This window comes from Gracilinanus agilis, chromosome 3 (genome assembly GCF_016433145.1).
Source record: "Gracilinanus agilis isolate LMUSP501 chromosome 3, AgileGrace, whole genome shotgun sequence".
In the NCBI taxonomy this organism is placed as follows: Eukaryota; Metazoa; Chordata; class Mammalia; order Didelphimorphia; family Didelphidae; genus Gracilinanus; species Gracilinanus agilis.
The window spans coordinates 196,403,434-196,468,135 of record NC_058132.1 but is presented as its reverse complement, the minus strand read 5'-3'; the positions used below and the strand labels follow the sequence as shown (position 1 = coordinate 196,468,135).

The window sequence follows — 64,702 nt, the reverse complement described above, 5'->3', positions numbered from 1 at the left end:
AAAGGAGCAGAGCCAGAAGAACATTGTACACAGAGACTGATATACTGTGGTAAAATGGAATGTAATGGACTTCTGTACCAGCAACAATGCAATGACACAAGACAGCTCTGAGGGATTTATGGTAAAGATGCTACCCACATTCAGAGGAAGGACTGCAGGAGAGGAAACATAGAAGATAAATAATTGCTTTAATGCAGGGGCTGAGGCGGACATGATTGGGGATGTGGACTAGAAACTACCACACCAATGCAACTAACAACGATATGGAAATAGGCCCTGAACAAGGACACGTTACAACCAGTGGAAATGTGCGTTGGCCATTGGTGGGGGGAGATCGGGGGGGGGGGTGTGAAGGGGAAAGTAGGGGCATAAAGTATGTAAACAGGTTAAAAATGAATATTAATAAATGTTTAAAAAAAAGCAAAAAAAAAATATAAAATCACTCTAGACAGGGGTAGCTGGGTAGCTCAGTGGATTGAGAGCCAGGCCTAGAGATGGGAGGTCCTAGGTTCAAATCTGACCTCAGACACTTCCCAGCTGTGTGACCCTGGGCAAGTCACTTGACCCCCATTGCCCACCCTTACCACTCTTCCACCAAGGAGCCAATACACAGAAGTTAAGGGTTTAAAAAAAAAACAAACTAACTAAAATCACTCTAGACAATATAAAATATTTGAGAATCTATTTGCCAAGACAAACATAGGAATTATATAAACATAATTACAAAACACTTTTCACACAAATATAATAAGATCTAAACAACTGGAAAACTTTAATTGCTCATGGGTAGGCTGAGATAACATAATAAATAATGCATAATAATAAATAATATAAATAAATAATAAAAATGACAATCCTACCTAAATTAATTTATTCAGTGTCATAGCTATCAAACTATCAAAAACTATTTTATAGAACTAGAAAAATAATAACAAACTTCATCTGGAAGAATAAAAGATCAAGAATATCAAGGGAACTAATGAAAAAAACATGTGAAGGATGGTATGAAATCTTAAACTATACTATGAAGCAGTAATCATCAAAACAATCTAGTACTGGCTAAGAAATAGAAGAGTAGATCAGTGGAATAGACTAGAGATAAATGACCTTAGCAATCTATTGTTTGCTAAACCCAAAGATCCCAGCTTTTGGGACAAGAACTCAATATTTGGCAAAAACTTCTGGGAAAATTGGAAAACAATATAGCAAAAATTAGGTTTAGATCAATATCTCACACCCTATAGCAAGATAAAGTAAAAATGGGCATATGATTTAAACATAAAGAGTGATAAGTAAAGTAGGGGGATGTAGACTAGTTCACCTATTCTAGAGAAGGGAAGGATTTATGACCACACAAGAGATAGAGAGTCTTATAGGATATAAAATGAATAATTTCTATTATATTAAATTAAAAAGTTGGGATTTTTGGTTTTGTTTTGTTTTGTTTTGTTTTTACAAACAAAACCAATGTAACCAAGATCAGAAGGGAAACAACCAACTGGGAAAATTTTTCCATAGCAAATTTCTCAGATAAAGGCCTAATTTCTCAAATATATAAAGAACTATGTCAAATTTATAAGAATCCAAGTAATTCCCCAAGAGATAAAGGCTCAAAGGATATGAATAGGCAGTTTTTAGGTAAAGAAACCAATGGAATTATACCCAAAGGACATTAAAAGAATGTATACCTTTTGATCTAGTAATACCACTACTAGGTTTGTATCTAAAGAGATAAAAAAAATTGGAACAGACCTGCTTGTACAAAAATATTTATAGCTGTGCTTTTTGTAACAAGTTTATAGCAAAGAATTGGAAACTAAAGGGATGTCCCTCAATTGGGGACTTGCTGAATAAAATGTGGTATAGGATAGTGATAGAATAATATTGTACTATAAGAAATGATGAAGGATGATTTCAGAAAGAGTTGGAAAAACCTACATGAACTGATGCAGAGTGAAACATTATACATAGTAACTGAAATATTGTGGAATGATGAAATGTGATACTTTGCAACTAAGCAAGGCAATAATCTAGGACAATTCTGAGGGACTTATGAAAGAGAATGCTATCCACATCGAGAGAAAGAACTGTTGACATAGAAAAGCAGATGAAAACATATGATTTATCACTTGTTAATTCAGGTATATGATTTGGGGTTTTGATTTTATAAGATTATTCATTTATAAAATGAGCAATATGGAAATATGTTTTGTGTGATATACACGTATAACCAAGACTGAATTGCTTGTCAACTCCGAGAGAGGGGAGGGAGGGAGGAAGGGAGACAACATGAATCTTATAAATTTGGAAAACATATTGTGGAAATTTTTTATTAAAATAAAATAAAGAAGATAAAACATTAAAAAAAAAAAAAGGAAAAAAAAACCCAGCATGGTTAAATGTACTGGAAGTTCAGTATGTCTCCAGTGTAACGTGATAGCTAAATTTATCAATTCAAAACAGAAAACATTTATTGGGGCAGTGAGATGGCATAGTGGATAGAATGCTGGGCCTGGAGTCAGGAAGACATCTTCTGAGTTCAAATCTGGCCTGAGACACTTATTAGCTATGTGCCCCAGGGCAAGACATTTAACTCTGTCTCAATTTCCTCATTTATAAAATGAGCTGGAGAAGGAAATGGCAAACTACTTCAATATCTTTGCCAAGAAAACCTCACATGGGATCATGAAGAGTGAGACACAACTGAAATGACTGAACAATAGACATTTATCAAGCACTTAATCATGAATGAGGCACTGTGGTAGATTGTGGATGTTAGGCTACTTTAAGAAGGACATCATATCTAGGACTAACGGGACTGATAGTCCCACTGTACTCTGACCATGTTCAAGTTCTAGTTATTATATTTTAAGGACAATGACAAGAACAGAGCAACTAGGATGATTATTGGAACTAGGATCAGCTAAAGGAAGCGAGAATGTTTAACCTGGAGAAGAGAAGAGACCTAATGCCTATCTGAATATCTGAAGGACTATTGGGAAGGAGGGACCAGTTTTGTGTTTGAGTGTATAGGACAAAACTGGAAGAAATGAATGGAGGGCATAGCAGATTTCAGACTAATATATGAAAAAAAGTACCCAACATTTAAACCCACAGAGGGAATGACTTGTATCAAGAAATTCTTGGTTTCCAAGTAAAGCCTGAAGGACATGCTACTTATCTGGGTCAGGTAGTCTCAGAGGTCCCTTCTAATTAGGTGATTCTGGGCCTCTGTGAGAGCAGATTTTAAGTAAGTATGTATTTAAAAGATATTCTGGGGTAAAGTGGCTTTTTTTTTAAGATGACCATTCTGGAAAAAGAAAATGCTATTAGTTAGGATTATTGATCTAAAATCTTAGTAGACCTTAGATGTCAACTGATGCTTTTAAAAATGAAATTTAATCTTTTTCAATGAACAAAAAAATCTGTTTTCTCTCTTTCCCACTATTCCTTCTCTCCACTAAAAAGAAAGAAAAGCAAAATCTTTATAACAAATATCCATAGTCAAACAAAACAAATTGCCATATGAATTACATCCTTAAAAAAATGTTTTATTTTGTGTTCTGCGTCCCCTACCATGCCAGGAGGCAGCCAACATGCTTTATCATTGATCCTCTAGGACAGTGATAAGCAAACTTTTTAAAGAGGGGGCCAAAGGAAAGGAAATGCTCATCTGTCAGTCTGTTTCTAAGGCAACTCTTTTGAAGTTTCATTGTATTGTATCCTACTCATCGTATTTGTCAGATTAGGAATAATTTCAGGAGGCTGGATAGAACATTTCAGGGGGCTGCATCTGGCCTGCAGGCCATAGTTTGCCCATCACTGCTCTAGGATCATTGCTGGTCATTGCATTGGTCAGTCTTTGTTTATTATTAAGTTGTTCTTCTGGCTCTGCCCATCTACTCTAGTCTTATATGAACTAATTTCATATAAGTCTTTGTAAGTTACTCTGAAATTACTCTTTTTTGATGTTTCTTTTTATTATTATTATTAGTAGTAACAACAACAACAACAACAACAACAATTGTTATTATTATTTTGGAGACTAGATCTTCCCTATCTTGTCCAGGAGAGACGTTATTGATCCTTTGTTTTTCAAGAGAGCTAATGACATTATAAGCGATATCTTGACTTGTGTGTGAATTAAGGCAGAGCTGCACAAAATCTTCAGCCTCATTCTCTCTTCCAGAGTCATCTAAGTCCATTGGCAAGACAAAAGGCAGGACAACTGTCATGACTGACAATGCAGTGGATGATCTTGGCATTTTGATGTCTGAAAAAGCTCCAAGTGCTCTACAGTGGATGCTCCAGCCATGACCAAATTATTCTCATCTGTCCAGTCTGCCAGGGGAAGTCTTTCACATGCTTGGGGGTAGATATCTGCCTAACAGTCTGAGGCCTATTGTTACCCTCAACCTGGTTTAGCCCATCTGCTTAGATGGTTTTACTGGGAAGTTCCTGTTTTCTGGGCTCAGGAAATTAATCAGTTTTAGGTAACAGATTCTAGCTCCCTCTCCTGGTTATTTAGAGGTGCTGCTTTATAAGCATCAGAGCCTATTTTAGTACAAAGCAAACCTTATATTAAACAAAAAAAATTACAATAATTTCAGAGCTGGAAGGGACCATAGGGGCAATTTAGTCCACCTCTTTCATTTTATATCTGAAAAAAATGATCCTCAGACAGATGAAATGACTTTTAAAAAGTCACACAGTTAGGGGCATCTGGGTGGCTCAGTGGATTGAGAGCCAGGCCTAGAGATGGGAGGTCCTAGGTTCAAATCTGGCCTCAGACACTTCCCAGCTGTGTGACCCTGGGCAAGTCATTTGACCCTCATTGCCTACCCTTACCACTCTTCTGCCTTGGAGCCAATACACAGTATTGACTCCAAGACAAGGTAAGGGTTTAAAAAAAAAGTCATACAGGTTTAGTAAGTGATAGAATTGGGATTAAAATTCCAGTTGTCTCATTCCAATTCTAGCTCTTTTCCCTCTATGCCATGACTTGATATGAAGATATATTCCATGATGGACCAAGTAAAGGCAGTGAGCCATTCAGGGGTAGGAAAGAGAAAGGCATATAAAGCTAGGCCTGGCTTTTCAAGAACATGTATCTACCCAGACTATGGTGAGTTTTTAAGGATGTTTAACCAATTCAAATCATTAAGTCCTTCAATCGGCCACCCATTGTTGAAGAGCAGAACCTCAGAGTGAGAAGATACCTCTGAGGCTGTATAATTTAAACCTGTATTAGGACAGGCATCACCATACCCAACCAGCAGTCATCTAGCTTTTGCTTAAAGGCCTCCAAAGAGGGGCAACATACTATCTCCCAAGGCAGCCTGTTGCCTTTTTGGATTGTTCCAATTGTTAGAAAGTTTTCCCTTCCACTAAGATTAAATTGCTTCTTTAGTAATTCCACCAGTTGCTGCTATTACTGCCCTCTGGGACCAAGTCAAAGATGTTTGTTTCCTCTTCTACCTGCCCTATTTCTTCTCTCCTTCGTCATCTCAGGCTCTTACACATCTGATCCTCATTGACATGAATTCAAGGCCTTCTTCTAAACAGAGTTTCATAGCAGACTATATCGTTATAGTTATGCACTGACTGAAGAGTATAGGGAATATAAAATCCCACTATGTTTATTATTTGTTGATGTTTGAAAATTTTTATTTGGTAAAATGCTCTCAAAGGTTCTCCTTCAACAAGTGGTCTCCTCTACACAGCCATGCTAATATTATATAAGATTCTTTGAAAGATGTAGAAATGGGGGCAGCTAGGTGCCTCAGTAGATAGAAAGCCAGGGCTTAGAGATAGAAGGTCCTTGGGTTCAAATCTGACCTCAGACATTTTCTACTTATATGACTCTGGGCAAGGCATTTAACCCCACTGCCTAGCTCTTACCACTCTTCTACCTTGGAATAGACACTTAGTATTGATTCTGAGACAGAAGTCAAGGGTTTTAAAAGAAGAAAGAAATATGTAGAAACAAAATAACTTTGTATTACAACCCTCTGATTATTAATGCTGAGCCAGATATAAAATAAGGAGATATATTCTCTCCAAAAGTGATTGCCACTATTTTGGAGGATGATTCTATTTGTGATGTTTTGTGATGGTAAGTCACAAAACACTATAGTCTTTAAATCTGAATCATACAAGAGTTAATAAAAAGGTGCATGGGCAACACATTACAAATGAGAAGTTACAAGGAGAAACAGTGTTATAGATTCCATCAAAGTGCGTGTTTAAGAAAGATGGGTTTGAAGCTTGATTAAAGTGAAGGATAATCAATGGACAGTCTGCCTGTTTGCTCTGTTGATATTCTCTCAATGTCAGTGGAACTTGAAGAAGGTCTTCAGCATATTGAGCAGACTCCCTATGGTGAATTTATGGTAGGATATGGATTATAAAAATCACAGAGTTAATAGTACTAGGCTGCCGAGGCAGAAGCTGCTTTCTGTATCTATTATGCCCCAATCCTTCACACCCATATTTTCCCTTTCCCAGCTGTCTCTTTTTTCACTCTCCCCTCTTTTTTTATTGGGCCCAAAGGAATCCCCATTTCACAGTTGTTGATATCATCTTAAAATTGGGCATGGATTCAGTCTTATTTTATTTACTACAGAACATGAATAAGACACAAGGGACTCATAAGGATTGAGGAAGCAATACTGAAACATAAAGCACTCAAATAGTCCCTTAGAGTAACTCAGAAGGTAGGATATTTTGTGAGAGTGCTGAATAAATACCCCCAATTCACTTAACACCTGTATGTCTAATCAACTCAAGACCCTAGTAGAGTTGGCAAGGTCCTAGCCATCGGCACTTATTTAATAAGAACCTACCAACTGCATTATGCTAAATGCTGAGCATACAAGGGCATACAAAGAAAATTAAAAATAAGTTTCTTGCCCTCTAAGGCCTCATATTCTAATAGAGGAGACAATATGCCAACAATCATTGGCTTAAAAGAGAATGTAAAAATGAACTTAATTCTGCCACTTTTAGTAGAACTACTTTTATTTTTATTTATTTAAAAAATTTTAAATCATATTTTGTCTTTCCTCATTTACATGTAAAATAAATTAAAAACATTTTTATTACTTATTTTTATTTTTAGATATAAAATAAAATATGTAACAATGTAATATGTGTGATTTGTTATAAATATGTAATCAACTATAATAAATATACTTATCCAAGAGAAATAAATTCTCACATTAGTTCCTCATTCTTTTTTTTTCCCTCTCCCACTCTTCCCTTCTCAAAGAGGCAGGTAATATTATATACTTTGTACTAAAAAGGAAATATCTATTAGATGGCAATATATGTGCAACCTACATCATTTAAAAATTTTTTTAAGTTCCAAATTTTCTCTCTCCTTCCTATCCTTCCTCACTTCCCTCTCCTACTTTTCTCCTCTCCCGGACATAATAAGTAATCTGCTAGAGATTTTACAAATGTGAACATATAAAACATTTCCCCATATTAGTCATTTTGAGGAAGAGATTTCAAACAACAACAAAAAAAGAAGAATGAAATATATTTTGGTCTGCATTCAGACTCTATCAGTTGCCCTCCAGGCCTTAGCCAAGGACCAAAATTTTACTCTAGCCTGCTTCCAACAACTGCTTAAATCTTGGTTCTGTGTTTCTGAACTTAGTTCAGAATCCAGCTGGTTTGCAATGGATAAACTTTAGAAGTCCAGCTCTTCTGCTCATTATTGTTCTGTTTTTGCCTAAAGGACTGTGAGAAAGAAAGGGAGATGTTGGGCCTGTTGTCTTTAGCTATCCTTCAAGAATATCTGGTTTGCTATCCTAAAGTCTGGGCTGTTGTCTGGCACCTGGACTCCAACAATGCACTCTCCTTAATCCCATAGGAAAAGAAGGGGTTCTGCTAGCCTCCAATTACCAAACTTCCAATTAATCATGTTGGTCCCTGCTCAGCTCCATAAACATTTCTGTACTTAACTCCATAAGGTAGGTCTGTGTACTCTCTTTCCCCTTTCTCTTTGTGGTTTTTAACTTTTAAAAACCCCTATGCTATAAAGGGCTCTTATCACAATACCTGCCTTGTCCCGAAGTTTGCATCGCCTGGTCCCGACCAATTACAGACACAATTTATAGACTCTGATTCCACTGGCTACTTTATTCTGAGTCAAAGATCTGACTTAATTAGACCCTGACTCCTCCGATCTGAGTCAGGAGTCCTGACTCCTCTAGTTTATTTGTTCTGAGTTGGGATTCCTGATTCCTCTCCTGAATCAGGGGCCCCTTGCTGAAGCATTTTAGCTGAGCCTTAAGGAAGCCAGTAGGTTCAGGTGAGGAGGGAGAGCCCCCGAGGCATGAATCACTGCCGGGGAAATGGTATGGAGTTGGGAAGAACAGAAAGAAGACCTTTGTCCAATGTGGAGGTCATGAAGAGCAGTAAAGTATAAGAAGATTGGGCTGAACCTTCAACAGGCAGTGTTTCTCATTATTGAAGCCTTTAAAGAAGAGTCTAGATGACCATTACTCAAGAATGCTGTCAACTGTCAAAGAGATGATTAGTAATGAGTTGAACTAAACTTTTGAGGAACTTTTCAACTCTCTGATTTTGTGAAATAATGAATATTTAATGAAAATCGAAGAGGTATTGGGTCTTCAAGGTAGATAGTTTGCTTGAGGTTTTAGGAAACAATTGCATTTGGGTGTGGAATTAGCTAAATCGCGATTCATTGAAAAATTACGAAAAGGGCAGCGGTAACCGCTCAAAGATTTAAAAAAGTTTGACCAGCAAACGCAACGCGTCCCTCTTCTATTTGACTGCAACAGGACACCGTGGAGTCCCAAAAGAGTCCCGTGGCCAGTTGCTTCTCGGGAGTTGTAGTGCATTATCGTACCTAGGCGCAGCGCGCTTGGAGAGAGGGAGACTCACTTTCCCAGCAGGCTGTGCGTGGCTACCAAGCGGCGGGACCTGGACTGTTGCGCTGGCGCGGGAGGTGGTGGCGGTCGCTGTTTCTGTCCTGGGGACTGTAGTCAGGCGTCCAGGTGAGACGATGTCTTCCTTCGTGACAGAAGTTCTGGCGCATTCGGGACGCCTGGAAAAGGAGGATCTGGGCACCCGGATAGGCCGCTTGACCAGGAGGGTGGAGGAGATCAAGGTGAGAACCGGGCGGGGTGAAGACTGACGGAACTCGGGGATGGGAGGGCTGGAGGAAAAGTGCCGGTAAGGCGGGGTAATGGGTGGGGAAGAGGGAATGGTAAAGGTGAGGCCGGGAATAGGTAGTTGGGGAGGGGGAACCTAGCGAAGGTCAAGTCCAGCTAACAAGCATTTATTTAGTACTGACCATGTTTATTCTGTATAACGCTTGCTTTATGTTTATTTGTTTGCTTAATGTCTTCTCCGTCGGATTGTAAATCACCTGAGGGCAGGGACTATCTTTCGCTTCTTTTTGTGTCCCGGGAGTTTAGCACAGTGCTTGGCACATAATAGGCTCTTAATAAATGTTTGACTGGAGGTTTCAAAAAACACATTTTCCTTATGTTCAGATAAAATATACTTCTTTGCACCTTCTCACTTATTCTAATTTTGCTTTCTGAATCTAGGTGGGATAAATCTCACCCCCCCCCTTCGACCCCACTTTTCAGATACTTGGAGATAGCAATCATAACTTCCCTCTCTTTTCTCTTTTTTTTTAGGCTAAACAACCCCCATTCTTTAAACAAATCTTTGTATGGCATGGCCTTTTCTTCCAGTCCCCTCACTATTCTGGTTTCCTTTCCCCAAACCTTTACTAATCCTCCAGATTTGGTTTGACTAGGGCATTATTTAACAGAAAGGTCATCTTTCTCAATCTGGACACTGAAATTTTTTTTTTTTTTTTTTTTTTAGGCAGCCTAAATTTGTATTAACTTTTGGGTGGCGGTCATGCTGCAGTGCCCACTCAAACTGAGCTTAGGGACCACTTAAATCCCCAGATGTTTTTCTTAGGGCTAGCCATGCCTCTCCCATCTTGTACTCAGGAAGCTTGTGTTTTTTTGTTTTTTAATCAAAATGTTGAACTTTACCTTATCGCTGTTTTATTGGACCTATGATTTCGCTGGTACAGGGAAACTCCTCTACCAGTTAGATACTTTTTTCAGCAACTTCTAGTCGAAAGGAGTTGTCTGGAGTGCTGAGAAGTTAAGGGACTTGCTTAGTCATACAACCAGTAAGTGACAGAGGTGGAATTTTGTCCCATTTCTTTCTGCCTTAGGGGCCAGATCTCTGTTCACTGTAGCACACTGCCTGCCTCTCCCTTAAGTTTAATTTTATTAGATCTGGCCTGTCATTCTAGTGTGCTGGGAATTTTTGAGTCTCACTGTCTTCATCCATTGTATTAGTTATTTTTCCCAGCTTTGTTGTCATCAACTGTGCTTTCATCCAAGTTATTAATAAAAACATTGAATAAGACAGATCCTATTTAAGTTCTACTAGAGACTTCCTTCTAAGTTAATATTGATCCTTTAATAACTTTTCCAGTTATTTCACCAATTTTGAATTCACCAAACTATACTATCAACTAGACCATATATCTCTCCATTTTGTTAGGATGTACCTATATATAGGCATCTTTGCTATGTCTATACCTGTTATCTACCTACTAGTCTTGTAACCTAGTTAAGAAAATAAGGTTAGTTTAGCATGACATACTTAAGGAAGCTCTTAATGATCACTGTTTCCCATTGTAAATTCATACTAGTCACCCCCTTAATAATATATTTCAAGAGTTTTGTTAGGAATTGAAGTCAGGTTCACCAGTCTATTTTTAGAAGAATCTATCCTTTCTGCCTTTAAAAAAAATGGCACATTTAATCATACATAACCCTCTGGTACCTCTACTGTTTGCACTGATATTTTTAAAAATCGACAGGTCACATCAATATATTTACCATTTCTTTTGATAATACCCTATGTACCTTACCATATGGCTTGCCTGGGCTTATTGTTTCAAAATAGCTGTGATACCTTCTTACTATCTCTTTGCATGTGGTGGAGTTTAATTCCCTATTTACAATTTCTGTCTCACTTGAAAGATTCTTCTTCTTTTTTTAAAAACCCTTACCTTCTGTCTTAGAATCAATACGAAGGATCTGTTTCAAGGCAGAAGATTTCTAAGGGCTGAGAAGTTGGGGTTAAGCAATTTGCCCAGGGTCACATAGCTAGGTAATGTCTGAATTCAGATTTGAACCCAAGGACCTGCTGTCTCCAGGCCTGGCTGTCTATCTACTGAGCCACCTAGCTTATTCTTCTTGATCAAGAAAACAAATAAAGTAAGAGTTGAATAGTTGTCTTATCATTCCATTTGCTAAACTTACTTTCTACCTTTCTTTGATTTTTCTCCTGCCTTAAATATATAACTTAAGAAGTCTTTTTTTGTTGTCTTTAGCATTTATCTTCAGTCTTGGTCCATTTAAAATTTTAGTATTCTGTACACTATTAGTTGTGAAGCTTTTCCTGTTCACTCTAATTATTTTCTGCTTACCCTTAGTTTTCCTCATATTGTATGTGTTTGTGTATGTATTGTTTCTCCCTTGGTAAAATTTATGTTACTTAAGGGGAAGGTCTTTTTGTTTTTGTCTTTTTATCCCTAGTGTCTGGCAAAGTAATTTGCTCATAATAGGTGCTAAATAAATATTTATTGAATTGAAGAAGACTAAAAGTCAGAAAGACTTGACCTCATGGGAACATAGACTCTCAGAATTGGAGAGGAAGTAGGAATTCCTATCTAGAATGTCACCCAGAAGCAGTTGTCCAGTTGCCACTTGTTGAGGGGGAGAGGAATAAGTATTTCTTTAGCTTTTCCTATGTGCCAGGCACTAGGTTAATTGATTTACAAATATTACCTCCTTTTTTATGATCTCTAGTGATTTGGCAGGTAGGTAGTATAATAGATGGAGCACTGAGCCTGAAATCAAGAGGAAAGTGAGTTCAAATTCAGCCTCAGATACTTATTAGCTGTGTGACTCTGAGCAAGTCACTTAACCCTGTTTGCTTTAATTTCCTTATCTTTAAAATGAGCTAGAGAAGGAAATGGCAAACCATTCCAGTATCTTTGCTAAGAGAATTCCAAATGAGGTTATAAATAGTTGGACACAACTCAACAACAACAACACGAATATGTGTCTTTGTAATATGAAATTAACTGGGCATGATAGTTCTTTATTGTCACACAACCATCTTAAAAGTTTTTTTTCATTGATTAGGACTGTGAAAGTTTATTGTTTTTGAATGAGCATTAAAACTGGCTATTAATTGTCCTTGGGCCTTTGTAATTTTTATCTAACAAACTATATTTTTTTGCATTTTTTTCCTGTTCCTTAGAATAATATTTTAAGTTACATAAAAGCATGAACAATTTATTAAAAAAATAACCTCATAACTATGTACTTCCTCTTGGAATATTTTAAATTATGTTTTATAAATGAAATTATTTGCATTTTCAGAATATTTTTATTTGTATTGTAAAATACCATCTTTTCAAGGAGAAAACTTTAAAAACTAAAAAACATACCTGTTGTCTAGTCACATCTCTCTTACACAGTTGGTTTTTGAACTGGTATAATACTTTACATACTTCCTTTTTGTATTTCATTTTATTACATTTGTTCCAGTTCTAGCTTTTTGAGATCTTTTTGCATCTCAAATCTATTATTAGCATATTAGTTATCCTCCCAACCTGTCATCATTTGGATAGCTGTTAAGTATGACATCCATATTTTTGTCCAAGTTGTTGGTAAAAATTACTGAACAGAATAGATCTAGGGACATTACACCTTCAAGTTGACCTTGATCTATCAGTTACCACCCTGGGCCCAGTTGTTCAAATAGCTCCAAGTCTACTAATTATTATTACCCAGTCTCCTAGCCCACATCTTTCCATCTCTTATAGAAGTATACAGAGAACTTTTGTTAATTACTATGCTCAAATCTGGATATACTTGGTTTACTGCATTCCATTCATCTTTTAGACTAGTAACCTTGTCAAAAGAAGGAAATGAGGTTAGTCAAGTATGACGTATTCTTGATAAGTTCATCTTGATGCATCATGTCATTTTCTACATGCTTGGAAACAATCCCTTTGGTGTTGGATTCTGGAATTTTGCCTGGAATTGAAGTTACATTCAGTAGGGTGTGGTGTGCAGATTCTACTCTCTTAAAATTTTTTTTTTTAAATTTTTGTGGAAACTATCCAGTTTTATGGCCCCTCTCCTTTTGTTTTCTCACAGTTTTTTTTTAAAACATCCTTAATAGTAGTCTAGCAATTATATCTGCAAGTTTTTAAAATTTGCTAGGAAATAGACAGTTGGGAATGATGATTTGAGCTTTAGGAACTGCTTCTATACCATCTCTTTTATCTGGTATTTTTCATTGAGCTATACCTTTTACTCTTCTGAATCTTATTTTCTTTATCTGTAAAATAGGAATAAATACTCTTAGTATTTATCCAATGGAGTGTTGTGAGGCAAGCACTTTCTAAGTGTCAAACATAAGCTATTATTAACATTATTTGTCTGGAAATTCATGTTGACCAGCCTCCTGCCTAGGAAGAGAAGGGAAAGACCTCTCCCTCTCCAGGATCCTTCTTCCTCTCTAGTGCAGTCTGCAGAGGACCAAGGTCTAGCCCAAACAGGGAGCCTGGAACCAGAGGGAATGGTCCCTGGGAATAGCAGACTCCTAACCCAGGAGTTGGTGACATTCAAAGATGTAACCGTAGATTTCATCCAGTAGGAGTGGGGTCTGTTAGACTGTGCTCGGAAAAAGTTGCATAAAAACGTTATGCTGGAGAATGCTCAGAACTTGCTCTCTCTAGAGCTTCTAGTTCCCAGAGAATTTTGGATTTGTCATTTTGAACAAGAAGGGCTGAGGAACTCCTGTCCAAATGCAGAGGTCAGGTTTGATGTGAAGGAGACAAGTGCAAATCTGAAAATGACTTCCATGGAACAGCTTTTCTCAGTATAGTGAATATAGGGCTAGGCTTGCTATATGTGAAAGAATCCACATTGCAGAGAAGCATTGTGAATTCAATGAAGAAAAGCTTTCAGAATGGGTTTCAGAATTGCTAAATATAAAAAAAATGTAGTGAAGAGAAACCTTATGAGTGTCATGAATGTGGTAGAGTTTTTAGTGTATACTCTTCCTCTGTGAAACATCAGAGAGTCAACACTGAAGAGAAATCTTATGAATGTAATCATTGTGAAAGGGTTTTCACACATAGGGCCAGTCTTGTTATACATGAGAGAATCCACACTGGAGAGAAACCTTATGAATGCATTCAATGTGGAAAAGCTTTCAGATACCCTTCCAATCCATAGTGCTGAGAAACTTTATAAATGTAATCAGTATGGAAAAGCTTTCAGATGGCGTTCCAATCTTTTTTTTTTTTTTTAAACCCTTAACTTCTGTGTATTGGCTCATAGGTGGAAGAGTGGTAAGGATGGGCAATGGGGGTTAAGTGACTTGCCCAGGGTCACATAGCTGGGAAGTGTCTGAGTGGCGTTCCAATCTTCATAAACATCAGAGCACCCACATTGGAGAGAAACCGGAAGAATGTAATCAATGTGGAAAGGCTTTTAGATGCAATTCCACTCTTGCTGAGCATCAGAGAATCCACACTGGAGTGAATCTTTATGAATGTAATCAATGTGAAAAGACTTTTGTAAATGAATCCTGTCTTGCACATGAGAGAAGCCACACTGGAGAGGAACCTTATGAATGTAATCAGTGTGGAAAAGCTTTCACACAACTCCCATTTTATTCGTCATCAGAGAATCCACACTGGAGAGAAATCTTATTGAGTGCCTGGAATGTAGTAAAACTTAATATATATTCTTCCCTTATTGAACATCAGAGAAGCCATACTGGAGGAAAAACATTAATACCCAGAATGTGAAAAATTGTTCTACTTAAAGTCATCCCTTATTTTCTATCAGAGAGTTCACATGAAAGAAGTCATATCCCATTATTTAATGTGGAAAGACATTCAAATAGAGTACAGAGCTTATTAGACATCAGAAAATGCATCTTCAGAACAAGCCTTATTTGAATTCTATTTAAGAAAATCTTTAGCTAAAAATCATCTCTTTACATCAGAGGATTCATAGACGAAAGAAGATTTCTGAATGTGCTCAGTCAGTACCTGTCTTTTCAGGAAGACGGAAGTTACTAGACCTTGCAATATTCATACTGGAAAGAAGCCTTATAAAAAGCAATAATTGTGGGAAGACCTTTACTTAGAACTCAGACTTGGATATACAGGGAAAATATTCCTTGATAAAACTGATGGAAGGCCTCTTCCTTTAGTACAAATCTTATTAGACATCACAAATTTCTTTCTGTGCACAAAGTGCTAAAAATGGATCAAATCTCTCTAACATCCTAAGTTTACTTATTATTCTTCTGTAAGTATTTCATGGTATTCGAATACCATCATTTCTTCAGTGATCGTCTCATTGATGGGTACTATCTTTATTTCATGATGTTAGCTTGCTCAATTCTTGGTATATTTTGGTAATTGTTGAATGTTTACTTTTGTAATGATTTCTTTAGGCAGCTGGGTGGCATAGTAGATAGAGGGCTGCCCTGAATCCAAAAGACCCAAGTCCAAATTTAGTCACTGATAATTTCTACCTGTGTGACTCTGGGCAAACCACTTAACCTAATCCTACCAGAGTTTCTTTGTCTGTGTAGTGGGCTAGTAATAGCACCTATCTCCCACGGTCAGCAAAAGGATAAGATGAGGCAATATTTGTAAAATGCTTTGGCTGTATTAAATCACTATTTAAATAGTAGCTATTATTATTTTCCCCAGATCATGTCTCAGAGCAGTCAGGGCTAAAAGGTTTAATAATTTAATCACTTTGCTTTTTATTTAAATCGAATTCAGTTCTGTTCAGTTCAGTTCAGAACAGTGTAGGTAAAAGCAATATATTGCAATGGATATGGAACTGAGTTTAGAGTTGGCAAAATGGGTTCAAAATCTTCAGATGCACACTAGCTGTATAATTGTGAAGCACAACCTCTATTCTGCAATTTACTCATCTCTAAAATGCAGAGATTGGACTTTTTGGCCTCTGTGTTCCCTTTTGACACATAATCTGCATTCTCATCAAAGTACATTCATATTTCTGTTTCTAAAGCCTCTTCCAGATTGAAGTCAGGAGACCTATAAGGACCAAATCTGAAACTATAGCAGAGAGAGATAGTCACTAAAACTATTTTGTACTGAAGAATAAAGAACTTGTACAGATTACATATGTAATACACATGTGTAATATACAAATGAGTCTGGTAACTTTGTGGTGGACAAATCCAAAGACCTCAGTTGTTGGGGCTAGATTTTACTAATCATTATAAAATCCTTGGGAAACTGGCAAACAGTCTGGTAGAAACCAGATATAATCCAACATCTGTGTAGACCAGGATTAGCTCCAAATGAATACATGACTGGGATATGAAAGGTCATCTCAAAGAAATCAGAAGAACTTTGGTGAATATTCATTTTGTAAATTATGAAGAGGGGAAGAGTGCATCACCATAGTGGAGAAAATCATACAAAATAAGATGGAGAATTTGCAGCACATGAAGAATCCAAGGTAGCAAACATATAAAGGGAAGCAGTTGAGGGGAAATTATTTGCAGTAAGTTTCTCTAATAGAGGTTTCATATCCAAAATATATAAAGAATAGATACAGATTTATATAAAAGAGCCAATCCTTAATAAACTTCTTTTTTTTTTTAAATTTTTTTTAAACCCTTGTACTTCGGTGTATTGTCTCATAGGTGGAAGATTGGTAAGGGTGGGCAATGGGGGTCAAGTGACCTGCCCAGGGTCACACAGCTGGGAAGTGTCTGAGGCCGGGTTTGAACCTAGGACCTCCTGTCTCTAGGCCTGACTCTCACTCCACTGAGCTACCCAGCTGCCCCTCCTTAATAAACTTCTAAAGGAAGATATTCAAGTTTTTAACAACCTAATGAAGAAAATATGTTCCACCTCTGTAATCACTAATTCAAATTACTAATAATTGGAAAGATTTTCAGATTGGAAAAAGTAATTAAAAATGATAATCACAAATATTGCAGAGAATTTACAAATATGTGTACTGAGAAAAAATATTCCTGCATTGTCCATGTTAAAAAATTCTGTGTTTCATTCTGCACTCTGAATCTTTCATCTCTTTCTCTATGTGGGCTGCTTATTTCATTATTTTTCCTCTGGAAATAAAGTTGTTCATTGTATTTATCGTGTTCCTAAGTCTTTATTATTATTACTATTTAATTTTTTAACAATTTTAATAATCATTTTCTGAAATTTTTCTGATCCATGTTCTGTTCTTCTTTCCAATGTCCCCAAGATGGCAGGTAATATGACATGTCGTACAAGTGTTGTCATACAATGCATATTTCTAAGTTCATGTTATGACAGAATACATATATCATTTATACTAGAGAAAAATTCATGGAGGAAATAAAGTGAAGAATGGCATGCTTCAATCTCCATCCAGTCTCTCTCAGGTACTTCAATGTTAGTGGATAACCTTTTCTGTAATGAGTCCCTTGGGGTTGTCCTGGATCCTTGCATTGCTGATAATAGTCAAGTCATTCTCAGTTAATTATGATTTGTCATTACTGTAATATGTACAAGGTTCTCCTTGTTCTGTTCACTTTGTGTCATTTTATATGTCTTTTCAGATTTTTTTTAATGATGGTCTTGTTCATCATATCTTATGCTACAGTAGTATTATATTACAATCATATATCACAACTTCTTCAGCCATTCTCCAATTGATGGACAACCCTTCAGTTTCTAATTCTTTGCTTCCACAAAAAGAGCTGTTATGAGTATTTTTGTACAAGTAAGTCTTTCACTACTGTTTTCCCTTATCTTTGATCTTGTTGGGATACAAACCAAGTAGCGGTATCATTGGGTCATGGCCCTTTGGACATGGTTCCACATTGCTCTCCAAAATGATTGTATCAGTTCGTAGTTCAATCAACAATATATTAGTGTCTCTCTGATATCCTCTCCAACATTTGTCGTTTTTCTTTTTTGTCATATTAACCAGTCTGATAGTTGTGAGGTAATACCTCAGAGTTGTTTTACTTTGCATTTCTCTAATTCATGGTGATTTGGAGCATTTTTTTCTGATGACTTAAGATAGTTTTAATTTCATATCCTTTGACCATTTGTGAATTGGGGAATACTTTGAATTCTTATATATTTGAGAAATGAAGCCTTTTTTTGAGACACTTGGTATAAAATTTTTTTTTCCCCCAGTTTTTTGTTTCCCTTCTAACCTGGGTTGCATTGGTTTTATTTGTGCAAAAATCTTTTTAATTTAATGTAGTCCATTTTATCTATTTTGCATCTTGTAATATTCCCTATAGCTTGTTTGGACATAAATTCTTCCTCTCTATATAGATCTGACAGGTAAACCATTCTATACTCCCCTAATTTCTTTATGGTGTCCCCCTTTATTTCTAAATCTGTCTATGTGTCTATTTTGATTTTGCTTTGGTATATTGCATGAAGTATTGTCTGTCCCTAGTTTCTGTAATACTTTTTTCTAGTTTTCCTAACAGTTTTTGTTAAATAATGAGTTCTTTTGTAATTGTGATCATGCAATTTTTGTATTTGTCTTATCAGGTAGTCTCCCAGGTATTTTATATTGTCTACAATTGTTTTAATTGGGATTTCTCTTTCAATCCCTTGCTGTTAAACTTTATTGGTATTATAGAGAAATGCTGATGATTTATCTGTGTTTATTTTGTATCTTGCAACTTTGACAACGTTGTTAATTGTTTTGATAAGTTTTTGGTTGATTCTTTGTGGAGAGTGATAGCTTTATTTCCTCATTACCTATTCTATCATTCAGTTTCTTCTCTTACTGGGTTAGCTAGCATTTTTAGTACAATATTGAAGAGTAGTAGTGATAACAGGCATCCTTGCTTCACTCCTGATATTACTGCTCATTACAGATAAAGCTTGTTGATAGTTTTAGATAGATGCTATTTATCATTTTGAGGAATGTTCCAATTATTCCAGTATTCTTTAGTGTTTTTAAATAGGAATGGATGCTGTATTTTGTCAAAAGCTTTTTTTTGCATCTATTGAGAATGGTTTCTCTTGGTTTTGTTATTGATATGGTCAGTTGTGTTGATGGTTTTCTTAACATTGAATCATCCTTGCATTCTTGATATAAAACCTATTTAGTCATTGTGTATGATTCTTGTGATATATTAGCTTTGCTAGTATTTTGTTTAAATTTTTTGCATCAATATTCATTAGGGAGAATGATTTATAGTTTTCTTTCTCTGTTTTTTCATTTCCTGGTTTAGGTATCACACCATATTTTTTTAGAATTCCTTCCTCAGCTATTTTTCTAAATAATTTGTATAGTATTAGATTTAATTGTTCTTTAAATGTTTGGTAGAATTCACTTGTGAATCCATTTTGGCCCTGGAGCTTTTTTACTTAGGGAATTCATTGATTGCTTGTTCAATTTCTTTTTCTGAGATATGGTTATTTAAGTATTCAAATTCCTCTTTTGTTAATCTACACAATTCATATTTAAAAATATTCTATATTTCACATAGATTGTCATATTTATTTGCATATAATTGGGCAAAATAACTTGTACTAATTGCTTTAATAGCCTCTTCATTGGTGTAAATTCACCCTTTTCATTTTTGATACTGGTAATTTGGATTTCTTCTTTTTAATCAAGTCAATTAATGTTTTATCTTTTGTGTATTCCCCCTCTCCCCCTGTAAAACCAGCTCCTTTTTTGATTTATTAGTTCAGTGATTTTCTTACTTTCAATTTCATTAATTTCTTCTTTGAGTTTCAGGATTTCTAATTTGGAATTAGTTTAACTGAATATTTTAAATGTGTTATTTTTCTGGTTTCTTTTTAGTTGCATGCCCAATTTTGCGAAGAGCCCACTCTTTGCTTGGTTGGGTCTCTGGAGGTAGGATGGTGTGGTGAAGAATGAAATGAAAATGAGCCAGAGTACAAGTCAAAATTGCAGAGGCTGTTCCTTCTCTCTCTCTTGCCATCTGCTGATTTTAATTTTTATACCCTCTTTTCTTTATGATCTCATACAGGTTTTTTTTCTTCCCATACATTCAAAATCACATATTAACTTTTGAAACATCACAAGATTGACATTTACCAAATATCTTACTGTGGTTAAACAAAGAAGCAGCTTGTCAAAAATTATTCATTACAGGGTGGCTCAGTTTGAACTTATTCTTTTCAGCCATGGTTAAGGTACTAGTACATCAGTTTCTAGCTAAGCATAATATTTAATTATATTTTAACTAATTATATTATGTATATAGTTACATTATACTATTCATTCCCATCATCAGTCAAGGAGATAGTTATGGTAGTTGATTACATCCAATAAGATACAATAATATCAGTCTGGTCCAATGTTTTGTTCCCATGGTGTTTTTTCTGTTATAGGATCACTAAGAATACAGTTCTGGTAGGGTGATTCTGTGCTAGTTTGTCATTGCCTTAATTTCCTTGTGTTTCACTGTTTCTATGGTCTGTAGGAGTTTGGGAACAAACTCAGGCCAGGTATTTTCTTGCTGGGAACTTTAGAAACTTGCATTAACTCACTAATTGCTGGTTTTTTGCTAGGCTGATTCTAGGGGAAATTTCTATAATCTAGGGGGTTGTACAGGGGTTTATTTTTGGATAGTGGGTAGTCTATGGCTGTGATTGTTCTTGCCATGAACCCGTATTGTTTTTCTGTGTCTCCTTTGAGCTGGATAAGGATATTTATTGCAATAATTTCAATGCAAGTGAATGTCACTGTAAAAAGAATCACATGGGGTAAACTGAGTGTGGAATTTCCATCCTCCTGACAACCTGCCATGCTGGATTGTCAGAGCTTGTGAGTAGCCGTGCTAACCTCACAGCTTTGATGGCGTCCGGCACAATTTGTTGGTCTGCTCTTAATCTATTTTATTGATTTAAGAATTTAGAAATATAAATTTTCTTTTAAGTATTGCTTTTGCCTGTATCCTATAAGTTTTGGTATTGTTGGATTCTTATTGTCATTCTCTTTAATGAAATTGTTAATTGTTTCTATGATTTGTTCTTTGATCCACTCATTCTTTAGGATAAAGTTATTTAGTTTCCAATTACTTTTTAGTCTTTTTTTTCCCTCCAGCCTTTTGCTGAATAAGTTTTGTAGCATTATGGGAGGCATTTGATATTTTTGCTTTTCTGCATTTAGTTGTGAGGCTTTTATGTCTTAGTATGTAAACATTGTGAAGATGCCATGTGCTGCTGAGAAAAAGGTATATTCCTTTCTATTCCTATTCAGTTTTCTTCAGAGGTCTGTTAAATCCAATTTTCTAAAATTCTATTCCTCTCCTTAATTTCTTTCTTATTTTGGTTTGATTTATCTAAGTCTGAGAGGGGAAGGTTAATGTCCCCTACCAGCATAATTTATTTATTTATTTATTTTGTCTATTTCCTTTTGTAACTCGTGTAACTTCTCCTTTAAGAATTTGGATGCTTGGGGGCAGCTAGGTGGCTCAGTGGATTGAGAGCCAGGCCCAGAGATGGGAGGTCCTGGGTTTAAATTTGGCCACAGACACTTCCTAGCTGTGTGACCCTGGGCAAGTCACTTGACCCCATTGCTTAGCCCTTACCACTCTTCTGCCTTAGAATCAATGATTCTAAAACAGAAGGTAAGGGTTTGGAAAAAAAAAATTTTTGGATGCTATACTATTTGGTGCATATATGTTGTGTAAATGGAATTAGCTAATTCTCGTTCATTGTTTAGACTCTAGCCATCAGAAATAATGTCACCCCACCCAACTTAGAATTAAGTGGGGAGGGGAAGGTCTGTTACCCACACGTGATAATAAGTAACAGATCAAAAAAAAGGGACTGCCCTTTGGGCTGTCCAAAACAGTATTGAGGCTGCCATTTGTCCACTTGAAATTGGAGGTGGATGCAGGAAGTGATGAAAGATGCTATCTTTTAAATATGATGGTAACTTCCTGTGGAGGCAGTTGGTGCTTTGAACTTGGTGTTGAAGGATCTCTGTTGAGACCTCAGACTGCTTCCCTTTGAATTGTCACTTGGGTAAGTTAGGCTGACTTTCTTTCTCTTCCCTTGGCATTTCTGGATGCTCTAGTCTTAAGGAGGCCTTTCTTGCCTCTCTAATGGTAAAAGGCCTTGTGGCTAGAAGCCTTGTTTAATTAACCTCTGTGCCCCTCTACTGGGGCCTCTAAATTCTTACCTGGTCTGGGCCTCTGGTCTGGGCTAGGGTTTCTCTCTCTCTCAATTTCCCTACCTTTAACCTTCTTAATTGTAAATAAATCATCATAAAGTCATTCTGAAAACAAAACAAAACAAAACAAAACAATGACAACAAATAAAAAAAAAGTCATCCTGACTTGGGTCTATTTTATTTTGAAATTGAGTTAATCGATTTCTGGTGACCATACCTTAAATATCTAGTTTTATACTCTTACAATGTTTAATAATGATGTTACATCATCATTTGTGGTTCCTTTTATTAAGATGTAATCTTATCTTTTTAAAATTAGATCACTTTTGCTTTGAGATCATAAGTTATTTCCTCTGCTTTTTAAATAAAAATAAAATTTTTGTTTTTATAAAAACTCTTACATTCCTTCTTAGAATAAATATTGTGTATTGTTTCCAAAGCAGAAGAGTGGTAAAGGTTAGGCAATGGGGGTTAAGTGACTTGCTCAGGATTACACAGCTAGGAGGTATCTGAGGCCAGATTTGGATCTAGAACCTGCCATCTCTAGATCTGGCTCTCAATCCACTGAACCACCTAGCTGCCCCTACTCTGTATTTTTAAATTTTGACTGAAACATAACAGATTCTCCTTCAATCCTTTACCTTTACCTTTGGGTGTCTCCCTACTTTAAATGTTTTTCTTGCAGATAGTGTATTGTAGAATTCTGGATTCTTAAATCTTTTATTACCATATTGTTATTTGTAAGGTGTTCTGGTTTTGATTCCTTTGTTTTTCATTAGTTTATACTGTCCTTCACATGTTTGTCTGCAACCCTTACAATCATCATTCTTCTAGTACATCATGTTTCATCACATTAATGGAAATGACAAAATTTTGGGGAATTTATTTTCCTTGTCTATGTATTAGTTTTATGAGTCTGAAGAAGGAGGAAGGAAGGAAGGTCAGAGTGGAAGAAAATGAATGTTAAAAATTAAAATCTAAAACCATAAATCATATGTGCCTAAATTCACTAATAGTTATAAACACTTAAATCAATTCAGTTTTGGTGAAGGCATGAAGCCCCAAAAGTAATACCTCTTGACCCAGTGACATCACTAGGATGTATGTGTATATTCCCTTAAGTCAAAGTAAGAAGAAAAGATTCCAACTGTACAAAAATATTTTTAACAGCTTCTTTTGTTATGACCTGGAAACTCAAATGTGATCTCTAACTATAGTGTAATAGCTGAAGAAAAATTGGTATATAATTGGGATATATTTATATATATATAAATTGGGATAGTATATATATACGTATATATAAATATATATAAATTGGGATAGTATTTATAAATATACTATCAAAGATAGGCAATTTCATTGAAAACTCAAATCATCTGAATTGCAGAGTGACCTGAAAAATAACAAGGTAATAATTGATAATAATATTGCTAGAGACTTAGAACTTTGAAAGATGTCAAAACTGATAATTTTAATGATTAACTACTATTCCAGAATACATGCAAAGAAGATCTATGCTACTATATACTGACCAAAAGGTGATGGATTAAAGATGTTGAATAAAGAGTATATTTGTGCTTTTGGAAAGAAAAACCATTGTTTGTCTATCCCCTTTTCCATGAATACAAGCATAATTGGAAATTTATTTTTATCTGAGTGTGTTTAATTCAAAATGAGGATATTTTGATATGATTCTTTTTTTAACTCCTTTTTTTGCCCCTTCCCCAAATGCTTAGATAAGTTCTGGGCAACATTAGGAGCCAGTGACCCTTTTAGGCAGTGCTAAGCTCCAGTGATTCCTTCTTTCCTGTTTATCCCTGAAAGTTTAGGTTTGGGAGACGTTGACCTGAAAGAGAAAGGCATAATTGATTGTCTGGCAGTCTCCAGGATGAGAGAGACCCTGGTGGAAGGTAATTCTTAGAGAAATCCTAACTCCTCAATAATCTACGGTGATCTCATTTTGAATTGCAGGGTGAAGTCTGCAGTATGATCAATAAGAAGTACAATGAATTCTTGCCTAGCATGCAAAGTGCCCAGGACTTGGTAACTCAGGTGGATGAACTGTGTGATGACATTGACCTGCTGAAATCCAGGGTAGAAAGTGAGGTAAGGCCAGTAAGTGCACCAACCAGACACTTGGTAATTTTGGGAAGGCAAATTACTTATTCTCATATAAAGTTTATTGAAACAATATAATTGACCCAACTCTGGTCACTCCATGCCTCAGTTTCTTCATCTGTAACATGAAAAATTTGCACCAAATAATCCCTTCTGACTCCAAATTTCTCTGGCCATTCTGTGAAACCCTTATCCAAAGTGAAAAAATGAATGAATGAATTGAAAGCATTTATTAAATGCTTACTAAAGGTTCATTGTTGGAAATGCAAATAGAAAAGTTAGACATCACCTGCTCTCAAGGAGCTCACATTCTAATGGAGGAGACATATGGAAGTCACTTGGGTAAGACATCAAAAGTAGATGTTAATGCCCCTTCTTTAATATCATTTCTACCAATAAAATTTTATCAATTTCTGCTGTTGAACCATTTGTTCATACCAAAGATTTTGGTGGCAAAACCTTTCTTTTCTGGGTCTTCAGTAGCTATGGCTTTAGCACCTGTAGGAACAGTGGCCAGGCTTCATCTTTCTAAGATGATCATCCAGGATGATGATGGGGCTTGAACAACTGCTTAGATTGTGAGGGGAGATGACTGCCAAGGTGGTGGTGGTCATCTGACTTGCTTGCCATATGTTACTTCTTTCTCCTTCAGGATACCCTGCTAAAAATCCTTCAGTGATATGTAAAAAAAAATACATCACCTGCTCTCAAGCAATGCATGGAGACAAGGAAAAGCTTGGTATTATTTCTTTCTCTTAAAGAGTTAGGTAGTATAGTGGATAGTGGGCTCAGGCCAATACTTTAGTCAGGAAGTTGAATTCAGATCAATTTTGGACACTTCTGAGCTGTGCAACAAGTCTTCTGGGCAAGTCTTGTTGATCTACCTCAGTTTCCTCAACTTTATAAATAGGGATAAAAATAGCACCTAGCTCCCATGGTCTCAGTATCACGAACTGAGATGATATAATTATAAAACACTTAGCTAGTGCCTGGCACATAGTAGGTGCTTATGAAAAAAGATAATATTGGGAATGGGGAACAATAATAAACTGGGACCCATCCATATCTCACAAGGAAAAGACAGACAGATGAATATAGGTAAACCTAGGTGCTAATGTTTAATCTCCCCATTACACTTAAATATTTCTTCCTTCATTTAAGGACAAAAGTGCTTTTCCTGATGCATTCTCAAAGTAAGTTTGAAAATGGAATAAATAACATTTTGCTTTTATATGGTGCTTTTCTCTTGTTGTTTTTTAAAAACCCGTAACTTGTCTTAGAATTGATACCAAATATTGGTTCCAAGGCAGAAGTGTGGTAAAGGCTAGGCAATGAGGATTAAGTGACTTGCCTAAAATCACACAGCTAGGAAGGTTCTGAGGCCATATTTGTACCCAGGACCTCCTATCTCTCCATCTGACTTTCTATACACTGAGCCACCTAGCTGCCCCTGCTTTTTTTTTTTTTTTTAAACACTTTTACATAAATTAACTCTAGCCTTGAGAAGAAATAGGCAAAGAACAAGAAACTAAATAAGTAATCCCTCCTATGATATTATGTGTTTTGTGGTCAGTACTGATTCATAAAAGCACAGCTCTCCAAATTGGAAGGGACCTCAGGCAAAGTCTTTTTTGAACAAGAAGCTCTACAACAGTGTATCCAGCAAGTGGTCAGCATTTGCTAGAAGTTCTCCTGTGAGAAAGTGCCCACTATTTTTCAAGACTTCCCACTTTACTTTTGGAAAGTTCTGAGAGTTAGCAAGTTTTTCCTTAGATCTGGCCACAATCATCTTTATACATTCATCCATTATTCCTAGTTCTGCCCACTCATTTCAAGCAAAACAAGCCTGATCCTGTCTGATGCTTTAATACAGTTGTCATGTTCCCCCATAGGGTTTATCTCCTTCATGCTTAACAACCCTATTTCCTTTCAACTAATGCTTATATTTTTTTGATTTTTAGGACCTTCACCTCCTTCTGAATAATCTTTAGCTTATTAGTCAATCTTCTAGATGTCATCTGACCAGGGCAGAATATAGCAAGACTGTCACCACTTTTGTCCTGGATATTCTTCCTCTTTTAATGTAGCCCATGGCTTCCATAGCATATTCTTGGGGGATAACAAACTTATAGTTCATCAAAACTCCAAGTATTTTTCAGGCAAACTGCTGTGTAGCCATGGGGATTTTGTACTAGTGGAGTTTTTCTCTCTCTCTGTCTCTGTCTCTGTCTCTGTCTCTGTCTCTGTCTCTGTCTCTCTCTCTCTCTCTCTCTCTCTCTCTCTCTCTCTCTCTCACACACACACACAAAGGGAATTCTTTGTTCTCTCTGAGTTTACTTGTGAAAGGGAATCTTTTATTTCCTTTGTCTATTTTGACTTAACACTTTGGTTAACCATAACTTAAGTACCTCTACTTAGTACCTCACCAGATTGTGAAGACAGGATTAAAGCTCCTTTGTCTACTTTTGAATTGAATCAACAAAAGCTTAAATACCCTAATTAGCACTAGGTGGAGGAGCTCTCCACCTTTTCAACTCAATCAGCCAGGAAATGAGAATTCATACCTCAATCAGCCAGGAATCTGTGAAATCTTTTGATGAGTATTCACTTCTCTAGAAGGTGAGAAGTGGTTCCTACAACACTGCTCCCTGGACAGTTTGGAAGCTGTGATTGGCCCTTGTGAAAAGGGGAAGGGACAAGAAGTCACCATAAAAAGCAAGCCCCGAACTCCTGCAGGGCAGATTGTCTTTGAGAAGATAGTCTGAAGAGATTGTCTTCTGGAGATAGTCTTAGTCTTTGAGGGAGTTTCATTGTAGACTATGGCTTGGATTGTGGGCTCTGAGCTCGACTTCTACTTGGACTCTGACTCTTGTATTACTTTGTTGGGTGAGTAAAAGCCTGATCCCTTTCCTAGCTTCTGGAGAGACTAGCTTCCATCTTGTTAGGAGGCCGTGTGGTTACTCACTACCAGCCTTCCTAGTTGAGAGCTAATTAATCTCTGTCTGGATTAAGCAGACCTGGAACAAAACATTTAGGTTGATAGGATAGACAGCTTCCTCTATCCCCCTTACATTTTTCCTCTTTATTGTTTCCTCTCTATTTGTAAATATTTGTAAATAAATTTCTGACTCAAGATATAGTAAATACTGGCGATCACATAATTTCATATAATCATTGTCTAAGCATGAATTTTAACCTTTACATCTCTCTCTCTCTCTCTCTCCCCTATCAAACCCCACCCCAGAGTAAGATTTTATATTCATTCCATTTACATTTCATTCTATTAGACTTGGCCCCATGTCCTAACATATCAAGATCTTTTGGAATTCTAATTCTCCCATCCAACATGTTTGCTATCCGTCTCAACTTAATGTTTTATGCAAATTTGACAGACATACCCACTTGGGTCTTTATGAAAAGAATTGATAAATGTTAAGTGCTTGACAGGGTCCAGCAAAGATCCCTGGGATACTCCTCTAGAGGCCTCCTTCCAGGTTAACTTTGAGTCATTAAGGATAAAGGTTTGGGTCTTTTGAGGGTCAGTTCAATTAGGACCTTATGAAATCTCGGGTAAGAAAAGGAAAACTTTAGGGACATAACCAGTGGGTTCTGAATCCAATAAGCTATACTATTGTCTGGCTGATGACTCCCTTTTTTGTCAAAAAGATTAGCATGAAATACTTTATGAAATGCCATGCTTACATCTAGGTAAACAGTATTTAAAGTATTCCCCTGATCAACTAGTTGAGCAACCCTTTTCAAAAAGAAATGAGACTAGTCCATCATGACCTGTTCTTGATGAAGCTGTGCTAAATCTTTGTGATGAGTACTTGGGGTGTTTTTTGTTTGTTTGTTGTTCACTAATGATATCTTTTAATAGTATTATTTACTCTTTATTTTTTTACCAGGAATTTCAGCAGGAATCAAAATCAGCTTTATTTGCCTCTACTTTGCAGATTCTGTTCTCTCTTCTTTTTGAAAATATTTATTAGTCTTCCTCCCATTATTTGATATTGCTTTTATTTTCATCTTTCAGAGACTATTGGCAGAGACTAAGCAATCACATTTGCCATTTTTTCTTAGTACCTTAGGAAGTGGTTTTTCTGGGATTGGAGGCTTGAACTTTTCAAGGGCAACTAAGTATTTTATCACTATAAAGTTAGCAAACATTTATTAAAAGTCTTTGCTTTACAAGGTGCTGAGCCTGACTGGGAAAACAGAAACAGAAGGAAAAATAGCCCTTTCCCTTAAGAAGCTTGTATCCCTGAGCGAGAGACAGAGTGCAAATACATAAACTAAGAGTAAGATGACCTGAGGAGGGAGAAAACACTCACAATTAGAAGACTGAGTGAAACTTTGTGAATGAGGTGGTTGGTACCTGAGTTGATTCTTGAAAGCTCAGAATTCAGAAATGAAAGAAAGGAGAGGAACCCAGGCCTGGTGGAGAGTCTGTGCAGAGGGATTGTGTTGAGGTTAGGGGGCAGCAGAGTTTTCCATTCTCTTTTAGAACATAAAGGTAATTTCCAATCCAAACATTCACCTTGGAAGAAAAAACAGAAGCAAAGAGTTGGTCGGTCTTGCCTTCACTTTTCATCCATGATCACTGGATGATCTCTCCACTCTAAGTAGTAATCCTATCTCTTCCTTGAGCTCTTCTTTCCCTAGTCCTGCCCCTCCTTGACCTACTCTTTCCCCAGCATTTCTTCCCTGTACTCTTTTTTGACCTTAATGTTCTTTGACAACTTTCCCTTCTGTGCTTTCATACCCCTGATGCTATTTTTACAGCATTTCTTATTTGTAGCTTTTGTCTTCAGTTGTTAGGAGTGACATAAAGCATTACCTGTGCCCCTAAGGTCTTCAATTTCTTGTCCCAGACTTCATAATCTTTAGCAATGCTTTCTAGATTCCTTATGATATAGTATCATTTTTGCCCTAGTGAATTCCCAGAAGTAATCATCTTGTTTGACAAGTCTTGGGAGGTTCTTTGTCACACCTTAGATGCCCTGGGAAGATAAGAGGCCCTTTTCTTGTAAATAGCTTGACAAATAGCTTGCCTTTCTAGCCCTCAGTAGGAAGTATCCAACTATCATAACTCATTTGTTTTTCTTCTGACCCTTTCTGGATTATCTCTCACTTGATCTCACCTGGGGATCCATATTATCATTCCTCAGAAGACAAAGAGCTGCTTTCTCCTCACATATTTCAGGGGTCTTCCCCCTCAGAAAGAGCCCTATTGCTATTACTTAGCTCCAAGTGTTCAGCACTCCTTTCTCTCACTGTGTGACATTTTCCCAACTTCCATCCTCCTGATACAGGTTAGAATCCCTTTTCCATTTTGATATTGATGTCCTTATTTCATTAGAAAAAAATCATTCTCCTTGAGAGTCCAAAGAATAGATGACAGGTATTTCTTGAGCTCCTTTACTTTTCTCTCCTAGGAAGAAGGCCCAGCTAAGTTTTGAGTTTTAATTAGTAGATTAAATTGTATCTCTATTCTCCATACCTGCTATAAGTAAAGTCTACAGCCCTTTTTTGATGTATCCAGTAGCTCTGCTGGAAGACTGTGACAAATTCCCTGGGAAGGTCTTCAACTACAAGTTGTTTCTTCCATCCTAATTTGTTGACACCTGGACAGCTACACCCAAGTTCCTTTCTCTTGTCTAATACTAAATTATTTTAAAAATTCTCTTCTGGGTGGGCAGCTAGATGTCTCAGTATATAGAGAGCCAGGGCTTAGAGAGAGGTGGTCCTAGGTTCAAGTGTGACCTCAGATACTCCCTTGTTGTGTGACCCTGGGCAAGTCACATAACTCCTATTCTCTATCTCTTACCATTCTTCTGCCTTGGAAACAATATATAGTATAGATTCTAAGATGGAAGGTAAGGATTTAAAAGAACAAACTTTCTTCTCTCTTAGAATTCATTATTGGTTCCAAAGCCGAAGAGCAGTAAGGGCCAGGCACTTGTGATTAAGTGACTTGCCTGGGGTCATATAGCTAGGAAGTATCTCCTTGAAGGCTGGATTTGAACTTGGACCTTTCTAACTCTGGGCCCAGCATTCTATCCATTGTGCTACTTACCTGCTCTAAAAAAATGAGCTGAACAAATATCAGATTGGAGAGATGAGGCTAGATGAAATTAATGTCATATTAGATTAATAAAAGCATAGTATCCTGAGTGAGGAAGGTTATAGTCCCTCTCTGTATAATGTGATGCTGTCCAGACCACTTTACCAATATTGTTCCAAGTGCATGTTTACTATTTGTTTAAAAACACATTTTATTTTTATTCTGAACTTAGCAAATCTCAAATAAAGTGGATATTTCCATTTATATACCAGAATAGAGAAAGGAATGTATGTGAAGCTGCATATCTCTTATGTGTAGCTTGCATTTTCTTTTAAGTATATAATACATTCATCCTGTATTTTTCAAAATTGGCCTGCTTATCTGCATTTTTGTTTTCATCTTTTCATTTTTTTAAAAAAAACATGCCTTGAGGAATATGGAGATATGTATTGCATGACAGAACTGGTATAATCTGTATCAAACTGTTTACTGCCTCAGGGAGGGGGGAAGGAAAGGAAGGAGAGAATCTGAACTGCAAAATGTCAGATAACAATTGTTAAAAATTGTTTCTACAGGGGGCAGCTGGGTAGCTCAGTGGATTGAGAATCAGGCCTGGAGATGGGAGGGAGGTCCTAGGTTCAAATCCGGCCTCAGACACTTCCCAGCTGTGTGACCCTGGGCAAGTCACTTGACCCCCCATTGCCCACCCTTACCACTCTTCCACCTAGGAGCCAATACACAGAAGTTAAGGGTTTAAAAAAAATTGTTTCTACATGCAATTGAAAAAAAAAATTTAAAGGTTTAAAAAAAAACATGCCTTAATGATCTTTCTGTTTTTCCCCTTTACTATCCTTTTCCTCCTGCCACTCTTTTTTGCAAAACCAAACAAACACAAAGCCCTTGAAACAAATATTCATAGTGAAGCAAAATGATCTCACATTGTGTCTAAAAATATGTTTTTTTTATCTTGAGTCTTCTCTGTCAAAGCAGGTACACCACATTTTTGAAAGTATAATGATAAATTGGAAAGTGAGTAGTAGATGAGGGCAGTCAGCATGAGATGGAGCTCAAAATGATGTTATAAGGGGATCCATTGAAGTAGCTGGGGAAGAAGAGATTTATTGGAAGTTAGGGGTAGAGAGGCATGATATCTCTCTTCATGTTTTTGAAAGGTTACCTTTTATAAAAGAAGAAAAAAAATTTTTTTTACTTGAAAGCAAGAGAGAAGATCTAGGGCCAGTGGTGGGAACTGCTTAAAAATGAGTTTGGGCTGTGTGACCCTGGGCAAGTCACTTGACCCCCATTGCCCACCCTTACCATTCTTCCACCAAGGAGCCAATGCATAGAAGTTAAGGGTTTAAAAAAAATGAGTTTGGGCTTAATGTGAGGTGGAACTTCTTGATAGAGTTGCCCAAAATGGAATGGTCTGTCTTCCAGAATAGTGATTTCTTCTTCTCTGAAAGTGGGTAAGAGGAAGTTAGATAACCACTTGTCAGGGCTATCAGAGGGATTTGTGCTTCAAGTAGGGCTTGGATTAAATGACTTCTGAGGTCCTCTTCAAGTTCTAATATTCTGTAATTCTGCATTTATTATATAAAATTTATTATATAAAAATTTATTATATAAAAATCATCAATGATCAGAATTATGACCTCATGATACTAGAGAATTTTTAATTCTTTAAGGGATTAGTTATTCTCTGTTTTTCATAGCAAGAAATGAGACAGATACATTTTAGAAAGGTTTTTAATAATATGTGAAATGAAATTTTTTTTGGATAACTCAGCTAATTAGAAAATTGACTTAACAAGGGGTAGCACAAGAGATAGAGCACCAGGCCTAGAGTCAAGAGGACCTAGGTTCAAATGTGGCTTCAGACATTTCCTAACTGTATGCCTGAGCAAGTCACTTGATTCCATTTGTTTAGTCTTTGCCACTCTTCTGTTTTAGAATTGATACTAATGCAGAAGGCAAAGGTTTAAAAAAATTGACTTAATAATACCCTATTCAATAAACCTTTATTAGTGCTTCAGAAGGTCTGTGAATTCACTGATGTATTTTCTTTATCAATGCAATTAACCCATCTTCCATACTTTAATAGACAATTTTTTAAATTTTTGTGGCCAAAAGTAGTAATCATCTCTTGGCCACATTTCTAGTGATTAAATAGTTGGGTAAATTCTCTAACTTATGGACTTCTATTGGGCTTCTTGTAGGCTTTCTAGTTTGCTAGTTGGGTAATTGCTTCTGCTTAGCTGGCAAAACCTATAAGAGCTCAGACTCACCACCATACCACGATAAAATATCAGCATTAGATTTACTGATTAAATGAGTTTTTAATCAAATGGCAACTCTTCTGTAATCCTAGCACAATTCAGGTAATGTTATTGAAACACATTTTCCTATATCTACCTTATCAAAAGTATCAACATTAATACATTAATAAAGTTTTCATTATAAATTGATTAAATATTTCATATGCATTGTTTTACTGGTGATGGCGCATTATAAAAGGAAATGTATTTTTGATATGCTAATTAGGTACAACAAGACCTTCATGTGTCCATTGCAGAATTTACACAACTGAAGCAGCAGTTAGAAAGAGACACAGTTATCCTGAGCATGCTTAAACAACTTCAAGAGGTCAGTATGTTTGGACTGAATTTTGTAGGGGAATAGAGGTATTCATTCATTTAATAAACCTCATTGTTGAGGGAGCCTTTTTGGCGTTTTGCATTCTTTATCCTATAAAGCCAAAAGGGGCTAAATGCTTAGATACTCATATAAGTCTTATCTTTTTTCAGTTTTCTACTGCCATTGAAGAATATAATTGTGCCTTATCGGAGAAAAAGTATGTTGCTGCTGCTCAACAGCTGAAAAAGGTACTAAAGGGTTTCTCCAGAAAATGGACAGTAATGTTCTTTTTATTTTGCTTTGTTCTGTCAACATAGAAAGAATGTGTTACCTTCTCTGAGGCCAAACTATCTATTAACAAACAGTGTCCATTTCACCACCAGGCACAGAACTGTTTGAAGTTGTTAAAATCCAGGAAAGGCTTTGAATTACAGATTTTCAAATCCCTCAGTGTGGAGCTCACAATCCAGAAGCAGAACATACTCTACCACCTTGGGGAAGAGTGGCAGAAACTGGCTGTGTGGAAGCTTCCTCCATCCAAAGGTAAAACTCTTCTTCTGGGATCTGGTTTTGCTTCCATTTTGCCATGGACATGTACTCTTTGTTTTTTATATTAAAGGCAGAGAAACATTTACTCCATCCAAATTTTTTATTGAGTACTTGATTTGTGTTTAGCCCCTGACATGGATGGGGGTGAGGCTAGAAGATACTAGATTAGAATCAGACACTCTGGGTTATAGTCCCAGCTCTACCTGCCATTTGCTGGACCATATGCAGATCAATCCTCTTCCACTCCCATCCCCTCTCAGCTTCAGGATGCTTCTCTGCAGAATAAAACATGTTGTCCTTAACTCTGCCTACTTGACAGGGTTATTGTGAGGTTCAGATGAGATAAGGTAGGTGAAAATGTTTTGGACTCTAAAACATCCTGTAATGTGAGTTGTTATTGTGTGAAAGAAATTATAATCCTACATCCTTTACTCACTCTGTCTCTCCCTCCCCCTCAAAAGAGGCTTACAGTAGAACTGAGTAGACTAGGCAGATCCATAAGAAAGGGTTAAGTGACCATGCAAAGAGAATACCAATCAACAAATTAGTCAGCAAGTGTTAGTGAGCTCTAACTCTGTGTGAGGTCCTGGTTTAGGCAGTATAGACAGTAGACCCAAGTGAATCTTTTACACAAGTAAAAGATCCTTACCAATGAGGAGCTTATTGTGTAGTTTGGGAGATAATTCAGTAGGCAGTTGAAGAGCCTAGATAAGGAGTAAAAACACTGAGGACCAGAAGAGAAGGTAAGGTAGAGACCACTGAGATCAAATGAGACCATATATGTAAAGTGCCTTTAAAACCTTAAAAGTATCATGTGATTATCAATTGCTATTAATATTATTATAGGTTGGATTAGTTAATGGAATGCCTCATGGACAAAATTGACCTTGAGCTGGCCTTTGAAGAATGGGTAGGATATGGGCAGAGTGGAGATGGAATGATATTCCTTCTGGGAACAATAATATATGCAAGTGCTTACTCAGGAGTGACCATAGGATCACTGGATGTCCTTAGATTTCATCTAGTGCACCCACCACATTTTACGGATAAGGAAATTGAGGCCCAGGAAGTCTAAGTTCATACTCAAGGCCTTACAGGTACTTAATAGTAGAGCTGGGATTTGAATTCCTGTGATACAACTTATATGACCTTGGACAAGTCACTCAGTCTTCTTGGCCCTTAGTTTCTTCATCTGTAAAATGACAGGACTAGACTAGATGACTTCTAAGGTCCCTTCTAGTTCTAGGTTGATTATCCTTTGATTTAATGAAAGAAATATTAGGAACAGAGATTGATAATAGTTTGTGCACGAGGGTCATAGCAAATCGTAGGATTTAGAGTTGGAAGGGACCTTAACAATCTTGTCCAACACATTTTACAGATGAGGAAACCGAGTCTCATGTAGAATCATGAATCCAGAATTAGGTAGGAAGTAATAGTGCCAGGCCTTTATTGCTTGTTAAAAGAGAAAAAAAAAAGGTAATTTGGTATGGAGTCAAATTGTGAAATGTTTTCAGTTTGCAACTTTTTAAATAGTACTTGAGCTTTTATGTAAAACTCTTTTACATAAGAGTTTTTTTTCCTGGATCTAAATTATTTATGTTAAATTAAGTCACCATTCTTTAGAGAAAAGTTCACTATTTTTCATATCATTACTTCTCCAAAATGTTTCCCATTTAGTTTATATCAGACATTTTGAAGAGAGAGTGCCATGGTAAATTTCTATGTCTTGTCTGCTGAGTAGGTTCATCAGAAGATGAGATGAGAGCTGGCTTGAATTTTTAGTAACACATCATACCAGCACAGGTTGTTTTATAGGTTGTCATGATAGGGAGCAAAATAAAGGAGATATAAAAAAAAATTGAGGCTTAGAGTTCTATTTTCTTCATTCATTGAATAACATTTCTAAACATGTGTTATATACATAGGTTCATCTTTCAGCTCTCAAGTGATGTCATAAAATCACTGTTTGAAATGTCAAAAAATTGGAACGTCCTGGTCTCCCAAGAACAGAATGATTGCCTTTGTATTTCTTGCTCTGTTTCATGGCTTTCCCCATATCTTGGACAGATCAGTACTGAACCAAAAAATTATCTCCAGTAGTGGTACTCTGAGTCTGTAATTTAGGATCCTGGAACCAGCGTTTTGCTGGTAGAAAGATGCTTAGAGATCATTCAGAATACCTTGCCTTGGTCATTCAGCTAGAACTAGAGCTAGGATCAGGTCTTTGACCTTTCTTCAGTACACTTTCCATTATATTGTTCTCCTTTCTGTCTGGTTCATGCTGCAACTCAGACATATTTACATATATATCAAAAAGGAACCCTATGGATATATTTTAGTTCTCTCTAGGGCGTGTAGACTTAGAAGTATTTGGTGATTGCATTTATGTGACAGTTAATGATGGTTTGCTTTTTCCTTTGAAGTTAGCAGCTTGGAATCTACCTTGCAGACAGAACTTCACTTGTGTACCAAACCATCCCAGAAAGAAGATGAGACCCCGGGCCCCCCTCTCAGCTCTGTACTCTTGGCATTTGCTCTTATTGGCGAGCTGCACACCAAACTTAAGTCCTTCAGTAAGTTGGATACTTTGTTTCATGGGAATGAAATCTCAGAAAGCCTTAATAGAGGAAAGAAGAAGGTGGAAACTGAAAGTGATTCTCTATGAGAGGTCTGTACTATGTAGTGTGGGATTTGGTCCTGGGATTCATCAAGGTAGAATTGTCCTAAAGTGATCATCTCTTTCATTGAAACCACCTAGGTCTTTTGTCACTGGCTTCTGCAAATTGATTTAGTTGATTATCAAAAGTTACACTTCAGGGGCAGTGAGGTGGCTCAATAGATAGAGTGTCAGGCCTGGAGTTGGGAGGACCTGGGTTCAAATCTGATCTCAGATACTTCCTAGCTGTGTGATCTTAGGAAAATCACTTCACCCTAGTTGCCTAGCCCTTACCCTCCTATCTTCAGAGTTGTTACTAAGACGGAAGGTAAGGGCTTAAGAAAGAAAAAAAAGTTCTACTTTAATACTTGAAGGGTCTGTGATTGTATTAGTGTGGGTATTCCCTCTATTGATACAGACTGCTAGTTTTCCATGTTTTTGTGGACTGTTTAGTGCACTGTTGGGGCAGTAAGTGTGTGGTGGTGAGCTTCTTTGAACCTAATTAGGGCTCCCCTTCGACAGTTCATCATGAGGTCTGTACTCATTTATGTTGGACCTGCTAGAGCTTGTACTCTATTAGTATAGCCTTTGTGAGAACCCAGGGTCAAATCCATGCCACAGTGAGGCATGAATCTGGACTTAGGAGGACCTGAGTTCAAATCTAGCCACTTATTAGCTGTGTGACTTTGGGCAAGTCATTTAACCTATCTGCCTCAGTTTCTTTATAAAATGGCACCTTCCTTAAAGAGTGGTTGTGAGGAACAAAGGAGATAACATGTACAGTGCTTTTCACAAGAACTGTATAAATGCTAGCTATTATTATTATTGCTCTTAAAAATCAGTAGATTGCCTAAGAAACTCCAATAGATAGCTCCCTGTAATAATAGGGAATCATAGTGTATGTATTTGTCTTTATATAATTTTAGACCTGGCTTTGGAGACATTACAATTTTTATAAGTCTCTTTTAGTGATTTAAAAATTTTCGTGACTTTTAAAACTTTTTTTGTAATTTATTTTTAGGTCAGTTGCTACTCAAATACATCATTAGGCCCTTGGTCTCCTATCCATCCCTCCATGCCCTTATTGATACCCATCCAGACATGGTTGTCTTTCGATTTGAGTCTGTGGCAACAGACTTGGAACATTCATCTCCACCTGAGGTTTTTACAAAGATCAGGCTGGTGCTAGAAGTTCTTCAGAAACACCTGTTGGGTATGTAACCTGGAAACATTATGTCTTTGCTTTGGAACAGTGATGCTTGGGGTCAGTCAGGTGGTACAGTACATAGAGAACTGGACCAGGAGTCAAGAAGAACTGAATTCAAACCTGGCCTCAAGCATTTACCAGCTTTATGACCCTGGGCAAATCACAAAACCTGTTTGCCTGAGTTTCCTCATCTGTACAGTGGAGATAATAGCACCTATGTGCTCCTTCCCAGTAGCACCTAGCATTACATGAATGCTAGCTATTAATGTTTCTAAAGATTCCTTGTTTCTAAAGTTGTATATATATTAGAAGTCTGACCATTCAGAGGGCCTGAGAATGTGTGTAGGAATGGGGAGGGTTGAAGGGGTGATGGAGAAGAACATAACAATTGTGCTTCTGGAGTAGAACAACCTGTGCTTCTCTTCCTGCATCACAGACTTATCAGTACCAAAAATAGCAAGTCTAGCAGTGATCAGTATCTTACATATTACAGTACAGTTATAATCTATAGTAATGGCATTCATTAGTTCTAGGTAATCATGAAATTAGGTGAAATAGCATTATCAATCAATAGACATTAAATGCCCATTCTGTGCAAGGCACTTTGAAATACAAAGGCAGGAAGTGTTTTATAAGAAAAATTTAAGGGGCTGGTAGGTGGCACAGTGTGCCAGCCTTGGAATTGGGAGGACCTGAGTTCAAATCTGGCCTTAGATACATTCCTTTTTTTTTTTTTTTAATAACCTTTACCTTTTAGAATCAGTACTTTGTTTTGGTTCCAAGACAGCTGAGTGGTAAGGATTAGGTAATGGGGATTAAGTGACTTGTCCAGGGTCTGAGGCCAAATTTAAAACTGGGACCATCTGTCCACTGAGCCACCTACCAGCCCCTGCCTTAGATACTTTATAGCTGTGTGACCTTGTGTAAGTCACTTAACCTCATTTGCCTATCCCTTTCCATTCTTCTGTCTTAGAACTGTTACTAAGACAGAAAGTAAGGGTTTTTTTTTTTTTTAAAAAAAAAAGAAAAATATTGTAAATGGTCATGTGGGAATTTGCTGCATTCTGTGTATTTGTTATGAGGTTTTAGTTTATTACATAATTGTAGGGGAGGGAAGTGGGAAGGACAGATAATAAATAGGGGGAAAAAGAGGTGGGACCAAATGGAGAAAGCAATTCTTTATGATAGCTTTTCACTCTGGTTCATAGGTTTTGGTCCTACAATTTATCTAAGTTGAATTGCCTTGAATTACTTTTTATCGTGCCAGCTTTGTTTTTTGACTTTTAGCTCCTGAAGATTATTTTGTAGTTATTGTGGCAGGCTTTGATTATAACACATTCACAATGGTTGGGGTATTAGTATGTGGAATATACCTTTGCTATTATATTTAGTTGTTAAGGAGCACTTACGATTTTATGGCTCATAGTAATTTATCATAGTCAGATTCCTGTTTTAACTGCAGGGAAAATAGGAAATGAAGTGTCCATAATAATGGTGATGAAGAATGGGATAAATAAATGGAGTGTTTCAGTGAGGGAAAGCACTATCACAGCAAGAGCTGTGTGCTTGAAACACAGAAAGTCATTCAATCTGTTATCTTGTGTTTTATATCAGCAACATTGGTTTAACACTGTAATTATGTCTGTAACTCAGATTTTACATGGTATAATTCAGTAGCATACTTGAAACATTTGCCACTTGTGTGTCCTGGTCACCATACTGCCAAAAAATATCTTTCTTTGAGAGATTTTGCTTTCCTTCTTCCTTGCCTTTTGTCTTTTTTTTTTTTTTTTAATTCTATCTAAGTTGTCTTGTTATCAAACACTTTTAGCTGTGGATTGAAAAGGATGAAAAGATAGCTGATATACTTAGAATTTGCTTTTCTGGAAGTAATAAACTGTTAGTTCTTGTGAAAACAATATCTGTCTTATAGTTTTGCTAGTGCATGAAAGAGAAAAAAAAAAAAGCCAACTTTCTTAAATTGCAGTCTCTTTGTGAGGACTCCCTGTCTTTAAAAAGAGAAGAGCATCCATTTATCTTTTTTTTTTTTTTTTTAAATCCTTACCTTCCATCTTAGAATTAGTCCTATGTATTGGTTCCAAGGCAGAATAGTGAAGGGCTAGGCAATAAGGGTTAAATGACCTACCCAGTGTCACACATCCAGGAAGTCCGAGGTCAAATTTGAACCCAGGACTTCTCATCTCTAGGCTTGGCTTTCAATATGCTAGGCCACCTAGCTGCTTCTTATTTTTAAAATATGAACCACCCTCTTCCCAGATGATTCTGTCCTTGGTCAAATTTTTTTGAGACATTATTACCTTTTCTTGGTTTTATTCTAATTTGTCTGACTGTTCTTTGCTGGATTGTCACCCCAATCCTATTTCCTAATTGTGGGTATATTCCAGGGTTCAGTCCTGGGGCTGCTTCTTCTCTTTACTCCTAGAAGTTTTCATGAGTTCATCTATCATCCCTATGCAGATGACTCCCAAATCCAGTTCCAGTGTCTTTCCTGACCTCCAGTCCTGTGTCACCTACTGCCCATCAGACATTTTTAACTGGATATCCCATCAGCATTTCAAATACAACATGTTCAAGACAGAATTCATCATCTTTTCTGCCCAAACTCACCCTTTTTTCAGGCTCCTGTGTTAACAATTATGGAGTTATCTTGACTCTTCACTTTTTTTTATTCGACATAGCCAGTCATTTGTCAAGTTTTGCCATTTGAAAAAAATGTCTACAACATTTGCCTCCTTTTTTCTCACACACTACACTTCTAGTTTAGGCCCTAAGTACTTCTCACCTAAATTATTGTAATATCTGCCTAATTGTTTTCCTGCCCCAAGCTTCTCTTTTCTCCATTCCATCTTCTGTACAACTGCTGCCAAAGTGATTTTTGCAAAGTGTAAGTCTGACTGTGACAGTCTGCTTATTCATCAGCATCCTCCTCCTTTACCCCAGTTATCTCAAAGTCAAATACATAATCTTTTTATGGCATCTAAAGTCTTTTACAGGCCGATCTTCATTTATTTATTTATTTTATTTATTATTTTTATTTCTTTATTTCTTTTTATTTCTTATTCATACTGTGGTCCAACAAAATGGCTTTTTGTTCTTCCCAAAGGATGCTCCATCACATGATGCCTTTTCTGCACCTCCAACCCCTGGCCTTGTATTGGTATCTTTCTCCTCTGTATTATCTTTATTTATATTGTATATTCTTATATATTTTGTGTATATATACTGATGTATCTGTTTATTCATATATACATGTGTCCCTCACATCTCTTCATTGACTTTACAGTGTTATTGTTATATAAATTGTTTTCTTGGTTCTACTCAACTCACTCTTCATCAGTTCATAAGTGTTTTCTAGATTTCTCTGAAACTATCCCTTTCCTTTTTTCTTAAAGGACATTAATAGTCCATCATGTTCATATGCCATAAACTTGTTGAGCTATTCTCCAGTTGATGAGTACCCTCTCAAACTCCAGTTCTTTGCCAGCACAAAAAGAGCTGTTTTAAACATTTTTGTACATATAGTTCCTTTTCCACTTTGATCTTGTTGAGGTATAGATTCAGTAATGTTTACCATCATAGTTCAAAGAACATCATTTAATCCTCACTCATTACTGGTACTGATTCTAAATAATAGAATTAAACAGAAAGCCAGAGAATACTGGATATGGTGAAACATGAGGATGAATTCCATATTTGCTCCACAATGACTTTTTGAAACTCTTTGTAAATTTTCAGTATTAAAACATAGTTCCATAAGCTGTTGAAAATTACTGAAAACATTAGGAGCAATATGTAAATGGATTTCTAAATGGATGAATTCACTCAATAAACATTTATTAAGTGCTTACTACAAAAAGCTTCAGAGATTCATAGAAATTGTAATTGTTCTTGTTATTATTACTACTTATATAGGATACTGTGCTAGGTCCCAGAGGATCCTCACGAGAAGAGCTGAACGAATGCAGGTGAATACATCTAATGAAAGGATACATCATTGTGATAGATATGGACTCAGAAAAGAGAAAGTTATTGGAAATATAAATGCAGGGGGTGAAACAAATATCTAGTTTTACTGTGATTAAGATGGATTAATCACACAAAAGTTAAAGGAAAACTTATAAAACCACTGAATTTTGGCATGAAGGCAATAATAAAAATTTCAATAAGTAGCTGCAACAAGATAATGGCAAGGCAAGGAAGATATTTGTACTTGCAGTTTTAAGTTTCATGCTATTGTGAAATTATATAAACCTAAAAGTATGTAACATCAAAGTGTTAATGACCAAGTACTGTAGCTGCAATAAAGAGGGAGTAGTTTTCTTTGTACATCCTCCTCCACCACCCCCTCCCAATTTTGAGAAGAAAATCAAGAAAATTAATATCCTGTGTATACTCACCCCCACTTGGCACACATACCTTTTATTCTACTTCTAAAGAGCAGCTCCTGCTTTAGAGTAGGCTACTTTAAGCAAAATGAGCTTTCCTGTTGCCTGGGTAGGATTAAAAGAAAGGCATCTACTGTGGTTAGAAGAATGGTAAAAGTAATCAGTATGCATTCTCTTGTCACCTTCTTGTTTATCTTTGCCACCTTAGAATCTTACCAGGGTTAGGAATATAGGACTCTTGCCTTCCTGTATCACACCTCCTTCAAATCTTCTGATCATTGTACTCTTGTAATTTTTAAATTTGAAAGGAAAGAACATCTTAAGCATAGTCAGTAGTCAGTAAACATAAGTACCTACTGTACCAGGCACTATGCTGAGTTCTGGGGCTACAAATTTAAAAAATAAATAAATAAAAAGGACAGTCCCTGCCCTTAAGAGCTTATGGTCTAATGGGGGAAAACAACATATAAGAAAGCTGAAAAATGGGGTTGTGAGGGGTAAACATAGATGTTATAGAAAGTTGTAGTGTGGAAGAATAATTTGATTTGTTTGGTTGTGTCAGGTAGTTCAGCTGTTAAATGGAAGTCATTAAGAGATAGATTTCTACACAATATGAAGAAAATCATCTTGTTTAAAAATGGAATGGCCTCCTTATGAGGAAATGAATGCAGTGTGATTGAATATCTTCTACTGGATGATGACTCGTTATGAATGTTGTAGAGGCAATTCCATGTTTTTTGTAGGGGCTCGCAACCTAAGACCCCTTTCCCACTCTTAACGCTATGATTTCAGCCCCTTTTATGTGCATATCTTATTATGTGGTAGGTGCTAAATAAGTGTTCATTAAGGATTCTCTTAACTTTCTAATAGCTAGAGCTGTCCTATGTTATATTAAAGGAGGTCACTAACTCTATTTGATGTATATGAAGATGATGTACAGAGAGGATAGGATGATACTTCTCTTTTATAGCAGTTGCCCAGGCAGGATCCTTCAGGTCAAAGTGGTTTGTCCCTTCAGGACCCACCTGGGGTTAATTGATATTAAATTGGGGTCTTCAGCTGGGATAACGTTGATAATCTGACTGCTTGTCTCTCTTCCCAAATAAGCTTTGGAAACCAATTCAGGAAGGTACTTTAAACTTTGTATATATTTGATAAGAAGGATAATGGTAAGGGATTGAGGCGTTAGGAGACCCTACTTAAATTGCTACTAATGAATCTCTAACTGCAGGCAATGAAGAATCAAATGATAGCTTCCCTCTGGTCCAGCCTGGCCAGGGCTAAACCAAAGTAGGTAAACTGCTGGGAAATCTTCAGCTTCTTCTTCTGTAGATCTTAAGCCTTAACAGTTGAGATATAACCACCCCTTCCACCCTCTTCTTCGTCTCCTGCCCACTTCCGATCCCTCCCGGGCCCTGGGAAGCCTAGATAACTAAGATGGTGAAACTCCTAATATCTAGGGGCAGTAGACACAGAGATGGTGGTCAAGTACAGGTTGATAACAGTACAGGAAAACACAGGAGGAGCTTGCAGAGTAGTGTTTGCAACTCTCTATCTCCAAGACCAGGATCCACACTGATCTCTAGCCTCAGGACAGGAGCAGACCCAGAACTTCTCTCAGTGTTCTCAACTGCCCCCTCCTGAGTCCTGCATGCCTCTGAACATTCTATCCAACTGACTTATCTGTCAATCATTGAGTGAACTTCAAGCTCCCAGAGATTCAATATAACACCTACAATACCATATGGATTAGATCATGAATTGCTTATTTCTTAACACATTTAGAGACTACATAGCCATGTGCCAAAGATGTTATAGCAAACATTGGATATTGGATAAGAAGTTAGATTTAACTCCCAAGGTTATTTCCAACTCTGACTCCCTAATTTCCTATTCAGATTATGTAATAAATTACAAGATCATAACCCTTTCATTTTACAGAAGAAACCGATGCTTAGCTTAAATAACCTACTCAAGATCACATGAGTAGCAAGTGGGGTTTTGAACTGGGATTTGATCCTCTGATTTCAGATCTAGTATACTGCTACTATACCACACTGACACATCCTTCTTTCTTTCTCTTATGCACAATTTTGCATGAATTAATGTTTTGCCCTAAAATGAAGAATTGCTGTAGAAAGGGAGAAATATTAGGAGTTTTAGGTTATTTTTCCTCCTGTTAGTGTGGATCTGGTATTCTTAAGTTAAAAAAGGCTGAAAATCTCTGTCTGAGAGATTTGCCTCAGTGCTGAATAGACCTATTCACATCATTTCAACCAAATATATTGTCTAATTCATGGCCAACAAAGATTTTTTTTTGCCTAAGACTTATCTATATTTGTTGTAGCAATATAGAATTGAGTGATTAAATCTTATCATCAGCTCTCACCTGGATTATTACAATACTTTCCTATTTGGCCACCCTGCCTATAGTCTCTTCCTAGTTCAAGCCATCCTCTGTGCAGTTACCAAAGTGATTTATCACTCCCCTACTTAGTAAACTTCATTGACTCCTTGTTACTTCTAGGATAAAATATAAATTTCTCTGTTTGGATTTTAAAATCCAACAACCTGGCCTCAGTCTGCTTTTTCTGCTTCATTATTTATTATTTCCATGAGTGACATGATTTGGGTAGATGTCCGAGTGTCTCATTAAAGGTATTATTGGTATTAAAGGTTTTAAATGGTTTATTTCATTCCAACAAACACTGGCATTAGTTAGAACAGTATTAAATGATAACAGAGATATCAAGGTTGTAGTAGACTGGTAGTCTCTTTCCTGCATGCTAATGTTCTGTCAAATAGACCTTCTACTTCATGTCTCATACATGATACCCCATATTCTGTTTCTTTACTTTTGCTGTGACTGCCCTCTATGCCTGTAATCTATTCCCTTTTCTTTCCTTTTCTTAGAAGGCCTTGTTTCTTTTAAGATTGGGGTTACACACTTCCTATTACATGTACTCTTCCTGATTTCCCCAGCTGCTAGTGCCCTCTCTCACCAAACTACTCAAAATTCATTTTGAATATATTCAATTTGTACTTTTTCACATGTATATATTTTCTCCCATGAGAGAATGTCATTTTTATATTATCTCTGGCACAACACTTGTCATATAGAAAATTGTTTTAAAAACCCTCGTTGATTGATTATCACAACATACATTATGAGAGCTTGATTTGCCGTCTTAGATGACATATGACATCTAGTGAAACAATAGATCTTGGATCAACTTTTTTTTTTTTAGTTCTGAGTAGAGATACATAGGAGCCTCTTAGTAGAATGAGTATAAAAATGGGAATGAAGAAAATGTGGGAAAGAAGACAGAGAAAAGAAAAAGTGTAATTAATAAGTGGCCATATTTGGTAGAGTTGAAAAATTTTATTGATTATTCTTTTAGATATTACTAAATACTCTGGAACTCATGAAATTCGAAGATGCACTCATTATTGTGAATCCCAATAATGCTGCAAAGATTTTATGTTATAACTTAACCAGTTGTCTCCCAAATGTAAGTTAAAAGATAAACACTATAATGCATATAAGAATGCAAAAATATTAGAAAACAGCCACTAAAAAAGTTATTGGGATAGAGTCATAAATAGATTGGGTGAATGGACCCTGTTCAGTAAATCTGATATTGGGTTTTTGATAAATTAACAAATAAGTGGTGCTTATTGGTAGTGTTCAACTAAGATAAATCAAGAAACCATTTAGGGAGTAGAAGAGCAACAGCTTTGGCAGAGGTGCTAAAATGGATCTGGAAATGAGGGATATTTGGGTAAATAAAATTTATCATCTTAACAACTGGAGAGCAAATGTCATCAAGTACCTGGGTATCAACTTAAATAGCAGCACATATATACTTGTGGAACCAAATTACAGTTCAGTGGTAGATGATTATGATGTAGTTGGCTAATGTCTTATTTTTAGTTATGCTGTTTGAAAGATGGATTTCTCTGAGTGACAAAAATATGGTAATAATAATAATAGCAATTGTGGAAAATACATTGTCCATCACAGTATGTCTAGACGGTGGTAGAATTGTGTGAACTGTTTCCTTCTACTTTCACCTCCCACCATCTTAACTTGGAAGATACTTGAAGACTGGAGGAGAGGGTATAAAAAGAAAAAACAATAATTTGGAATATTATAATTTCTTGCCATGAAGTTTGCTTATTAAGATAAACCCTTTTCTTTGAATTTAGACTTGCATCTTGGTGATGATTTGGAAGATGAAAAAGTATCTAAGATTGTATTGGCAGAGATTGTGGGCGACATGATCTGGGAAGATATGTCTGAGTGTCTTATTAAAGATTGTTTGGTTTATTCCATTCCAACAAATAGCAGCAAGTTAGAACAATATGAAGAGGTAAGAACAGAGATGCCAAAAAGGTTGAGGTTGACTGTTAGTTGCTATAGATATGTTTTCTTTAATAGTTTATTGCAAATTAAGAGGATCTTTAAGTGAATTAAATCACTATTTATGAGCAGAAAAAAATTTCTTAAGATATTTTTTCCTCCATGGTTTTTCTTGTCCCTTTTGGACATGAATTTTCCTAGTAATAGGGTTATTAGTTAAATCCTTTTAAATTCTGATCATTTTTAATGTCTGACAGTTGTGAAGTACCTATTGATTTCTTCTTTTTATTTTCTAGATTGCCAAAATGCACATAGGCATTTTAAAGATCTTTGCAACTTTGGAATTAATTAAAAATTTCAATTGAGAATGTTCACAACTGGTTCAAGTCTGGGGAAAAAAGCTCTAATATGACCAAGCCTATAAGTTCAGATATTCTCTTTCTGTTCTGGGTCATTCCTTTCTTCTGCATTGTTGTTTTGAAATGAAATTCTTCTTTATTTCATTTCTTAACCTGTCTCTTTCCTTTCTTTCTCTTAGGTGATACAATCCACTGAAGAATTTGAAAATGCTCTTAAGGACATGAGATTTTTAAAAGGAGATACTACTGATTTGTTGAAATATGCCCGGAATATCAATTCTCATTTTGCTAACAAGAAATGCCAAGATGTGATTGTGGCAGCCCGAAACCTAATGACCTCAGAGATTCACAACACTGTAAAGGTCACTGTTAGCGTTTTTATGGTGTATTTGGGAAACAGCTAATTGGTGAAAGAAGTCAGTTTACAGTTCTTAAATTTTTGGTTAGACTGGTATGATGTTTAGCACTTTATTTCACTTATTATTTTTAAATTTATTATTTCTGACAGATGTGCATAGACCTTACACAGTTATGAAGTCCCATGATTGCAGCATTTTTGAATAAATAAGCTTTATCATCATTTAAGTTTATGACTGTTCAAAAGAAATTTATGTTTTTATTTTTCATTTTTTATGCAAGGTACTAAAAAGTATCCTCAAAGAACCTTAGAGAATTTAATTTGCATTCAAGGTCATTTAGCTCCTTGACATCCTGCACATTTTTTTCTAGTTTTAATTTTTTAATCAAATATCTGTTGAGTGCCTACTTATATGCAAGGTACTTTTTAAGCCAATTTTGATAAAACATAGCTTAGGAAAGAGAGGTGTTTCCTTGGTTAGATTCATTTCTGGTTGGTTAGTTTCCATTTCTACTGTCTATGTACTGAGGTCTTCTACATGTCTATGGTTCTTCAGTCTTTATTACCCAATCCTTTTTTGTTACTACACTCCCACTGTGTCTTTTCTTAGCATAAAATACATAGTAAACCATTTAAATTATTTTTTACCATTTGAGGGTATGAATTATAGAAAAAACAGGATAGGTTGCAGGTATGAAATTGTGTTACTCACTTTAGCTTTCCATGTTTTTAATAGTTGTTTCACTTGATCACAAAAAGTAAGATCCTTTCCTTTTGGACCTCACGTCCATCTTTCAGTCCCTGGTCAAAACCATTATCCTTGAAATCCCCTCTTAGTTCCTCTGAATCTTGCCCATATTGAACTAGGCTGTTTTTTCTCAGGGGACAGTTTTAACTCCCCAGAGTTGTTTCCATTGAAATAACTCTTTGCCCTTTCTCTATAAGCTTCTTTAGTCTTCTTGTCTTTCTTGACTTTGCGCTAACATTCTTTCCCTTCTTTTACATCTCTATTTTCCCCTAAAAATAGAACTCAGCTCCATGCTCATCACTTCATGGAGTTTCCATTCTTGGATCCCTTTGAATCCCCTTCTGCCTTTCACAGACTTGACTTTTTCAGATGTATGTTTCCTAATGTAGTTTCTCTCTTAAGACAAGAATTTTTACAACTTAATCATATTTAATTTACTTTAGCTCTGATTGTACTTGAGTTTCTCAGTCTACATATTATTTGAGGATATGGTAGTGCAAATAAGAAATTTCTTGGATGAAAATACCATACAGCTGAGTAATAGTTCATGTAAATACTTCGGAAAATTAATGTGATTAGATCCTCCAAGAATCAAGTGAATACAAGATTCTACAAAATAAATAATAATAAAACTTTAGGCAAACTCTGTAACTTTAATGACCTAACAAGATGATTCCTGAAGATTCTATCCTCATGTATAGGGACAGAATATCCTTCATGTTAAAACTGAAACAATTTCATAGCTTAACCTTCTTCAATCATTACAGATAAGAACTATCTATTCTGTACTGCAAATGGGTTTGCTTTTTTTTTTTTTTTTTTTAGATGACAGCTTCTACCCTAGTCATTAAGGCTCAACCATACTTATTCAGATCTGAAAACTACCCTGTAGAATCATGGCTTTTCTGACAGAGAAGTAAGCTGTGTGGGACACTCCCACATTATATGTTTATTTCTGAATTGCTTTGTAGAAACTAAATATTTTATGTTTCAATCTTAGATCAGTCCAGAGTCTAAGGTAGCTCTACCAAACTTACCAGCCCCTGATGAGGGTAACAGACTCAAAATACAGAAAGTGTCCAAAAGTCTACCCAATGAAATGATGAATTTAGACCCTGAAAATAAACTGGGTGAGCATTCTTTCTCTTTGCCAACATGCCGGATCAGCGAATCTGTGGAGAAACTGATGGAACTGGCCTATCAGACTTTATTGGAGGCAACAGCTAGCAGTGACCAGTGGTAAGAATTCTGAATTTTTTTTTTTTATTTTTTAAACCCTTAGCTTCTGTGTATTGATTTATAGGTGGAAGATTGGCAAGGGTAGGCAATGGGGGTCAAGTGACTTGCCTAGGGTCACACAGCTGGGAAGTGTCTGAGGCCGGATTTGAACCTAGGACCTCCTGTCTCTAGGCCTGGCTCTCAATCCACTGAGCTACCCAGCTGCCCAGAATTCTGAATTTTTTGCAGTAGTCTTTGACTTGTTTGAAACTGATATCTAAACCAGAAGTATATTAAAAAGAAAGTTAATTGGTGTTTTGTGATTATGGCCAAATTGAAGTGTCTCCCTTAAGGCTGGTCTCCTGGGGTCCCAGCCATTGACCACATGAACTTCTTTCTCCATTGACATTGCCTAGCATTTCTCTCCGAAGAGAAATTTTCACTTGTACCCACCTAGGCCTGTCAGTATTTCCATTCATTCATCTGCCTCCTTTTCTCTGGTCTCAGAGCATTTACGAGAGAAGAAAGATGGTAGTGAGTGACCTGGAAGCTAGTCATGACAAGGAAGTGACCCTACATTGTCCAAGGTGTCCACCCCTATATAGCCAGTTACCAGGCAATTGGACAGAGTACTATGCCAAGAGTCAGGAAGACCTGAGTTAAAATCTGACTTGTTATACTTAATAGCTATGTGGCTCTGGGGAAATCACATTAATCTCTCCTTGCCTTAGTTTTCTCCACTGTAAAATGGGGATAATAATATCACATAATTTCTAGAGTGTAAGAGAGAGATTTTAGATATTTTATAAATATATATTTAAATGTGGTCACCGGAATCAATAATTCAGATTGATTCCATAATTAAATCAGACCCAAGTCAGGATCAGGTTTAAGGTAGTTTATTTGCAATTAGGAAGGTAAGAGATAGGGAAATAGAGAGAGGGAGAGGCTAGTCCAGACCTGGAGAGGCCTGGACGGGGAGAGAGAGGGTTAAAAGGCTAATTAAACTAGGCTACAAGCCACAAGACCGTAGAAATCAGAGAGGCTATAAGCCTACTTAGCAGAGTCTGGAAACGCCAAGGTAGGCCCAAGGAAGTCAGCCTAACTTACCCACGTGACAATTCAGAGTAGAAGCAGTCTGAGGTCTCAGCCGAGCACCTTCAGCACCAAGTCCAAAGCCGGAACTCCCTCACCAGCTTGTAACCCACATATTTAAAAAGATAGTGTCTCTCATCATTTCCTGTGGGCCCACCTCTAATTCAAGTGGACCAATGGCTGCCTCTACACTGATTTGGACTGCCCAAAGGGCAGTCCCTTGTTCTTGATTTGTTACTTATTGTCACGTGTGATTAACTTATCTCCCCTCCTCCCTGAGGGAGGTGGGGATGATATAATCTAGATGCCTAGGGTAAGTAGATTTTTGATTATGAATGGGCTAGAGCTAATTCCATTTACGCAATCCCCACTGATGATCATATTAGGTGCCTAGTCACCCCAAGTGATCATTTTACATAATCATCTTATACCCACAAAGGTCTTCTAACTACAATAGTTAGAGGTAAGAGGGGAATGGAAGAGAGAAGGCAAAACCAATGTTTTGCTAAGTGCATTGACAAGAAACCAATTTGGGGCAGTCCCCTATTGCTATAACATGTACATTTAAAGTAGCTGTTCAAACCCATTAGTCCATTCAGTTGTACTCAAAAGTTAATTCTGGATCGCTCGATGCAACAAGTTCATCAGTTCATTCAATTACAACACAAAGTTCATTCTGGATCTCTTGATTAAATGTAGATTCTTCAGGCATATCTCTGCAAACAGTTCATTCTCTGGATTAAGGAATCAGCAAGTTTCTTTCTCTGAGAAATTTTCTCGAACAAAATCAGAAAATTAAATCTTGGATATAATAAAAATACAATCCCCCCTGACATGAGTATTTAAAAAGAAATACCCAGATCAGCTCAAGATATATAGTTGAGTTATGGGGTTGTATGAGTAAATTCAAAAGAAAAAACAAAAATATAAAAAATCAAATAGAAGAAAATTGAAACATTGGAAAAAAGAAAATATTAAAAACAGAATCAAAATATCAAAAGCTATGTATACAAAATTTTTTGAATAAACAAAATAAATTTATAACAGGCCCTTGTATTAGGGTCCAATTAATATAATTTCCATCCTATTAGTTTGTAGGACACAATGCAGTAATACTGCACTTACCTATTTGTAGCCAAGACTACAGAAAGTTGCCATTCTATAAGAGAGAAAAAAGGACCAGATTTATATGCAAGGGAAGTATCTGTCATTCCCTTCATTCTCAGGAATATATGGGTGAGCCAGATGATGCACAACCTGTGGTACCTGACTGGAAGTGCAGTTCGGAGAGTCCTACATCTTAACATATGTTAAGCGTCGCAATTTCAATTCTTACACTGAGTTCAAGTCCTTAGTGTTAGCATGGGAATATCTCAATCCCACCTGTATTTGTATGATCTTTTTGACTTTGTGCTCCTTGGCATTGTGCAGATGTTTTCATCAATCCCATTGGGATTGGTTGGTCGGTCTCCATGACCTTGTGCTTTCTTAGCACTACTAACGGCTCTTGTGTTCCCTTCTTCTGGAATCAGACAGAAGCATTAATCACAGTCCCATAACATTTAACAATATATGGCAGATTCCCAAAGTCTAAGGCCTTGTGAGTAAGCAGTAATATTACAGCAAATACATATATATTAAAATTATAGCATTGCAAAAAATAATAAAAAATGAAGTGATTATATGTACTTAAGTACATGAAATAAGAAAAAGAAAAAAAATCAATTATTCTATTAAAAAAATAATAGGAAAATCAATAAAATCAATAAAATAAATTCAGGGAAAGAATCAAGACAAACCAATGTGTTTCCAAAATTAGCATCCATTAGTCTATAAACTGTTATCTCCGATGCAGGTAACAGGAAACAGTCAATCAGGTTCAATAGAAGATGCCCTTTTTACATGTGAGCAATGAATCCAAGAGTCCTTTTCTCCAATTTTTATAGCTGTTGGGGTAGTTAATAAAATTTCAAATGGGCCATCCCATGAAGGCTGAGTTGCCCCAGTGCGCTGGAAGTTCTTTATATACACTTTGTCTCCTGGGTTCAGGTCATGAAGTGAAAAGTCTATAGGTCCTGCTTGTACTGCAGTTCCAGATTCATGGAGTTCATGCAGTTTGTGTTGCAATTCCTGTATATAGGAAGCAATAGAAGTATCTCCTCCTAATAGTGATGTATATGCAGGAGAAAAAGGCTCAGCCTGTATAGGCGGATGTCCAAAAAGCATCTCATATGGTGAGATGTATAGATCTCCCCTAGGTCTGCTTCTAAGATAAAATAGAGCTGGAGGGAGAATTTCAGGTCATTTTAGGTGTGTCTCAGTGCATAATTTGCCGATCATGGTTTTAAGTTTTTTGTTCATCCGTTCAACTTAGCCTGAACTCTGGGGGTGATATGGTACATGGAATTTGGGAGTTATCCCCAAACAGGAATATATTTCAGATAAAATTGAATCAGTAAAGTGACTCCCCCTGTCCGAGTCAATACGTGCAGGCAGGCCAAAACGAGGAATGATTTCTCTTAAAAGCACCTTGGCAACAAAGGCCGATGTGGCTTGGGCAGTAGGAAATGCTTCCGGCCACCTGGTCAGTTGATCCACTATGACTAGACAGAATTTATATTGTCCATCCTTTGGCATTGTTATGAAATCAATTTGTGGGTGCTCAAAAGGTGTGTAAGCCAATGAACGCCTATTGTATTAAATAATAGAATTATTTGTAAAAATTATTAGCACAGTTCCTGGCACATAGCTACTTAAGAAATGATTATTGAATTGGAAAAAATGAATCCATTTCCATTTATATCCTAACTCTGGGAACACAGGGTTGTTTTGGCACGTAAACACAACAGAGTTGTTTCTGACCCATTAGTTCACTTTTTAAACTGTATTTTAAAAAGGAATAAATGTTGATTGATAAGGTTAAAAAGCAGGTGAGATCTAGATCTTGTTGTTGAGGGCAGTAGTTCCCATTATTCTCTATTCATAATATCCTAAAACATGTTCCACATTTCTTAGTTTTTATTTACTTATCCTTCAAGCTAAAGAATAGAAATAATGATTCTTAGACCAAATTGCTAATTTTAAATTAATAATAATCTAAATTTTAAAAAGCTTGAATCCATGTGTTCTAGTTACTGTTGCTTTTTTTTTTTTTTTTTTAAACCCTTGTACTTCGGTGTATTGTCTCATAGGTGGAAGATTGGTAAGGGTGGGCAATGGGGGTCAAGTGACCTGCCCAGGGTCACACAGCTGGGAAGTGTCTGAGGCCGGGTTTGAACCTAGGACCTCCTGTCTCTAGGCCTGACTCTCACTCCACTGAGCTACCCAGCTGCCCCTTACTGTTGCTTTTTAAAAAAAATTGTTACCTCCTCTTCCGTCCCCCCAGGTGGAGCAGGGACATTATTGCTGCTTTTTATACAAATGGTAAAAATCTATTTTGATTAAGGCTTGGCTTTATCAGTGTGTTGTTACCCATGGGCTTCTGTTTCAAATTCTTTTGTATTTTGGCATTCCCTAGTTGTGTGCCTCTCTAAAATGCACACACCTGCCAAAATGTAGGCAACTACTTATTAATGAACCCTGTGCTTTGCTCTAGTTTGGTAGGAAGGGAGGGTGCAGCTCATGATCTGTCTACATATCAAAGCTTGTTTCTTTACATTTCTTTAACTTAACAGTGTCTGTGATATCCCTAGACCCTCTCTAGAAGCCATATCTTGTTTATTGAGAAGGAGGGAGGTGTGGAACTTTGTTCTAAGCTAGTAACACACAAAACTGAACAATGTCCTTTTTATGTTATTTTTATAATGGTTTGAAATTGAAGGAGAGAAGAGGGTTCAGAGTCCATATTAGAAATGCTAGTTCATGCTTTTGCATTGTGGGAAGAGGGGGAAAGATGAATGCTGAAAGTCAGACTGTTAAGGAGAGAGCCAAACAAATGCCTTTATTGATGCTTTGCCCTTTACAGTTAGCATCAGTGGGAAAGTGGCATTTGCTTGAGGCTTAGCTCCATTTGTTACTAAAGAGATACTCTAGTTGCCAGAGGACACAGAATGATGGAGAGAAAGGATGTTTTGGGTTTCTAATGCATCTGTTGAAGTTGTTAGCCAACTAAGGTTAATTAGTAAGATAATACTAGCAGTTTATATCCATTTAGGTTAGCTATGTTTCTCAGCCGTGTTGAGTCAAATATTCTTTGCAATCAGAGTTTTCCCTGGGCTGATGACTGTTGCTTCAGATATATGTTATTCCTAGTTCTCTTATTTTCAACATGTTGTTAGGAATGGGTGAATTCCATTTTCCTTGAAATGATTGCATTTGGAAAAACTGCCTTTTATTTAAATATATCTTTTCTCTCTCTCTAGTGCTGTTCAGCTTTTTTACTCAGTGAGGAATATCTTTCATTTGTTCCATGATGTTGTGCCAACATATCACAAGTAAGTACCAAAAAGGAAATATAGTATAAACTTCATGTTGCACTGTATGTGTACATCTGAAAAGTTTGCCGTGAATCACATTTTTGTAGGACATGTTTTCTCTTTTCTCCTTGACATAGATCATTTCAGGTATGTATTCTTACTGACAAGATGCTGCTCCCCTCCCCCTCTCACATCCTCCTCCCCTTTGACCATTTGTCAATTCAAAACTCACCACACAATTTGTGCAGAGTGGTCAGGAATTTGTTTTCTCTTATCATTTACCCTTATTAGACTAATAGTTGGTTTCTTTCCTCTCTCCTCTTACTTTCGCTCAGGGAGAACCTTCAAAAACTTCCCCAGCTGGCTGCCATTCACCACAACAATTGCATGTACATCGCTCATCATTTGTTGACCCTTGGGCACCAGTTCAAGTTACGCCTTGCCCCTGTTCTTTGTGATGGCACCACTACTTTTGTGGATCTTGTACCAGGCTTCAGGAGACTAGGTAATTTAAGCCTTTAATAACAGAAGGCATGATTGATGTAATCTTTGTAAATTATGAATAAGAGGGTTGGAAATGGTTTGGTGGTCCTAAGCTAGTTAGAGAGTGTTTGGTGATTTAATTTGCAAGTGTGACTGGTTATTTAATTGTACAAAGTGACGGGAGCCTTTGTACCAGTACAGTTTTCATGACATGATTTCATGGTACATTAGAGTTCCAAACTGCATTGCAGGTGTGCAGTGAATATACCAGATCAGAGTTATGTCAGCAGAATGACATGTAATGAGATTTGTATTGTGACAATTCTGTTAGCATTGTTGGTAATGGCACTCTAATGTCAGAGCTTGTTCTACTGCAAAACCCAGAAGAGCTTTCCCTCCAACCCCTTAAGCAGTTCTTGAGATTATTAAAAATCAAAAGAAATGAAATGTGGTATAAACTAATATATTTACTATAATGATAGCCTGACAAAAGCAGAAAATCTATACAGATCACTTAGTCTTTCAATTCCTGACTTTTCCCTTAGGTGATGTAGAGATATCAGAATAATATGTAGCCTCCCCTGATGTAGAAGGGGGACTTGAGTAGTGATTTTTCTTTGCTGATTCTGTCTCTGGGCAAACTACTGCTGATGGATTATTTATTGTACTGGGAGAAAGTGGCTAATGTATTAGAAGTTAATATTTTGGTGAGCATCTTGGTAGATTTATAATGCTGTCTAGCATTTGTCTCCAGATAGACAAGACAGGTCCTTAGTACTTCTCTTCCCTCCCTCCTTTGTTTTGAAACATGCAATTAAGCAGCATCCAAAGGACCTCCTTTGTGTCTTCTTTCTTGTCACAGGGACGGAATGTTTTCTGGCCCAGATGAGGGCACAGAAGGGAGAGCTTCTGGAACGACTGTCAAGTGCTAGGAACTTTTCAAACATGGATGATGAAGATAATTATTCTGCAGCAAGCAGAGCAGTTCGGCAGGTGGGAGACTCCATAGCTAGCTGCTTACTTGCCTTCATAGGGCCTTTTTTGTTTAACAGAAGATGTGAAAACCAGATTTTTTGGTGAATCTTCATGCATTTTATAATCACTTTTAAGGCTCTTTATCTTGTTTGTTTGTCCCATAGAACTAATGAAATGGGGTAATTTTTTTTTATCCAGGAGGGTGACTAATATGTACAAGTCAGTAACTGAATATTTGAAGATTGGATCAAGGTTTGAGGAATCTAGAATCGTTAGCTTCCAGTTGTGATCCATCCTCTTCCCCTCTCCCAGAGATTTAAGATTTTTAAAAACAGTTTTCTCATTTGTGACATAGGGCTCCTTTTTAGGCAGCAGAAGTACATGGAAGTTAAATATTTAACATGTGCTTTTAAAAAAAACAATTCATTTATTTAATTAATTAAATTAGACTATTTTTCCATGGTTACATGATTCATGTTCTTCCCCTCCCCCCTCCCTATGGAGCCAATGAGCAATTCCACTGGGTTTTACATGTATCATTGTTCAAAATCTATTTCCATATTATTAATATTTGCAATAGAGTGATCATTTAAAATCAACATCTCCAATCATATCCCCATCGAACCATGTGATAAATCATGTTTTTTGTCTGTGTTTCTACTTCTACATTTCTTTCTCTGGATGTGGATAGTTTTCTTTCTTATAAGTCCCTATGAATAGTCCTGGATCATTGCATTGCTGCTAATAGAGAAATCCATTACGTTTGATTGTGCCATAGTGTATCAATCTCTGTGTACAATGTTCTCCTTGTTCTGCTCCTTTAACTCTGCATCAGTTCCTGGAGGTCTTTCCAGTTCACATGGAATTCCTCTAGTTCTTTATTCCTTTCAGCACAATAGTATTCCATCACCATCAGATACCACAGTTTGTTCAGCCATTCCTCAATTGATGGACACCCCCTCATTTTCCAGTTTTTTGCCACTACAAAGAGTGCAGCTATAAATATTTTTGTACAGGTAGTTTTCCCTATTATCTCTTTGGGGCACAAACCCAACAATGGTATGGCTGGATCAAAGGGCAGGCAGTCTTTTAAAGCCCTTTGGGCATAGTTCCAAATTGCCTTCCAGAATGGTTGGATCAATTCACAACTCCATCAGCAATGCATTAGTGTTCCAATTTTGCCACAACCCTTCCAACATTTATTACTTTCCTTTGCTGTCATATTGGCCAGTCTGCTAGGTGTGAGGTGGTACCTCAGAGTTGTTTTGATTTGCATTTCTCGAATTATTAGAGATTTAGAACACTTTCTCATGTGTTTATTGATAGTTTTGATTTCTTTATCTGAAAACTGCTTATTCATGTCCCTTGCCCATTTATCAGTTGGGGTATGGCTTGGTTTTTTGTACAATTGATTTAGCTCCTTATAAATTTGAGAAATTAGACCTTTGTCAGAGGTTTTTGTTATAAAGATTTTTTCCACCAATTTTGTTGCTTCCCTTCTAATTTTGGTTGCATTAGTTTGAAACATGTGCTCTCGATTACTTCTTTTTCTAGCTACGTGAAGGTGAGGTCTTTCAAAATATTTTTAATTTGAATCTGAAAAATATGAATTTCAAAAAAATAAATATGTCCTACTACTAGGTACTACATCAGTTGAAAAGACTTGGAGTTGTATGGCAAGATGTACTTCCAGTAAATATATACTGCAAGGCTATGGGGACTTTACTTAACACAGCCATTGCTGAGATCATTGGCAGAATCACTGCCCTAGAGGTAAGTGTCATGTTCCAACTCACTAGGCTTCCAGATGACGTAAGCTCTCCCTCCACACTGTCATTTTGCCAAGGATATGTGACTCTGTGAGCAATATTTCTATGTTCCATCACTTCGCAAGAAAAATGACTACATGTCTTACATCTGCCCACATAGGTGATTTTTTCCTTTGTTTTAATTTTCGATTTGACCCTCACCCCCCCCCAAAGGATGCCTATTCCATACTGTGTGGCAGTTTGAATTGTATGTATATCTCTACAGGAAAATTGCTTTGGCCCTGCCAGCTGATGCTACTGAAACATAAATTGCCCAAACTCTTATTTGTGGTAACATTCCCTGCTTTTCAGCAATCTGTGCCATATTCTACTGAAGAAATAGGCTTTTTCAGGCAGGCAAAATAAATTGTTGACAATCTGTTGAAATGTATTTACATGTCATTCTAACTTAGGAATAGTGTCAGGAAGCTGATGAAACCTAGTGTCTGACATGGTATGCTAAAATTGGTTGGAATGAGGTATTATTTCAGCTACATACTTGGGTAGTACATAGCAAAGATTCATCAAAGCTTTTTCTCTACCTTCAACATGACCCACTTCTTTCCTTTCTCTTTACATTCCCTTTTTGTTTTATGCCAGGACATCTCTACCCAAGATGGCGACAGATTATACTCTTTGTGTAAAACAATAGTAGAGGAAGGACCCCAGGTGTTTACACCATTACCTGAAGAAAATGAAAATAAGAAGTTTCAAGAAGAGGTTCCTGTCTATGTGCCAAAATGGATGCCATTCAAAGAGTTGATGCTGCTGCTGCAGGCAAGTCTACAAGAAATTGGAGATCGGTATGTATAACTCTTCTTTGAAGGAATGTACCCCTTTATATTAATACCATTAGCCATAGTGATTTACTTTGCCCCTTGACTTTATAAAGACTTGAAAGCTTTTCCTTTCAGATAATACTAGTTGAGTTCTTTGGTAAGTAGTGTCCTCTATCTCTTTGTTGCAATCACTTTCTTACATTTGGTCACATGTATCCTCTCTTTAATATTTTTTTGGTCTGCTAAATATATGGGAATCTCACCTTTGTAGGTAATGGACAAGATTTTTAATCCAGCCTCCTGAAGCCTGGATGGAAATGACTATTCTTTTGAATCAATTATAAGTTCTCACCATAATGAGTAGAATTTATGTATGTAGTATGCAAGCTGCCTCCCAGAAATTCCTTGAAAGTTTTTCTGCATGAGTTTCAGTAGCTTTCAAGATATAAGCACTATATAGATAACCTTCTAGAAGAAGATTCACAGTTTATTTAATACTGAGAAAGGGAGTAGCAAAAGACAGTTTCTCTGCTGTTTCCTTCTCCTCACCATCGTTTAGTCTTGGTATGTCCACTATATATGTTGTTATACAAGAGCCCCTGGTTTAATTACATAGCCACAAATTATTTTGCTGTCCTGTTTGCAATCTCTATAGGTATGTGTGTTACATACTTCTGCTGCTAGACATCATATTGATTATCTAAAGAGGTTATATCTCTGGTTTAATGGGATATAGCTTTTGATTTGAGTTGATTTTAGATTCTTGTCCTTTTGTAACCCCTGGTGACCTGTCTCCTTTGATATGGCTATGGTAGATCAGTAAGCTTAGTTGTATCTGTAAGATTTAAATTAATATGCAATAACTCCAAGTATTCTATTTTATGAAGTTTATTAATAATCACTTGAAGTAAAAAGAAAATAAACTAAAAGAAATAAAGGTTCAAACCTAATTATCTAACAAAAAGTAAACCCACAGGAGTAAAGCCACCAGCCTGTTTCTGCCACTGGGATTAAGGGAAAAAAGAGAGAGAGGTGGGGCTACACAAAACTTCTATCCTCCCTATGTCAGCATGTAATGTGAGAAGGAAAGTGAGATGCTGGGAATTGAAGTCCTGGGGAGTAGATTCTAATTACACATATCTGAGCTGATTTCCTTAGATTTTCTGTCATAGAAAAATATAAATGAAATTCCTGCTTATTGTGTTAAAGAACTTTTGATTAAGCACTCTACTTGGCAAAAAATTTTGACCTTTAAATATCATTTATTATTTACCAGGCCTCTCTGGAAGTAAAAGATGACTTGGTGGATACGACCTCCTAATATAGACTTTTAGGCATGTAAATTCTGATAGCATCTGAAAAACCAGTATTCTCCTCTAGATCAAAAAAGAAGGAAATCTCTTAATTATTTTAGAAATTGTCATTATGTTTTGATCTGAAGAGTTGAAAAATTTTTCCCTCCTCTTGATAGCTTTTTTCTTCTTGCTGTCTTCATTTTGGCCATGCAAAATTTTTTTTTCATATAATTAAAATTGTCTTTTTTGTCTTTGTTGTCTCCTCTGGCCTTTATTTAGTTATGTATTCTTCCTCTGACTGTACTTATGAAAGATTTATCTCTTCCCCTCTTCATTTTTTTCTGATGTGACCTTTTACATATAGGTTGAGTATCCATTTAGAACTTATTATAGTATGTGGTGTGTACACTGTTGATCTAAATCTGTTTTCTGTCATATTATTTTACATAGTTATTCTTATCAAATAGTCCTTCTCTCAGTGTTCTATGTTCTTAAGCTTATTAAACACTTAACTATTGTGTTCATTTGCTTCAAAGTCTTACCTTTTTCTAGTTTGTTTTTTAAAAACAGTAGATTCCTAGGCACAAGAATTGAGTCATCATGAACAAGTTCAGATACACTGAATAATTTCAGAGTAAGAGAAAACAGACTGCCTGAGTTACATGATTTGTTGACCCTTTTTCCCTTTTTTCTAGTAACATCCTTACTTGCTTTAGCCCTCCTTGCTTTTGACATTCCTTAGAAATGGTTAGGGTGATCATTAGATGCTCCTGTTTCTAATTAAAATATGCCCAGAATGGAACAAAGAAAAAATTTCTAATTCTCCTTGTTTATTCAGTATGAAATAATCTATTTCTCTTTTGCTTTCCAGCTGGGCTGATGGGAAGGGGCCCTTGGCAACTGCCTTCTCCTCTGGTGAGGTGAAGGCATTAATCCGGGCCTTGTTCCAGAACACAGAAAGAAGAGCTACTGCCCTTTCTAAGATTAAATAGCCCTGTCTTGCTGTGGAAGCCATGTCATCATTGTAAGGAATCTTCCAGCATAATTTCTTATGCCATTTTCTGGAAATTCCTATTGATTTTTATGAAGCTTCCTGCCAGAATATCAAGGAGTTTGACTTTATATAAAGACTGCCCTATGTCCCTGGCCTGAAAATGTGCCACATCAGCAGGACAAGAGATGGAATGGATCAGGGCACCTCAGGGGCCTTCTCATTACCTACAGGAAAATATAATTTTCTTCTGCTTCCAGTGCCTTCTGGGAGCTATGTTCCAGGAGGAAGTGGCCCCTGATTTCAGATCAAAAAATCACGGACACTGACTTAGTGGGGACCTGGCAGCCATTTCCCTGTGGGAAGGATCTTTTTTGAAGGGAGTTCACAGCACCTTAGTTGGCCTATCAGTTACTACTAAGTGGATTTCCTGTATATCATCTTTCTAATAAATGACACTTTTCAGAATCATGGAAGTAGTGTATTTTGATGCCAGGGAGCTTTTTAGGAGAAGGACCAAAAGGCTTCCTAAGCCACTATGTAACAGGAAATCCTTTATTAAAGAGAGGAGCCACATAGGGATATTTGGTGATCTGTCATTTTTTTTCCGCTTATGCTAATTGGGAATTTTATTATCCTTTAAGCTGTCCAACATTGGATGCTGAGAACTATGCATTTCTTTAATTTGTTTTTTTTTCCTCCTTAAGCATTCTTTGCTGCATTTTTAGAAATATCTCATCTCATTCTAGGAATTTTGAGTTGAATTCTGAATGTTTGCCCGATGGGAGCCTAAATAAGGTGGATTTTAGGACTCGACCCATGTTCCTATGAATCTTGTTTATATTCATTTTTCTCTGTGTCATATTTTAGAAAGGCCTTTGGCATCCATCCAAAAGGCATTGAGAATGTTGAGGGGACAGTTGAAGGAACTAAGGCACATTTACACTGTCAAAGAGACCTTAGTGAGAACACAGTAACTGTCTTCAGATATTCAAAGAGTTTCCATGTGAAAGAAAGATTAAACACAGTGTGACTCCACAGGGACAATTGTGATAGTAGTTAAAGCTTTCTGGACATGAATGACCTACCTTATGGGATAATGAGTTCCCTGTCACTGGCGGTGTTCAAATAGGGGCTGGACAACCACTTCTGGGGATGTCATAGAGGAGATTCCTTCATTGGGTGGGAGGTTGCTCTAGGTGACCTTTAAGGTACTTTCCAACTCTGAAATGCTGTGTTGTGTCATCAGTGTGAAAGTTGAACTTTTGCAGTCTAGAAATTTTTATTTATTTCATGGCCAGGAATATGTTATGAAGGGATATTTACAGACTTCTCTAGGATAGTAAGTTTGTAAAGTAAATAAATTTGCCCATTCTCTCCTTCAAGGTGGTGCTGAAAGTAAAATTGGCTTTTACTTCTCACCTTGACTGAGATACACAGATAATTAAAGAATGTTTTTAATTCTCTCACCCCTCCATTTAGCATTTACTTATCCCAGTGTCTAGCACATATTAGGTGCTTAATAAATGCTGATTTGATTTGATTTCTACTATTTGGTGTTATGTAGAGAGGTTTTTCTTACTGTACTCCTTTCTCTCATTGCTCAACAACCATTCTCTCAGTTCTTAGCACAGGCACAGACTGCTCCTTTTTCTTGCCTTCAGTCCTGTTCTCCTAGGTAGGGCCAGTTCTCTCTCTTAGGTTAACCCTTTCATGTACACAGCTGGCTCAGCCCCTTTCACAACCATTGATTCTGACTCTCTTTGCTTTCTTTTCTTACTTAGCAGTAAGAGAGAGACTGGCAGTAAGAGAGGATCTGGTTTTTCATAGGATAGTAGCCAGCTATAATTTACTAGGGATACTTGTCAGGACCACATTTTGAGATCCCATTTTGAGATCATTGTAATTCAAAGAAAAAAAATTTTCTTAACTAACTTAGTACCTCACAAGCTATCTAGCCATCTTCTTAAAGAGAAAGAAAAGATCAGGTTCACATTTTAAGAAAAAATGTTTTTGCTTTTGAAATAAACATGTATTCAGGAAGCATTATTATCTAAGGGACGGAAAGAATGGGCTACCAAGGGCAGAACTTAAATGAATGCCTCTCAGGCCTGTTGCACCACACTGTGGATTTATTTTGATTAGAAGTTATATCTGTTATCTGACAGGTACAGCGCTTTGGAGGAGGAATCCCTTATGGCTGAAAAACACACTCCACCTTTATTAACATAGGAACTGACAAGATAGTGTTTCTTGTTCTCAGTAGGACATGGCCCCATCAGTCTGTTATTCCCCAGTGAATCTTTTGTGTCTTATGGTGTATAGGCTAGGCAAGGCTTACACTCTTGACTATTTCCCCTTTTTTTTTCATGGCTAAAGCAGGTGATTTGACAGCTAGTGAGATACATCTATTAATCTTGATAAGATAGTCTGTGAATTGTTTGATCAAAAAAATAGAAGTCTTATTCTACCACCAGTCAAAAGAGTGACCTACCCTGAATGACTGATTAGGAACTTTGTTGGGGAAAGATTTGGAACCAAATCTGTTAACAGGATTACTAAAGGGAAGAGAACTTTTAAAAGAGGTTTGAGTTATGTAGTGCCTTGAGAAAGAATCAGACCTTTTTTTTTTTTTTAAACCCTTAACTTCTGTGTATTGGCTCCTTGGTGGAAGAGAGTGGTAAGGGTGGGCAATGGGGGTGAAGTGACTTGCCCAGGGTCACACAGCTGGGAAGTGTCTGAGGCCGGATTTGAACCTAGGACCTCCCATCTCTAGGCCTGACTCTCAATCCACTGAGCTACCCAGCTGCCCTTGAAATCAGACCTTCTTACAGAGAGTAAGCATAGGTTTGAGAAAGGGTATGCAGGAAGGGTTCCTACAAGGAAAAGAGGAGATACTGAAAAGGATTATAGTAAAATGAAAATGGAATTGAGAGTCAGGAGACCTGGCTTCTAGGCTTGCTATTAGCTTACTATGTTACCTTGAACAAGCTTACTCAATTTACTTATTTGTATTTCGTTTCTTTTACCAAAAGTAAGGAGGTTGGATGAGATGACTTCTCAAAGTCCTTTTTAATTTTTAAATTTTGAGACCGAGATCCCCAGAAATGAAGCATTTATGCTTTGTAATATAAATCAATAAAATAACTTGTGAAGAAGGATCGTATCAGTGTTATTCTTGAGCTCTAATTCTGTCCTCTGGGTTGGAGGTACACCATAACCACAGAGTAGCCAGGCCCAGGCAATCCTAATACTCGGATTTCTAGGAGATGCCATTCCCAAGTTGAGGAGGCTTTGGGCGCACAGTGGCAGCCTCCAGGTGGCGCTGTTTCCTCAGCTCTGGAAGCCCTCTGCACCCAGCTCTGTAGACACAGCAGGCCTGGCTTCGCCTTATGGAGCCAGGCCCCAAGCTTTCTTTTTGCTTCCAACTTCAAGATACCTTCTCTGTATACACACATTGAAAATGGCACTAAGAAGAGGCTACTTGGCTAACTGAGTGCTGTTTGGTTGTTTTGAGCAACTTCCTTAAGTGGTTCTCCCTGCCCCTGTGGGGAACAGTTATTTTAAGCAATGATTTTCCAATGGATGACATTGTTAGCCCATTTGATTGCCCTGTGAGTGTGTGTAGGAGGTTTGTGAGCCTCTACAGAAGTCCAACCCGGGGGTGCCATTGTGTCAGGGCTATGACTTGTTCCTTGTAGGCTCTATCAGTCCAGAAACCAGAAAACCAATTTTCATAACTAGTGGGGGTTTTGTAGGTAAGCCTGGTGACAAGAAGCTTTGTAGGCTGTGGCCCACAGCAACTCATGAAACTGCCCCTTTAGGCACAGAAGTCTTCCCTCGTGAAGTCACAGAGCTTTTAAAGCATGCGAATGGATGAAAAAGCATTTCTGTT

The 64,702-nt window shown here is 36.8% G+C and overlaps 1 protein-coding gene across 1 annotated transcript; it reads left to right on the top strand.

The window, feature by feature from the left end:
- Positions 1 to 9,037: 9,037 nt before the first annotated feature.
- ZW10 (zw10 kinetochore protein) lies at positions 9,038 to 61,276 on the top strand. The gene is made up of 17 exons (XM_044666329.1): positions 9,038 to 9,142; positions 24,252 to 24,386; positions 33,007 to 33,108; positions 33,270 to 33,347; positions 33,483 to 33,642; positions 34,253 to 34,255; positions 36,075 to 36,224; positions 37,329 to 37,520; positions 46,130 to 46,293; positions 46,822 to 47,004; positions 48,749 to 48,987; positions 54,423 to 54,494; positions 54,812 to 54,981; positions 55,822 to 55,952; positions 57,576 to 57,707; positions 58,343 to 58,545; positions 60,688 to 61,276. The coding sequence occupies exons 1-17, from the start codon at positions 9,038 to 9,040 to the stop codon at positions 60,806 to 60,808; spliced, it is 2,340 nt and encodes a 779-aa protein (XP_044522264.1). The 3' UTR covers positions 60,809 to 61,276.
- Positions 61,277 to 64,702: the final 3,426 nt, after the last annotated feature.

What these genes read in the sequence shown, in the direction of transcription:
- ZW10 (XM_044666329.1), top strand. Translation starts at nt 9,038, where the DNA reads ATGTCTTCCTTCGTGACAGAAGTTCTGGCGCATTCGGGACGCCTGGAA. An exon ending in CAAGCAGAGCAGTTCGGCAG is followed by an intron (nt 55,953 to 57,575) that starts GTGGGAGACTCC and finishes TCCTACTACTAG; the next exon opens with GTACTACATCAGTTGAAAAG. An exon ending in CTACAAGAAATTGGAGATCG is followed by an intron (nt 58,546 to 60,687) that starts GTATGTATAACT and finishes TTTGCTTTCCAG; the next exon opens with CTGGGCTGATGGGAAGGGGC.